Genomic DNA, 72,089 nt, shown 5'->3' on the forward strand with positions numbered 1-72,089 from the left:
GATTTGGTGACCAGCGGGCTATATAGCTACCAAATTTGCCCACCAGGCACCAGCAGCTCCTTGGAGTTGTTGTGCCACAAACCTTGGTTTCTGAATCTCGGTACAGTGAATCAGCTCAAACTTTTGCTCTATTGTCCTAAGCCAATCGTCAGCTTCTAAAGGCTCTTCTACCTTAGAGAACATAGGCGGACGTGTGTCAGTAAAATCAACATAGGTTGACTTGTCATTTCCATTATTACAGCGACCACGATTAGGGTATGGTGCCTGTTGGTTCTGCGCCAATTCCCTTAACAACCTAGCATTCTCTACTGTTGCATTGATGAGTGCGGCTATGACATCTGCCATAGTTGAAGGCATTGGTGGAGGATTTGGGCACTCATCATCGTCATGCGAGCCACTAGCACCAGATCGGGTGATAGGACGAGGCATCTGTTAGAGAAACACGTTTACTTCATTATTTTTATTGAAGGCATTTAAAAGGTTCCATGCTACAAAGGGTTACTTATTTAAATTACATGTCTTGTATCCCACAAGACAACCCTGGTTTACTAGGAAAGCAGTAAAGGAACTATTACTACTCTAAGCTCTCAGTCATCGGCATCCGTGCCCATATTAGACGAAACCTCATCTTCATCTGAGAAGTACACTAACTCCTCAGGATCCTCCTCTTCTTCATTCTCGACTTCTCCTGGATCTACGATCATTTCTTCATCTGTAACTTCACCATCCCCATGAGGTGGATGAAGTTGAGCGTATAGCAAGTGGACATTCTCATGAAGAATGGCATTGTCCATCTCCAGGTCTTCTACATAAAATTCCAACTCATGGACGTGTTCATTGGCCGCATCCTCTCGTGTCCAGGCTTCATTCCGTAGCTCCATGGTCATGGTGATGCCCCTTTGCATTTTCGCCAACTCTTCTTGATCTTTGGCATGAGCTCGACGAAGAGTGTTGAGCTCCTTGGTAAGGCTCTCGATGTTGGCGGGGTTGCTTGAAGCTCCTTCATCTCCTAGGTTCTTGGAACTTCCTTCACCAAGCTCATGGTTTCTTGGTGCCAACTGGTGACGAGGAACTCCATGAGGTCCGGTGGACTTGCGTGCAGTTACCTTGGTCTTTGCCATAGCCTATAGAATTTAGGGTAGGACTATAAGAATAGCTTGAGGATAATGGAGGTTAGCAAGAATGGGATTGACATTACTTACCCAACCACTTTTTAAGCGGAATTATTGTAACATCCCGGCCCAGGGCTTAACAGGATTAATAGGATACTCATACCAATAAGTTGCAACTTCTTTTCCGGAAGCCCATCTGCAAATAACTCCGAGGTTAAGCATGCTTGGCCTAGAGCGATGGGTGACCGACCGGGAAGTTCTTCCCGGGTGCGCACGAGTGAGGACAAAGTGCGCAGAAAAGACCTGTGTTGGTCTGTGAGGGCAGTCTATATCCTAGAGAAGCTACCAGATGTAAGCGGGCCCGGGCTCGGAGAGGCGGGATGTTACAGAATGATATCAGAGCCGACTCTCGCGGTTTCACGGGCACGTGTGTCGCAGTTGCGCAGGCATGGTGCACATGGCTGGTGTGGATCCAGCGTGGTCACACAGCATGGCACATGCGCTGGCTCTAGACACACGGACGTGGCCAAGAGAGGACGCTCCTGGCTTGGGATTGATCGACGAGGACATCGATCTCTTAAGGGGGTGAGGATGTAACATCTCGGCCCAGGGCTTAACAGGATTAATAGGATACTCATACCAATAAGTTACAATTTCTTTTCCAGAAGCCCATCTGCAAATAACTCCGAGGTTAAGCGTGCTTGGCCTGGAGCGATGGGTGACCGACCGGGAAGTTCTTCCCGGGTGCGCACGAGTGAGGACAAAGTGCGCAGAAAAGACCTGTGTTAGTCTGTGAGGGTAGTCTATATCCTAGAGAAGCTGCCAGATGTAAGCGGGCCCGACCTCGGAGAGGCGGGACGTTACAATTATTATGCAAGGTGTTCAAGCATGATGCATGAATCGATCTTGTTAACACCGTTTTTTGCACGTGTCAAAATGATCAGAGTGGGCTAATCGGTAGGAGGAAAGTTACTGTATACACTGACAGCCGATGAAAATCAGCTTGTAAAGATGGTTGCCGATGAATGGTGGTGATCGATGGAGAGGTTGATTTAGACTCGGGCATTGTCGATAAGGTTGGAAATGTTATTGTCGATGCCGATGAAGGAAGGCTTGAAGACTACTGCCGATGGAACAAGAAGTATGCCGATGGAGAGGAGGTCGGTGAGATTTCCATCGTAATCAAGGCGGATAGGGAAATAGATAGGAGTTGATTTCCTTTTCTATATTTGTTAGAGTATGATTCATGTAAGAGTCGCGTGTTTCCTTAGATATGGTCTTGGTGTCCTAGTTGTGTTTGGTTATGTCTCTTTAGATTAGGGTATAAATATAGATTGAGGGGCAATGTAATATATATATCAATCAATATCAAAACCAATTTTTACTACTATTTGCATCTACTTACTTTTTGGCGACTTCGTCAATTTGCATATTTTTCCTTTTTTATGAGTTCTCATTGATTCGGCGAGTTGCATAGCTTTAGTGCGACCTTCGGCGATTCTCGAGTTCCGTGTGAGTACCTCTTGGCCATGACTTTCGGGCATATCGCTGTTGTCAGGACCAAAGTGCTCATATCTTCATCCTTGTCGATTAACAGGTCAAATCGACTAGCATGCTTTGGATATCGATTCGGGTATTAGCCCTTTGTGTTTGCAGATCCACTTTTGCATCAACACATCTTTTGGCACGCCCGATGGGACCAATCAATCCGATCAATATGTTCAATTCCAAGATCGATTCGGGGAACATTATCGCGGTATCAGAAGAAGATCTTAAGGAAGAGCAGAGGCAGGCTATGGAAAAGGCTGTAGAAGAATATAGGCAACTTTGTCTGAAATTGTTTAGCCTGAACAAGAGTGGACAAGTCATCTAGAAGCAAGATTTGCTGTTGCCTCGACAGGTTACCTTTGACTCTAATCCTGGTAAACTTTAAGAGATGGTTAATTCTGCAGTAAATCATGCTTTGATTAATCGTTCCAATGTACTGTCCAATACTGTTCATAATGCTGTGGTTTGAACTCTCAAAGAAGGACAAGCGTCACTGCATTACGTTGGGCCTACCTATCACCAACCAGAGCCGGCATCTATCAATACTCCATTGGCTCCCCCGGCCGTTGTGGGTGTAGAAGTTACTTCTCCTCTAGTGTCGGTAGGCTTACCTAATATTCAATCTACACCGATACGATCAGATCCGGTACTACCAGGAGGACGAGTTCAGCTTAATACAGACCTAGCGGCATCAGCTATGTCAGGCCCTGTGTCTCAGAATAGCCAGATTCCTGCTAATTGGTGGGGATATGGTATGCCTCCGGAGTCATCTGCTTTCAATCCTGGGTTACCTCAAGTGTTTGATGCAGTAGGAAAAGCTCCTATACCATCGGCTGTTTCGTTGATGGCTCAAGTGCCTCAATATGCCACAGCAACTACTGTGCAACCAACTCCAAGAGGTTTCTAGATGCCTTTGGTTCAAACACCCAATTCAAGTCGATCGGCAAGCTTACTACCGATGCAGCAGAAAGCCCCTGTTATGAGTCAAACTGGGGTTCAGCTCATGCCTCAAGCTGGTTATAATTATCCAGCAATGTCAGCAAATTACCAGCCATCGGTAAGTTTTGTGCCGATAAGTTCTAATAATGGTTGGTCAGGACAGTTACCTGTTCAACATACAGTTCAGCAAAATCAGCAGGTTGCAGGGATTCAACAAGGTCATGTGCAAGCTGGTTTCTAGAATTAAGCATCGGCAGCTCAGCCGATGAATCCTTTCCAACAGGTTAATGGGCCACAAGTAATGGCAAATATGCCGATTGCTGGAGATCGTGGGCCACAAAGATATGTGGAGGGATATCAGTAGGCACCTCCCATGGAAATTCAGCCAGTCCGTCAGCAGGAGGCTAATGCTTTTTGGGCCGATAAGATAGCAGAGATTATGAAGGATCAGTTTGGAATAAAACCCAAGGTCAATACTTATTCTTATCAGACTCCATACCCTCCTGCATATGATTTAATTCCTCTCCCAAATCGGTACAAGGTACTAGATTTAACTAAATTCTCTGGGCAAGATGATACATCAACAATGGAACACATCAATCGCTTCATTATTCAATGTGGAGAGGCAGCTGGCAGAGATGAATTAAGAGTTCGACTATTTTCATCATCTTTGTCTAGATCGGCATTTACATGGTTCATTTCATTACCACCAAATTCTATCATTACTTGGGTTGATCTAGAAAAACAATTTCATAAGTATTTCTTTGCTGGAATCCACAAAAAGAAGCTTACCGATTTAGTAAAATTGAGACAGCGTAATAATAAATCGGTGGAAAGCTTTGCGCAAAGGCTACGAGATGTAAAAAATAAGTGCTACAGTCTGGTGCTGGATGATCGGCAACTTGCTGATCTAGCTTTCCAAGGGTTATTGCCACATCTTAAAGACAGATATGCTTCTCAGGAGTTTGAAAGCCTCAGTCATCTTGTGCAAAGGATCTCTGATCAAGATACTAGGGTTTTTTAGCCTAAAAAGAATTGGAGTAAAAAAGTATCATTTGTTGAAGAAATAGGAGATTCTGATTCTGATGAAGAACCAGTTATCGGCTTAGCTGAGTGGATTAAGAATAAAAAGCCAATATCTTGTCCCTTTGGTCAGAAAGAACTAGAAAAGTTTACCTTTGATATCACCAAGGCCGACAAGATATTTGATCTTCTGCTTCAAGAGGGCCAAATTAAGCTATCACCTAATCATGTGATCCCATCGGCAGAAGAGTTGAAGAAGATCTTGTACTGCAAATGGCACAATGCAACTTCACATAGTACAAATGAGTGCAAGGTGTTCAGGCAACAGTTACAATCGGCTATTGAATCTGGGAGAATTAAGTTTGGTACTTATAAGGCCTAGAAGCCGATGAAAATTGATCAACACCCTTTTCCAGCAAATATGTTGGACGCCAAAGGGAAGACCAAGGTATTGACGTCAGAAGCTGCTGAGAAGAACGCATCAGTAGATCCCCAACATCGGATAACTACCGATGATGCAAAAAGTAAGGGTTTGCTGGGAGAAAGCAGTAGTTCCAAAAACCCTCCTCGACCTGGCATTGTGATTACCCATCGAAGGCAGCAGGAGGATTGGCGTCAGCGTAAGGACCGATATTGGCAATAGCAAGAAGAGAGACGTTGGGAAGAATGGTATCGGCATAAAAATCATTGGAGGTGCCTATTTTTCATCCATTGTTGGGAAGAAGGTATTAAATTGCCAACTATTGAAAATTGCCCTGAGTGCAATGGTTATTATGGGGTCAATCGGTCAGAAAGGAGGTTTCAACCTGGCAATCAGGGTTTATTTATCAATGAGCCGATCAGAGGCAGAGCGTCAGTGCATGATCGGCTGGGGGGCAGACTTAGTGTACATGAAAGGCTTGGTAAACACGCTGGATATTTTCCAAGGAATCAAGAGGAGCTTGAGGAAATGGCAAACGCAAGAGTTCCTGATGAAGAAATATTCTACAGGGACCCTAATATACGTCGTGTAGAATCAACTAGGACCTGTTATCAGCCGGTTTGGAAAACCAAGTTTCCTCGATGGTGCCCGGAGGGTCTGATAAAGACACAGAAAAGAAGGATGCAACGTGAGCATCAGGAGGATTTATACCGAGAGGAAAATTCCTCCAATGAGAGGTCCGGTCATCAGCAGTGGCAGGTAAAACACAAAAATAAGGGTCCATCGGTAGATGTTAATATGGTATTCATGTTGCCGATGGAGTTTTTGGCACTATCTGATAATGAGGACGAAGTTGTTCTCTCTGATCAAGTAGCTCAGTTGACACTAGATCCAATGATGGTTGTTTTTGAGAAACCTACTGATGACGAGAGACAGCATCTTAAAGCTTTGTTTGTGAAAGGCAAAGTTGATGGGCAGCCTGTATCTAAGATACTTATCGACGGAGGGGCTGCGATTAATATTATGCCCTATGTGATGTATCGAAAACTTGGTAAGGGAGATCAAGACTTGACCAAAACCGATATGATGCTGAAGGATTTTGAAGGCAATGTGTCACCGGCTAAAGGGGCAGTATGCGTTGAATTGACCATCGGCAGCAAAACCTTGCCGACGGCGTTCTTTGTTATTAATGGCAAGGGTGCATATAATCTGCTTCTAGGGAGGGATTGGATTCATGCTAATTGTTGTGTTCCTTCTACAATGCATCAATGCCTCGTACAGTGGATTGGGGATAAGATTGAGGTTGTTCCTGGTGATTCTTCTTATATCATCGCATCGGCAGAATCAGATACTTATGAGCGAACTAAATGCATATCAGGAGAAGTTTGGGAAAAAGAGTTCCTTAGAGTTGCTGATTATGAAATTCCACCGATCCAAGCAGTCGGTTCTGAAGAAGAGTTTTAATGGATAGGTTTGCCGATGATGGAAAATTAGGTCAAGGGTTCACATCGGTAGATGATTTAGTAGAAGTAGATATTGGTGATGGCGATAGGCCAAGACCTACTTTTATTAGTGCTAAGTTAGATTCCAAGTGTAAGCAGCAAATGACTGATTTGTTAAAAGAGTATAAAGATTGTTTTGCTTGGGATTATACTGAGATGCCTGGATTAGACCGATCGATAGTTGAACATCGGTTACCTATCAAATCTGGATTTCGGCCACATCAGCAGCCAGCGCGCCGATGCAACCCTAATATACTTCCTGACATTAAGGCCGAAATAACTAAATTAATTGAGGCAAAGTTTATTCGGCAGTGTCGATATGCAGAGTGGATCTCTAATGTGGTTCCTGTTTATAAGAAAAATGGAAAACTTCATGTTTGTATTGATTTCAGGAATCTTAACAAAGCCACACCGATGGATGGCTATCCGATGCCGATTGCTGATTTGTTGATTGATGCTGCAGCCGGACATCAAATTATCAGTTTCATGGATGGTAATGCAGGTTACAATCAAATATTCATGGCTGAAGAAGATATTCCCAAGACTGCTTTCAAATGTCTAGGTCATGTAGGGTTGTTTGAGTGGGTAGTCATGACATTTGGTTTGAAAAATGCCGGCGCTACTTATGAAAGAGCTATGAACTTTATTTTTCATGAATACATCGGCACACTAGTGGAGATCTACATTGATGACATAGTGATTAAGTCTGGAGATATCACAAAACATCTAGCCGATTTACGAAAGATATTGGAGTGCACAAGGAAGCATGTATTGAAGATGAATCCTAATAAATGTGCATTTGGTGTATCGGCAGGTCAATTTTTGGGTTTTATGGTGCATCAACGGGGCATCGAAATCAGTAGGAAGTCTATTGATGCAATTAACAAGGTGGTTGCTCCTACCAATAAAACTGAATTGCAATCTTTGATCGGTAAGATTAATTTTATTAGAAGATTCATATCTAATCTGTCCGGAAGGATCAAGGCTTTCAGTCCATTACTTAAATTGAAGGCCGATCGGGAATTTGTATGGGGAGCTGAGCAGCAGTTAGCCCTGGATGAAATTAAGAAATATTTAACAAATCCTCCAGTGCTAGTTCCACCTCAACACGGGAAACCTTTCAGGTTGTATTTGTCAACTGATGATACCGTTATTGGTTCAGCTCTTATTCAAGAATTTGAAGGGAAAGAACGTGTTATTTATTATTTGAGCAGAAGATTAGTGGATGCTGAGACAAGGTATTCGGCCATCAAAAAATTATGTCTGTGTTTATACTTTTCTTGTGTCAAATTAAGACATTATTTGTTATCTGCCGAATGTACGGTCATATGCAAAGACGACGTAGTCAAGTATATGCTGTCGATGCTGATATTAAGTGGTAGAATCGGCAAGTGGATTTTAGCATTATCAGAATTTGAACTATGTTACGAATCGACTAAGGCAGTTAAGGGGCAGGTTATGGCTAATTTTGTCACTCAGCATTGTAATACAGTGGACTCTCTGGAGGTTGCTCCTTGGACACTTTTCTTCGATGGGTCCACATGTGGTGAAGGAGCAGGTATCGGTATTGTGTTGATTTCACCTCAAGGAAGGAAGTATGAGTTTTCATTACCGATTGTTGCTACATCGATAAACAATCAGGCTGAATACCAAGCCTTGATAAAAGGGTTAGAATTGCTGAAGGAGATACGTGCCGATGCTGTTGAAATCTTTGGTGATTCTATGCTAGTTATAAATCAATTGGCTAGGGTCTATGAATGCCGAAGTGAAGTTTTAATTTTGTATTATGAAAGATGTTTGCAATTGTTGAAAGGGTTTAGAGATTTTCGTCTTGAACATATTTCTCGACTGCATAATGAAGAGGCTAATCGACTAGCTCAGCATGCTTCAGGGTATCAGCCTATTCAGGAAGTGCTAACATCGGCGGTCGATACCGATGACTGGAGAAAGGAGATTGTCGATTATTTAAAGGATCCATATAAAAAGGTTGAAAGACGTATAAGGTTTCAAGCTACCAAGTATGTGCTCCTCGATGATGAATTATATTATCGAACTATAGATGGAGTTTTACTCAGATGTGTTAGCAGTGATGAATCGAAAAGCTTGATGGGTGAAATTCATGAAGGAGTGTGTGGAGCGCATCAATCGGCTTTCAAGATGAAGTGGATGATCAGAAGGAATGGATATTATTGGCCGACTATTCTTGAAGATTGTTTTAAGTATTTTATAAGATGTCAGGGGTGTCAAAAGTTTGGTAATATTCAAAGAGAGCCTGCATCGGCTATGAACCCTATAATTAAACCTTGGCCGTTCCGGGGATGGGCTATCAATCTCATCGGTCAGATTTATCTGCCATTGAGCAAAGGACATAAATTTATTCTGGTTGCTACCGATTATTTCACAAAATGGGTTGAGGCAATTCCTTTAAAAAAGGTAACGTCGGCTAATATGATCGATTTTGTGAAGGAGCATATTTTTTACCGATTTGGTATTCCTCAAACTATCACTACCGATCAGGGTACTATGTTTACATCGGGAGAATTTGATGAGTTTGCTGTAGGTATGGGAATTAAAGTTTTAAATTCTTCTCCATATTATGCTCAAGCTAATGGTCAGGCTGAGGCTTCTAACAAAGGGATCATCAAACTCATTAAGCGCAAAAATAAAGAAAATCCTAAGAGGTGGCATACAGTATTAAATGAAGCCTTGTGGTCATATTGGATGTCATGTCATGGTGCAACCAAAGTAACGCCTTATCAGTTAGTATATGGACACGATGCAGTATTACCTTGGGAAATTAAAATTGGCTCTAGGTGAATACGTTCTCAAAATCAGCTGACAGCCGATGATTATGATACTCTTATGAAGGATGAGTTGGAAGATGTGGCGGGTCATCGGTTAAGGGCTTTAGTTAGCATCGAAGAAAATAAGAAAAGAGTAGCCAGATGGTATGACAAGAAGGTGAAGGTAAAGGAGTTTGCCGATGGAGATCTGGTCTGGAAATTGATTTTACCGATTGGGACTAAAAGTTCAAAGTTTGGAAAGTGGTCTCCTAATTGGGAAGGTCCATATCGGATAAATCAGTCTATTCCTAGTAACGCATATATTCTAGAAACCCTCAAAGGGGTCGTGTTTCCCAGAGCATTAAATGGAAAATATTTAAAGAAATATTACCCTAGTATCTGGATGGATGCATAAAAGTATAAGTGCCGATAACAGTCCTATCGGCTAGAATTATACAAGGATGTCAATGTCTCGTAAAGTGCCGATGCAATAGACAAGATTTACAAGTTTAACAAGGATTGGATAGCCAATATCGCACGCAGGCGAATCTAGTCGGCTTCCTTCATTTCTTTCATGTCTTCATCGACAGCACCCTCCACAGGCTTGAGTTTTTTCTTCATGGCCAAGGCTTTGTGAGCCTGGGTGTCTCTTTCTTGCTGAAGGGCCTTGATGGCATTGGGTAGCTGGCTTTCTTCTTGTTGAGCATGAGTTAAGGCTGCCTCGACTTCTTTCAATTCAGCCAATAGAGCCATCTTCTTTGCCGATAAATCTAAGATTTTCTGCTTAAGTTCAGCGCCCGAAGTCTGCAAGTTGCCGATGCCCTTGTGCTTCTCATCGACAATTTGTTTTAGTTGTAGCATCTCTTCTTTGAGTTGAGCTTGAGCTGCTCTATCGGCAATGCGTTGAGCAGCCCGTTGATATTGCAGTTGGTGGCTTTCTAAATGGGCTGCTGGGAAGAGTACTTCTTCAACATCGGCAGGGACCTGGCCACGGATTGTTTTGAAAATTGCCTTTGCGGGGTCCGAGTCATCTACCAGTTGGGCGGTATCCTGCTGTAACAAGTTCAGGAGAGCTTCCAACTTGGACTTAGTTTCTGCCGATATTGTTCCCAGTGCAAGGGAAGAACTTGTTTCCTCTCCATCATCGTCAGAAACGTCAATGGCAAAGGAAAATAGGCTGTTTGGGGAGTCTTGTTCCTGAGGAAAAGAAAAAGAGGTTAGTTAAGGATAAGTATGAATATTATAAATCGACTAGCTCAATCGGCTTACCTGTTTCAAGGCAATTTCCTGTACTTGACTAGAGGAAGCAGCCTAGAGTATGCCGTGTGGAGGATCGGCTGAGCTTGCCAATGGGATATCCTCTGTGACCTCATCGGTGGTTGGCTCTTGGGGTATGATGATCGATGGTATGTCCTGTATAGGAGGATTAACTGCTTGCTCAGTTGCATCGACTGATTCTGGGCGAATTGTAGACATTGGGGCAGATGTGGGGATCGGCATGGACTTCTGTCGTTTTGGCTGTGCCTCGGCATCTGTTAAGGCTTTGCGCTTTGCTTGGGCATCAGCAATGGTTGGCTGGGGGGCATCGGCACTTGTTGGTTGTGAAGCTTAGACATCTGGTATGCTTGCCGATGTACCAATTTGTTGCTGCAAAACAAGTGTAAGGTATGATGTTTAATAGATAAAATGTGAAATCAAAGGGATACCTCTGAAGGTTTGTCAGAAGAAGTGGTGCTTGATATCAGAGGAATTGCCGATGATGATCCGGCAGCAGCTCTTACACCCCGATGATTAATGTTAATACAGTTTGTGATCGGCATGAGTAGAAATAAACAGGGTTGTTACCTCGAATGCCTTGACCAGGGTTGTAGCAGCAGCCAATGGAGTGGCCCTAGCTGTAGCCAATTTGGACTTGGAGGTGATGGTCTTGGCACGGGTCTTCTGGTGAGTCAAAGCAGCTAAGGTGGGGGCGTTGTAGCCGATCGGTGATATCGGGGAGATAGGCCGAAGATCAAAGGGTTTTCCACTTTTGCTCATAGATGGTGCTGGGTTGTTAACCTGTCACAAGAAAATTAGTTACCGATATATGAAAGGAAAAAGAAGAAGGGAGTTAAAAGAAACTTACTGCGTCATCAGGGATGGCGTATTCAGGGTTGATCATGTGCCGATATGTGTGAGCAGATGTTGCAAACAGTTATTCCCTCCACTCTCACCACCATTGCTTATATGATTCGGTGATGAAAGATACTGGTGTCTAGATGGATAGATCGACATCTATAGTATCAGCATCAGGGGAGAGTCGCACTACCCTGTTCCAATCTGTTCCGCAGGTGATTGTTTCTCTGGGTTTGATCACATCGGCAAAACAAAGTTTGATTGGCAGTTGCCCAAAAGCCAATTGACAGGATACTGCTGATGGATTGTAAAACTCATACGTGATATTGGTGTTTTTCCCGCTACCGAATGTGTTTACTGGGATTGCCCTGGGAGTAATGATGGCCATCATGAGTTCATTATCCTGATTCAGAGTTGCATCAGCAAAGTTGAAAAGAAGGGGGAATCTGTTTTCTTCGTCAATATAAGGTACCCAGGCCCTATGATCACAAGAAAGACCATTGTAGAAGCTTTGGAAGAATCTGCCGATCTAGTCTTCATTGGCCTCTATTCCAGGGAGGACAATTATGGCTTCACCAAAATTGAGGGGTGAGCGTGTTGCCGATTCCTCATCCCCAAGTACATGGTCTTCAGCAATTTCTCGTGGGAATTGTTGGGCAAAGAAGTCCCATTGCAAACGTTTGTGCATATGGGTATTCAGCCACATGTTGATAAACCACCATGGGCCTCCTAAGTTGCCGATGGGTTCACCAAGCAAAAGTTTCTGAGACACTTGATAAAGAAGATGATAAGTGGAGCCCAGAAGGTATCGGCCAAGAGGGAACCTTACACCATTGGCCAAGAGTTCAACCGCGGGGAGGAAGGCGTTGGTTGGTCCTACTGATCGACCACGGAAGATAAATTTTTCTAACCACATATTCAAGAATGTGGCATGTTCCCTCTGGTTAACTGTCCCGGTCTTCTGGCATTCTTGAATGTATCCTGTCCAACCGCTGATGTTGCGGGTATTCACCCTATATTTAGATTTTCTGCCATAGATGGAGCCTTCATCGGCAGTTGAAATATCCAAGCCAGTGAGCATGTAGACATCGGCAAGTGTGGGAGTAGCTGGGCCATGTCCAAACATGAAAGTGTTTGTTGTGTCTGACCAGAAGTAAGCAGCTGCAATCATCATTGACTCATTCTTTTGCATATTGGCAATAGATAGCCTAATGCATTGGTCTAGCTTCCGTTCTACCCAGTGTACTTGCACCGACCTATTAACCCTCAAGTACCAATTTTTCCACCCTTTAGTGGTTTTGGGCCAAGATCGGAATGTATCTTTCCATAAATTTAGAGAGAAATTTTGGGCTCTAAAGGAGATTCTGTTAACCTCTGCATTAATCAGATTAGTTGGATCTGGGTTGCCCATTGGTCCTAGGCATTGGACATGCGGCTGATCGGTTGGAATAACTAATTTGTTGCGCAGTTCCTAAGTTTAGAGGATCCGGAGAACAAAAGAAAAGAAAAATTACCAACTGTACGAACTCGCAAAGACCAGAGGAATCAAGGTAAAAGGTAACGGAAGTGGAACGAACCGCAGGGACGTCGAAGTTGATTGCCATTATCTTGAGGTAGATGGGGGCACAAGCCGGAGACTCGAGGTTGACGCTGGAGAAGAGTTCTTGTTGGTTGAGGTCACGCAGTTGTTCGTCGGAGTCACCGCCGGAATGAGAAAATGTCAAAGATTGGAGTCTGAGGGTAGAAGACGAGTGTTCCGGAGAAATCTATTTATAAGCCACTTGGAGTAGGGGTATTTTGGACTTATCTCTATGCCACGCGCATGTAGGTCGAGGTGGTTTAGATGTGTCACGGAACCGACCAATTTATAAGAGCACAAGTACAAAAACAATCGCCGGAACGATCAAATTCTCGAACTTGAGCCCATATAAACCCGGTAGTCAACCGAAATCTTGAAGGATTTCAAACCAACTTGCATACAACCAAGATCACAGTAATCCAACATAACATATCGTACGTTACAACATTTCGTAGACATTCGCAAATAGATTACACCATCACAGAGTCGTCGTTATTACAAAACAAGTCTTGTAAAACATGCGGAAGCAAATAGTTTAACTCACACACCGAGTTCAAATACACATACTGGTTTGCTGATCACAGACCGCAAAAGCATTCAGATAAGAGAAAGGAGATCATGCCCATGATCTAGTCCTCATCACCCGTCGGGTGGAGACAATACTTGCAGAATCCCTGATATAGGAGGTCATCTGCAACAAGAGGGAATAAACCCTGAGTACGGGAATGTACTCAGCTAGACTTACTCGTCGAAAACCAAACAAATGACACCAAGGATTATGCGTAGCTTAATGTAGTGGAGCTGGCTGACACTTTCTTTTTGCAGAAAAACATAAGTAATAATGATCAACTCTTAACCTGAACTAGCAGTAACTTTTTAGCCATTAACCTGTCATCTATATTAGCACCTGTACTAAGCAATCATTTTATTAGGGTGCAAACATTAATAACCATATCAGGTATTCATTGTGGCAACCTTATCATCATCCATTTAACCATATCGTTAAGTTAATTGAATCTACGTTGCCGCTGCTCAGTCAAGTTCTCAATATCCGGGAGAGACGGCGATTCGAATCGATTCCTATCTAGCTGGAGGGGTATTCCTAAACACAAACCCTGCTTCTCTCGTCAGGGTCGCAACAAGTCACCTTTGGTACGATTCAGGAGTCGCGAGTCCGAATAGATCAACATTCTCAGAGAACCACTCTGCCAAGGTTGTTCGGGACTCTAACCTGCCTTGGACTTATGCCAAAGGCTCTCCGCACATCCTTACTACCTCCAGAATGTCGCCACTGCTCACGTCCTCGGCCTGAGTCGAGCTACTAGGCTTCGTGGTCGGAACGACTTATCCGGCCAGCTAAGTGTTAGGCTGCGTTCAACATGACATGAGGACGTACAGCGTATCGGTCCTTAAACGACTCAGACGGAGTCACTATGTTCAAACCTACACAAGACCCCACCCGGTCTTAATTCATTATTCACATGGTTCTTTTCCACGATAGCAAATATAGCCAACCATGATCCACCTCATCCTAAAGCTCGCAGGTGACAGGAAATCACCTGACTTCTACCGCACTAAGCATGGCTAAGCATTTAACCCGTCCTGGACTTAAATAGGATTCCAGTGCGATATCTGGACAAGGAAGGATATATAATGCAGCAATTGCTTCCAACCAATTCCTATACTTAATGCATCATCAACAATAAAAGATACTCAATGTATTTGTGAAAACATAGGAGGCTTAATATGCTCCGGGTCTTGCCTTTCAGGAACGAGGAAGGCTGGTGGTCAGGGCACTCGGGCAATTCCTCCGCGGCGACTGCTTCGTCGGCTTCCTGCACCTCGGGTTCCTCCTCCTGGTTGGCTCCCTCAAACTCCAGCAACGTCACTCCCTCCGGCACACCTATTGCATGAATGCGTAAGATAAATATCATGGATGCACATGAACGAATGTCAGGGATGCTCGGGAATGCACATGTTCGCTGTAGCTTGCATATTCCAACTTAAGCCCTATTCAAATCACTTTACCTACCAAGTTTATACAACCTAATGTATAATTGCTCATCTTCAGTTAATGACCTAGCACCTGCACCTAAGCATATTCTCAAGTTAGGCTAACCCCTAAACAATCAATGAGAACATTGCAACCACATACACTCAAGCAATTGTATTTCAGCAAAATGAATACTATGTAGCGGTGCAGTAAACTAGCCATAACTGGAGATTTATAATTCCAAATGACATGCAACAAGACAATCTGGAAAGCTTATAAAATTGTATGCAATTCATTTTCAGACCTCGAAGCATGATTCAAACCTTTGCCAGTTCGAATTCATAAATCAACAGAATTCTATCCTCACAAGGCAGAGAATAAGCAAAAACTGCAACCTAACTTTAAACAGCTGTAGTTTCTAAACTACTAGGCCAAATGCCCTCAAATTTTGACAGGAGCTAGCTACCTAATTTATCTACAACTCTTGTATTCATCTCATTCACAGAAAACTAAAATATCATGGGGAACTTTCCAAAGTCCCCAGATCTTGTCCAGAGGGACATAATGCAAACAATTAATTATTAACTTATGATATAAACACTTAATTGGACAAAACCAACTTTACTGACATATCACACATATCACAAGAACACCAGAAAGTAGGGTGTTCATCACCAAAACATTTCTTTTAATACCTTTCCTAATTTATTTAATTAAATAGAGGAAATAGTAAACATATATGAAAGCTACCCCATTAAATCTACAAAAATTACAGTAGACCCTACATGCCCTAAGTAGACTACCATAAAAATTTCACACCATTTTAGTAAGTACAACAGCCTACACAAAAATGGTAAGGCGGAATGGCTTAAAATGGCATAATTAGGAAACCTTAGTGAAAAGTGTCAAGCAACAGATTTCATATTTTTCCTAGCATTCTTAAGGTACTAAGATACTACTCAGCAAGACAAGACCAACAAAATTGGAATCACATTTTTCTGAGCCTTACACAATTTACTCATGCATTTCCAAAGATTACATGCAAAACAATAATTAAATAAAGCTACATATAAAAGTATCCCAAAAATTGCATCTCTTATTTTTATACTGCAGATCTGACTGAGGCAAACACAACAAAATTTGTTTCACTCGATTTGGACCCGAAATGACCAAGATATGGTTTTTTTCCAAGCTTTTAGATCAAATCTGAAAAATCATTTTTAAAACAAAATCGAACCCTAATAGCTACGCGTACCCAGTGCTGTACACAGACCCAAAACAAATAGCTAGGTGTACCCGGTGCTGTGCCCCTAGACCTACTCGCACAGTCAGCACTGACACGTGGGACCCAGCGGTCAACCGACCCCACGTGCCAGCGAGACAGAGCAGGGGCGCGCCGTTGACCGGCAAGAACTCGCCGCCGACGAGATCTCCGGCGACCGGACCAGTACCCCCAAGCTCCACTCGACGACGCGCATGCAGTGGTGAGGGTTGCGAGGCTAGAGGACCTCCGGCTGAGGCTCACCGGCGGCCATGGCGCACGGTGGCGACGGCGACGCTGGAGAAACGCCTGATTGGGCCTCACCTTCAGACGATCCGCGTGGCGCGCGGGTCGGCGGCGTGGCGCATGAGGCGACGGTGCTCGTGGCGCGAGAAATCGGTGAGTGGTGCGGTGGCTACGATGGAACGTGGCGGCAGACGGTGCGGCGGCGCTGGAGCTGAGCCGCTGCTGCTCAGGCGAGTGCAGGGCGAGAGAGAGAGAGAGCTGAGAGCGAAATGAGCGAGTGGAAGGGAGCGGGCGCGCTGCCGTTCCCAAAATGGGGACACGCCTCGGCTAGCCGTCGCTGGCGCATGGTTGCCACGCGGCGACGGAGCCCTAGCGCGGTCGGCCACGGCGCGCCACAGTGCCAACAGCCTGTCAGCAGGTGGGCAGCCGACGGTGCCTGCCCTCCATTTTTTGAAATCAAAATTTTGCCACCTTTTTGCCCTATAGTTCCAAATCTAGACGGAACTAGACAAAACCCATATTGAACGAAATGTAGAGTATGAAATTCTTAACATTTCCTTCAAAAGGGTCAATACCTAAGTCTGCATAGATTTTGAATTATAGATCAAGAAGCAAAACTGGTTTTGAAATGACTTAGGGATTTTCAGAAATTGAAAACAGCTTTGAAATCTGCCTTGTGGGTCCTTTTTGAACATGTTGTGCACATTTTCATGACTTGGCTCCTAAACAAAGTTTGTTCCTTATAAAATTCTCTACATCTTTGCTTTAGGTTGCTTAGACATGCAAACATCCTAAGCCACACTTTTTAAACAGTCAAACAAAAGGATTCAGGGGTCAAATTTGGTCAAACCATGACTTGGAAACCTAATTAGTCAAAATGATCCACATGAACATTGTTCCTAATGACATTCTAGGTGTAACTAAGTTACTTAGGATGATTACTAACCACACCATACATTGGTAACACAAGAATCAAGCATCACATGTATTGAAACAATGAAAACACAAGAAATGTTGCAAATGTTTCATAGTCATGTTTCACATGTTTCATGGTCTCGTTGCATAGTATTAACTAACCTTGTTTCACTAAGTGAGTGGCACATGTTGCACTTAAGTGTTGCACACTTTACATTTCATAAAAGAGACAACACACATGAAATATACAACATGTTGCAATGTTTCGAAATCATGTTTCATGTGATATAAGTTCACGAAGGGATGCATGATGCTCATGTTCATGAAATGCAGTGCAAATGTGGAAGCTAAACACCAGGGGTGTTACAGCCCTCCCCCTTATAAAAATCTCATCCTGAGATTTGAAAAGCGTACCATTGTTGATAGAATTCCTTATAACCATCCCTCAAATAATCTTCCCTTTCCCACGTTGCATCGCGTTCACTACCCTGATTGCTCCACATGACTTTGTAGAACTTGACTACTCGACTCCGAGTCACTCGCTCACGAGTGTCAATCACTCGAACTGGCTTTTCTTCAAAGGTCAAATCAGATTTTAACTCGATATCCCCCAATGGAACTCTCTCTTCAGGGACGCGAAGACATTTCTTCAATTGAGATACATGAAAGACATTGAAGATAGCACTCATCTCAGGAGGTAATTGAATCTTGTACGCCACTTTCCCACTTTGTCTAATGATTTCAAATGGACCAACGTATCTCGGCGCAAGCTTTCGCTTCACACCAAAGCGTTGGACACTCTTCATAGGTGAGACTTTTAGATAAACGAAGTCTCCAACTTCGAACTCAATAGGTTTTCTACGTTGATCAGCATAACTTTTTTGCCTAGCTTGAGCTGTGGCCATGTGGGTTTGGAGTGTACGGACTTGTTCTTTGGCTTCTTGAACAAAATCAATTCCATAATATCTCCTTTCACCGGCTTCTACCTAGTTCAACGGGGTTCTACACTTCCGGCCATACAAAGCTTTAAACGGTGCCATCTTTATGCTCTCTTGATAACTATTGTTGTACGAGAATTCAGCTAGGGGTAACCATTTTTCCCATGAGCCCTTAGCCGAGATGACACAAGCTCTTAACATATCTTCTAAGATTTGATTCACTCGTTCAGTTTGCCCATTGGTTTGCGGATGATAGGCAGAACTTCTTACGAGCTTAGTCCCTAATAATCCATGTAAGTGCTCCCAAAAGCGAGCAGTGAACTGTGGTCCTCTATCTGAGACAATAGTATGAGGGACCCCATGAAGTCAGACTATCTGGTTGAAGTACAACTCCGCATAGTCGGTTGGACGAAAGTCTATGCAGACCGGAATGAAGTGTGCCGACTTGGTCAGTCGGTCCACAATTACCCAAATTGAGTTAAAATTCCTCTGAGTGGTAGGGAGTCCAACTATAAAATCCATACTTATCTCTTCCCATTTCCAACCTGGAATAGAGAGTGGCTGAAGTAATCCAGCTTTCATGTGTACCGCCTTGACCCGACAACAAGTGTCACACCTAGCCACATAAGCGGCTATCTCTTTCTTCATTTTGGTCCACCAAAATCGAGGCTTTAAATCATGATACATTTTACTACTACCAGGATGAATAGATAGTTTAGAGGAATGAGATTCGGATATGATTTGATTTCTAAGCTCTCTATCCTTCGGAACTACCAACCTATCCTTGAACCATAACACGCCTTCCTCATCTACTCGAAAATGTTTGGTTTCTTGCTCTTTCATCTTGCGCTTGATGTGAAACACACCTGTATCTATCTTCTGTAGCTCGATAATTCGACTCTGTAGAGTACAACTGACAGTGATGTTGTGCAGGACTGCAGGATGAAGGAGCTTTGACAAATGGACATCACTCTCAATCAATGAGTGGCAATGAGACTTTCTGCTTAAGGCATCCGCGACGACGTTTGCCTTACCAGGGTGATAGTGCACTTGAAGGTTATAATCCTTGATCAACTCGAGCCATCTTCTCTGACACATATTTAACTCTGGTTGAGTGAAGATGTACTTGAGACTTTTATGATCAGTGTAGATGTTGCACACATTGCCAAGTAGATAATGTCTCCAGGCCTTCAAAGCATGAACAACTGCAGCGAGTTCCAAGTCATGCATTAGATAATTCACTTCATGCTTCCGAAGTTGGCGAGAGGTATAAGCGATGATGCTACCCTCTTGTATTTGAACACCTCCTAACCCAATACCTGATGCATTACAGAACACATCAAAAGGTTTCTTGATATCCGGTTGCACCAAAACCGGAGCTGATGTTAGAAGAGTTCGCAGGGTATGGAAAGCCGCATCACACTCAGGAGTCCAAACAAACTTCATGTCTTTTTGCAGCAATCGAGTCATAGGCTTGGCTATTTTAGAGAAATCTGGGATGAAGCAACGATAATAGCCAGCCAACCCCAGAAAACTCCGAACCTCGTGCACCGAGATGGGAGCCTTCTAGTTCAATACTTCTTGCACCTTGGTGGGATCAACCATAATTCCACCATCGGACAACACGTGTCCAAGAAAAGGTACCTCACGAAGCCAAAATTCACATTTGCTGAACTTTGCATACAGATGGTGTTCTCGCAATCTAGTAAGAACCACTCGCAAATGTTCAACATGATCTTCTTCATTCTCAGAATAGACCAAGATGTCATCTATAAATACCACCACAAATTTGTCCAACTTGGGCATAAACACTGAATTCATCAGATACATAAAATGTGCAGCGGAATTAGTCAATCCAAAAGACATAACCAGGTACTCATATAGACCATATCTTGTAGAGAATGCGGTTTTTGGGACATCCTTAGGCCGAATTTTGATTTGATGATACCCAGATCTCAAATCAATCTTGGAAAAGACTTTCGCCTTAGACAACTGATCAAATAAGATATCTATGCATGGCAGAGGGTACTTATTCTTGATTGTAACTGCATTCAAGGGTCTATAATCTACACACATGCGTAGAGATTGATCCTTCTTCTTCACAAAGATGGCTGGGCACCCCCACAGAGATGAACTAGGGCGGATAAGGCCTTTCTTTAGCAGTTCATTCAACTGGGTCTTAAGTTCGGCTAGTTCATTAGGAGGCATTCTATATGGCCTTCTAGAGATGGGAGCTGTACCAGGAAGCAACTCTATCTTGAATTCTACTTCTCGATCCAGGGGCAATCTAGGCAAATCATTGGGGAAAACATCCGAAAAGTCACACACGACAGGGATATCTGCCAGAGACTTTGCGTGCACCGCATTGGTCATGCAAGAAAGATTGATGTCCCTGGGTAACTGTACTAGAAAACCCTCCTGATTGCTAGGATCTCTGAGCATAACTACCCTAGTCGATGTATCGATAAGCACTCCATGACGACTCATCCAGTTCATTCCCAATATCACATCGATACCTAGCCCCGGTAAAATTACCAGATCAACCTGATAACTTTGCCCCTCTATCACAAATTGTACATCCCCAACTACCAGCTTGGTTGGGATAATACCACTGGCAGCCCTTATACAATAACCCTCACCCTCAACAGTATATGTTTTCTGCATAAACTTGGATGCAAATGATGGACTAATGAAGGAATGCGAAGCACCTGAATCAAATAGTACAACTACGGGGTGTTGGTCAATCAAAAACTTACCGGCAGTCACTACCTCTCCTGAAGGAATCTCAGTAATATTAGTGTGGTTCACTTGTCCTTGACGGCCACCCTGGTAATTATTCTTCTTAGGGTAAGGGCATTCCCTTGCCTAGTGGCCTATCTTGTTGCAGTTCCAGCATGGCATGTTGCTTGGTGGAGCCCTGGAACTGCCCTGACTGGTAGTGCCCTTGGGAAGAGCAACTGTAAATGCCTTGCGAAACCTAGTCTTGGTGGGATTCTTTTTCTGTGGTGGGTGAAACTTGGCGGCTAACGCTGGAGGATGGAATGGAGCCCTTTGTGCGACGGGAGCCTTAGATTGTGAGGCACCCGCCTCATAGGCCCTCTTACGACTTTTTGAAGCAGCATACATAGCATTGTTGTTCTCTTGCGATAAAGCATCACTCACAAACTCATTAAAATGAGCGCACTTGCAATTTCCCATGGTCTTCATCAGTTTGGGGCTAAGTCCCCGCTTGAAGCTTGCAATCTTCTTGGCATCTATGTCCACAAACTCGGTAGCATACCTTGCAAGGTTGTTGAAAGCTTGTAGGTATTCGTTCAGGCTCTTGCTTCCCTGAGTCAGCTTCATGAACTCTGTATGTTTGATCGCCATAAGACCAGGAGGAATGTAATTTCCCCTAAAAGCAGACTTGAACTGATCCCAAGTGATTTGGGCATTAGCAGGCATAGTGGACCGATGATGACTCCACTAGATGCCAGCAGGCCCATGAAGTTGGTGCGATGTGTACTCAGTTTTTAGCACCTCAGTCAAGCGGAGCAGACAGAACTTCTGCTCGAGAGTATTCAACCACTCATCAGCTTGTAGAGGCTCATCAGCCTCCTTGAAGATTGGGGGTTTCGTGTCAAGGAAATCCTTGAAATCACTGTATTGATTTGGATCCGGTCCTTGGCGTGGACCACGGCCATCACAATTCGCAATCGTACGGAGGGCCTCAGCCATAGTGCGCTGTCCTTCTGCAAGCATTGCTATTAGTTCCATTGGTGTGGGTGGTGGTGGTGGAAGATCATCATCATCACTCGCACCGGTGGAACGAGTACGAGGCATCTGCACAATGCGCAACCAGTAATTATTGATGATGTCAGCACATTGGAGAGGAACAATATAATCATGCCAAACTGTATTTACTAACGAGAATGAAAACTTCATACAATAAACAGAGGCAATAATTCATTCTCCAATCACCACATCATCAAGTAGATTACTAGCGCCATATGCAGTGCATTCCAACATGACAAGTTTTAAACTTCACCAACATTACGCATCCCGAAGGGAGCGAATTAAAATACATTACCAGTATGACTGCAAAAGATTGACTCATGAGACTTGCTAACGAACTACTCGTCGAAGTGATTACTGTGCACATTGGAGACACCTTGGACTTCTTCTGGGTATTCCTCTCCTTCTAACTTCTTGCCGAGAGATTTCACTTTATACTTGGGATAAGCAATTATAAGGGAGGGAGTAATGCAATATGAATGTCATGAGTGAATATGATGCATGCTCGTTCCATACGTCCTCACAAACCTAAGAAAATTTAAGCTTTAGCAGAATATACGGTGGCATACATACGTTCTCTCAAATAGCGGTAACTAGTCAATCTACACGGTGCGTTGTTAGCGTACCTGCAGAAAAACTTCATTGCAGCCCAACCCAACAAGATATAATGCTAATTACACAAGCAGTACTAAGATACTTTCCATATATACATCCCCTGATATATATACTTCAGCATCCAAACTACCCGAGAAATGTACCCACAATTAAGTTCTTTTATATATACATGTATGCAACATGTAAATACTCCAGTAACCACAACTAGCTCTCCCCTAGACCAACGGTTGGACGGTCATGCTCTCTCAACTCACACTTACCTTAGCGTAGAGGCAATTGATCCATACATTACCATTCAACGAATGGCACCCATGCAATATCATGCCGCATGGACGACGAAATAGAAACAATCAATTCCCCCAGTTAGTAATTATATATAAGCCACCTAGAAGTCCTTAAGTGGGCTATAAGGGATGTGATCACTAGTATACCATAAAAATTTTGATTTTTGAACACTTATATATAACTATAAGTTTTGAAAACCATTTTAACAACAAAAGCTTTTGTTTTAAATAGCCGTAAGACATGTTTAATGTTGAATCTAGCTCTGATACCAGCTGTCACGGAACCGACCAATTTATAAGAGCACAAGTACAAAAACAATCGCCGGAATGATCAAATTCTTGAACTTGAGCCCATATAAACCCGGTAGTCAACCGAAATCTCAAAGGATTTCAAACCAACTTGCATACAACCAAGATCATAGTAATCCAACATAACATATCGTACGTTACAACATTTCATAGACATTCGCAAATAGATTACACCATCACAGAGTCGTTGTTATTACAAAACAAGTCTTGTAAAACATGCGGAAGCAAATAGTTTAACTCACACACCGAGTTCAAATACACATACTGGTTTGCTGATCACAGACCACAAAAGCATTTAGATAAGAGAAAGGAGATCATGCCCATGATCTAGTCCTCATCACCCGCCGGGTGGAGACAATACTTGCAGAATCCCTGATATAGGAGGTCATCTACAACAAGAGGGAATAAACCCTAAGTACGGGAATGTACTCAGCTAGACTTACCCGTCGAAAACCAAACAAATGACACCAAGGATTATGCATAGCTTAATGTAGTGGAGCTGGCTGACACTTTCTTTTTGCAGAAAAGCATAAGTAATAATGATCAACTCTTAACCTGAACTAGCAGTAACTTTTTAGCCATTAACCTGTCATCTATATTAGCACCTGTACTAAACAATCATTTTATTAGGGTGCAAACATTAATAACCATATCAGGTATTCATTGTGGCAACCTTATCATCATCCATTTAACCATATCGTTAAGTTAATTGAATCTACGTTGCCGCTGCTCAGTCAAGTTCTCACTATCCGGGAGAGACGGCGATTCGAATCGATTCCTATCTAGCTGGAGGGGTATTCCTAAACACAAACCCTGCTTCCCCCGTCAGGGTCGCAACAAGTCACCTTTGGTACGATTCAGGAGTCGCGAGTCCGAACAGATCGACATTCTCAGAGAACCACTCTGCCAAGGTTGTTCGGGACTCTAACCCGCCTTGGACTTATGCTAATGGCTCTCCGCACATCCTTACTACCTCCAGAATGTCGCCACTGCTCGCGTCCCCGGCCTAAGTCGAGCTACTAGGCTTCGCGGTCGGAACGACTTATCCAGCCAGCTAAGTGTTAGGCTGCGTTCAACATGACATGAGGACGTACAGCGTATCGGTCCTTAAACGACTCAGACGGAGTCACTATGTTCAAACCTACACAAGACCCCGCCCGGTCTTAATTCATTATTCACATGGTTCTTTTCCATGATAGCAAACATAGCTAACCGTGATCCACCTCATCCTAAAGCTCGCAGGTGATAGGAAATCACCTGACTTCTACCGCACTAAGCATGGCTAAGCATTTAACCCGTCCTGGACTTAAATAGGATTCTAGTGCGATATCTGGACAAGGAAGGATATATAATGCAGTAATTGGTTCCAACCAATTCCTATACTTAATGCATCATAAACAATAAAAGATACTCAATGTATTTGTGAAAACATAGGAGGCTTAATATGCTCTGGGGCTTGCCTTTCAGGAACGAGGAAGGCTGGTGGTCAGGGCACTCGGGCAATTCCTCCGCGGCGACTGCTTCGTTGGCTTCCTGCACCTCGGGTTCCTCCTCCTGGTTGGCTCCCTCGAACTCCAGCAACGTCACTCCCTCCGACACACCTATTGCATGAATGCATAAGATAAATATCATGGATGCACATGAACGAATGTCAGGGATGCTCGGGAATGCACATGTTCGCTGTAGCTTGCATATTCCAACTTAAGCCCTATTCAAATCACTTTACTTACCAAGTTTATACAACCTAATGTATAATTGCTCATCTTCAGTTAATGACCTAGCACCTGCACCTAAGCATATTCTCAAGTTAGGCTAACCCCTAAACAATCAATGAGAACATTGCAACCACATACACTCAAGCAATTGTATTTCAGCAAAATGAATACTATGTAGCGGTGCAGTAAACTAGCCATAACTGGAGATTTATAATTCCAAATGACATGCAACAAGACAATCTGGAAAGCTTATGAAATGGTATGCAATTCATTTTCGGACCTCGAAGCATGATTCAAACCTTTGCCAGTTCGAATTCATAAATCAACAGAATTCTATCCTCACAAGGCAGAGAATAAGCAAAAACTGCAACCTAACTTTAAACAGCTGTAGTTTCTAAACTACTGGGCCAAATGCCCTCAAATTTTGACAGGAGCTAGCTACCTAATTTATCTACAACTCTTGTATTCATCTCATTCACAGAAAACTAAAATATCATGGGGAACTTTCCAAAGTCCCCAGATCTTGTCCAGAGGGACATAATGCAAACAATTAATTATTAACTTATGATATAAACACTTAATTGGACAAAACCAACTTTACTGACATATCACACATATCACAAGAACACCAGAAAGTAGGGTGTTCATCACCAAAACATTTCTTTTAATACCTTTCCTAATTTATTTAATTAAATAGAGGAAATATTAAACATATATGAAAGCTACCCCATTAAATCTACAAAAATTACAGTAGACCCTAAATGCCCTAAGTAGACTACCATAAAAATTTCACACTATTTTAGTAAGTACAACAGCCTACACAAAAATGGTAAGGCAGAATGGCTTAAAATGGCATAATTAGAAAACCTTAGTGAAAAGTGTCAAGCAACAGATTTCATATTTTTCCTAGCATTCTTAAGGTACTAAGATACTACTCAGCAAGACAAGACCAACAAAATTGGAATCACATTTTTCTGAGCCTTACACAATTTACTCATGCATTTCCAAAGATTACATGCAAAACAATAATTAAATAAAGCTACATATAAAAGTATCCCAAAAATTGCATCTCTTATTTTTATACTGTAGATCTGACTGAGGCAAACACAACAAAATTTGTTTCACTCGATTTGGACCTGAAATGACCAAGATATGGTTTTTTTCCAAGCTTTTAGATCAAATCTGAAAAATCATTTTTAAAACAAAATCGAACCCTAACAGCTACGCGTACCCGGTGCTGTACACAGACCCAAAACAAACAGCTAGGTGTACCCGGTGCTGTGCACCCAGACCTACTCACACAGTCAGCACTGACACGTGGGACCCAGCGGTCAACCGACCCCACGTGCCAGCGAGACAGAGTAGGGGCGCGCCGTTGACCGGCAAGAACTCACCGCCGACGAGATCTCCGGCGACCGGACCGGTACCCCCATGCTCCACTCGACGACGCGCATGCAGTGGTGAGGGTTGCGAGGCTAGAGGACCTCCGGCTGAGGCTCACTGGTGGCCATGGCGCACGGTGGCGACGGCGACGCTGGAGAAACGCCCGATTGGGCCTCACCTTCAGACGATCCGCGTGGCGCGCGGGTCGGCGGCGTGGCGCGTGAGGCGACGGTGCTCGTGGCGCGAGAAATCGGTGAGTGGTGCGATGGCTACAACAGAACGTGGCGGCGGACGGTGCGGCGGCGCTAGAGCTGAGCCGCTGCCGCTGCTGCTGCTCAGGCGAGTGCGGGGCGAGAGAGAGAGCTGAGAGCGAAATGAGCGAGTGGAAGGGAGCGAGCGCGCTGCCGTTCCTAAAATGGGGACACGCCTCGGCTGGCCGTCGCCGGCGCATGGTCGCCACACGGCATCGGAGCCCTGGCATAGTCGGCCACGGTGCGCCACAGTGCCAACAGCCTGTCGGCAGGTGGGCAGCCGACGGTGCCTGCCCTCCATTTTTTGAAATCAAAATTTTGCCACCTTTTTGCCCTATAGTTCCAAATCTAGACGGAACTAGACAAAACCCATATTGAACGAAATGTAGAGTATGAAATTCTTAACATTTCCTTCAAAAGGGTCAATACCTAAGTCTGCATAGATTTTGAATTATAGATCAAGAAGCAAAACTGGTTTTGAAATGACTTAGGGATTTTTAGAAATTGAAAACAGCTTTGAAATCTGCCTTGTGGGTCCTTTTTGAACATGTTGTGCACATTTTCATGACTTGGCTCCTAAACAAAGTTTGTTCCTTATAAAATTCTCTACATCTTTGCTTTAGGTTGCTCAGACATGCAAACATCCTAAGCCACACTTTTTAAATAGTCAAACAAAAGGGTTCAGGGGTCAAATTTGGTCAAACCATGACTTGGAAACCTAATTAGTCAAAATGATCTACATGAACATTGTTCCTAATGACATTCTTGGTGTAACTAAGTTACTTAGGATGATTACTAACCACACCATACATTGGTCACACAAGAATCAAGCATCACATGTATTGAAACAATGAAAACACAAGAAATGTTGCAAATGTTTCATAGTCATGTTTCACATGTTTCATGATCTCGTTGCATAGTATTAACTAACCTTGTTTCACTAAGTGAGTGGCACATGTTGCACTTAAGTGTTGCACACTTTACATTTCATAAAAGAGACAACACACATGAAATATACAACATGTTGCAATGTTTCGAAATCATGTTTCATGTGATATAAGTTCATGAAGGGATGCATGATGCTCATGTTCATGAAATGCAGTGCAAATGTGGAAGCTAAACACCAGGGGTGTTACATGATGGATATGGTAACTGTTCGCACGATGATCAGGGGATTGTACAGATGAGTTGATGGCAAGTAATCATGACTTGGAAGAGATATCGGTACAGGATATTTTAATTCTGAAAGTGGCGGTATTATTATGTTAGGATCTTGCTGATGGATTATTGTTTCGGTATCTTAACCATAATCAAGACAAGAGTGGTTGGCAATTGTGCGATATTTACTGTGGTGCGTGAATTAGGATTAGATTTGATTAGATTTGATAACAGATCAAGTTTTGGCTTGAAGGATGAGTTACGGTAATTGGGCGAAGGCAAACGTTATCTGTAGTAAATTTTGGAGCATTAATGGTTTTATACTTCAAAATTTGGGGGCATGTGTTGACACTATTTTTTGCACGTGTCAAAATGATCAGAGTGGGCTAATCGGCAGGAGGAAAGTTACTGTATACACTGACAGCCGATGAAAATCAGCTTGTAAAGATGGTTGCCGATGAATGGTGGTGATCGATGGAGAGGTTGATTTAGATTGGGGCGTTGCCGATAAGGTTGGAAATGTTATTGTCGATGCCGATGAAGGAAGGCTTGAAGACTACTGCCGATGGAACAGGAAGTATGCCGATGGAGAGGAGGTCGGTGAGATTTCCATCGTAATCAAGGCGGACAGGGAAATAGATAGGAGTTGATTTCCTTTTCTATATTTGTTAGAGTATGATTCATGTAAGAGTCGCGTGTTTCCTTAGATATGGTCTTGGTGTCCTAGTTGTGTTTGGTTATGTCTCTTTAGATCAGGGTATAAATATAGATTGAGGGGCAATGTAATATATATATCAATCAATATCAAAACCAATTTTTACTACTATTTGCATCTACTTACTTTTCGGCGACTTCGTCAATTTGCATATTTTTCCTTTTTTACGAGTTCTCATTGATTCGGCGAGTTGCATAGCTTCAGTGCGACCTTCGGCGATTCTCGAGTTCCATGTGAGTACCTCTTGGCCGTGACTTCTGGGCGTATCGCTGTTGTTAGGACCAAAGTGCTCGTATCTTCATCCTTGTCGATTAACAGGTCAAATTGACTGGCACGCTTTGGATATCAATTCGGATATTAGCCCTTTGTGTTTGCAGATCCACTTTTGCATCAACAGATCTTACGAATCTAGGTACAAAAGATTTATATAATCATAAGTACTAGATTTTTAATACATAGGACAAACCTAATCATATTATCCGCCACAAACTTTCAAATAAGACAGGATTGTGGCTAGATCAAAGGTAAGAAGAAAGAAATTTGAACTTTAAAATATCAAGTTTACTTTCTTTGATCCAAATAAATTTGAAGGTTTTCCAAAGTAACCTACAATGATCTTAGATGGGAACAGCTCTGATACCAGCTGTGGTAGAACCTCCTAAGAAATCGGGCCCACATGCACCTATCGTTGTCTTACCAGACCTCGGATAGCGTTCACGAGTTCCCAACAACTCAACAGGTCTGTCGGGTGTCCTCGGGAAACCCAAATCATCCACGATTCTCTTTTCAAACAGGATCCCAATCATAGACATTGCAGATTACAACAGTTTATTCAAATATATACATCAGAGTAAAGATAGCGGAAGTCTTAAGATAACATAGTTTACAAACCAGTTGTTTTCAAACTTACAATACCATAAGTGTCATACAACCATAGTAGCGGGATAATATTACATTAACTTTATTTATCATACAAACTAGTGCCTTGTCCAAAGGCCATTCATCACTCCTCATCGTCATTGACTTCAAACACAAACATGCAGCAGGGACCAAAACAAGCCTGTGCATGCGACTCACCTACAACAAGGATTAACAAACCCTGAGTACAAAAGTACTCAACAAGACTAACCCGACGTAACAGGGGTTGAAAGACTTTAAAGATGCAGGTGTTAGGACAAGGTAAGGATGTAGTAAGATTCAAAAGTTCTTTGCAAAAAGCTTACTATTCTTATTCTATTTTCAAGTTTTACCCCTAAGTTCTTTTAGTTCATTATCTCAACTAAATGTACATTTCCCATATTCCATTCCTTCTCATTCCATTCTTTTCTCATATTTTAGTAATTCTCCAGTCCTGCATTGCTTCTATAATGAATCAAGTCTCCATATCCGTGGAGCATCGGCAATTCAAATTGATTCAAGTCCCAGCTGGGGATTCCTTATCACACGACATATGTAGAACTTAATCTTGCATATATCAACCTCGCTACCGGATCCTCCTATACTAAGTCGTCTCCATGCCACCCGAGAGCACAACACACCTCAACTCTGGCCACATTTCAGCCACGAGGGTACACGCTACTCCCGCCATCTCTCCACTCCCAGTGCGTGGGCATTCGTCTTAGCATCGAATTAGCCGAAGTAGGCTTACCGGAGTATGTGACTAGTACTAAAAAGTGTCTCATTCAAAAGATCCACAATGAGTGGCCTTTAAGCGACATAGTCGGCAACATTACCCAATATTCAAGATAAGTCACCCGACTAGTCTCTAGTTCATTCTACCTTCTTTCTTTCTTTGGCTAGGATGCCATCTTTGATTGTATCGAAACTTTTACTTTAAAAGCCTACCATAAAGCATACTAAGCATTCTACGCCTTTGTAAATGAAATCATCTTCAAGGATGGTAAACAATTAACAAGGTAGGCAATGCATCAAGTAGGTAACATTTGAAATAATCAACTTAATGCAATAGGTAACATAGGTGATAAACTTTTCAAAGTAAACAAGGTAATGGTTTAATGCATAAACTGGGGCTTGCCTTCGTTGACGATCTCAGGTTCTGGATCAGTACCACAATCATTGAATCCCGTGACAACCGGGGATTCTTCTAGAACTTGCTCAACTAGAATCGTTTCACTCTCGAGTTCTACACGAAATGATAACATATGCTTCAACATGATGATAATGTAAACATGATGCTTTCACGGTACATGAAATGTAAAAACACCCCGAATATGATTTTCCTTCACGGTACAGTTGCAAGCCAACAAAACCAACTTGCAATCCTACCATCAAGAACCACACATGTGACTTGACCAAATGAATCTTGAAACCCTACTAGTCACAAAACATGACCAAAACAAGATTCAACACTAAAGAAACACTTAGGGTTTGCTTTTATTTATTTTTGAATTAATTTGGAAATAAGCCCAAAAATGAACTTGTTCCAAATGACCTCAAAATTTTATGTAAGCTTCCTTATGTCAAATTAGTGTACCAAAACAAATTTCATAATTTTTGGAATTATACAATGGCCTACAAAAATCATGGAAATTGCATTTATTAATTAATGGACTAAATATTTGAACATTAAAAATATATTCAAATTTCAAGTTTCAAATTTTTGAACCATACTAGAGCATGTACAGAAGCTACACACAAATTTTTAGAATTTTTGGAGCTATGATTATTTTCCTACAAATTTCCAAAGATTAAGCACTATTCAAAATCAGAAAATAATAAAACCTCACTGTTCTTCTCCTTCTTTCTCACTGACAGCCCGACCCCACTTGTCAGTGACACATACAGGTCATGGCGGCGCTACCATCACTGGTCGGCCCAAAATGCGCCGACGGTGACGCTCCGGCAAGGCATACCGCACTCAAATGATCTACACACTCCTACAAACCCATCCTAGCCCTCAGATCGGCAGAAGGCGCACCGAAGAAGGCTCCACGCCGGCCATGGTGGCTCGGGCACGACGGCTCACGGCATAACCCCGGCAACAGTGCAGTAGAGTCTAAAACAAAGCGAGTATTGTGTTCAGTAGCTAAAACAAAGCGAGTATTGTGTTCAGTAGCTCACCATGATCACGCCGGTGCGTTTGGTGAAGATGGAGACGATCTAGAATAGCTTGGCCACGTCGAGTCGACGGTGGCGGAGCTCCAGCCAGTCTCGGGGAAGAAGACATTGCGCCGGGCAATTCTAGCCAACCCAAGCGACATGAGCAAGCCGCAGAGAAGTGCAAGACCGAGGCGATCGCATTGGCATAGCTGGGCACGACGGACGCGGCTTGACGGTGGCTACGGCGAGCGGCAGAGCTAGCTGGTGGCGGAGCAGAGCAGAGGAGAAAAACAGGGACAACGGCGGTGGCTGCTGCTATTTATAGCCGGGAAGGGGTTGCCCGACGTCGACAGCGCACGCCCAAGCTCGCCACGGTGCCGGCTACGCGCGAGGAAGCAGAGCAAATTGATCAGCGGCGACAACCGTGTGGCGTCGGCGACAAGCAGAGAGGTGGCGCTCGGCTACTTTTCAATTTTGAAGTATTTATAGAATTGCCACTGCGTTGATTTTGCAAATTACTCATAAATTTTCTAAAGAAGTTGAAAATCTCCAAAAATGAAAGTTGCTCAACTATTTAAACTCTACAACTTTGCTTCAAGGAACATTTTCAAATTATGCCTCCATTTTGAAATTTGAATTTGGGGTGCATTTAAGCATTTGAATCATTTCAAAATTACTCCAAATTTTATATGTAAACTTGAAAAACTTTGAATACCAAAGTTGATCCACATAAAATAATCTTCAACTTTGCTTTTTTCCTCAACTCCAAATTCCACATGGATTTTGAATTAGACAAAAGGGGCAAAAAGGACTTTTATGATATGAATTTGAATTCAAATTTGATTTGTTTTCCTTTTTACTTTAACTTTGATTTTTGACCAGTAACATGGCCCATTAGGGTTATTTGAGTCAAATGACACATGGCCTCACATGATCACATGAAATTTGACCGTTGTGGTCATGATCTTTATTTAGGGTTTTGAATCACATCACATGAAATAACAACATTATGAAATAAAGCTTATTCAGTGAATGCATTTAAAATTTTTCTACTTTATGAATGCTTTGCAATGCATATGATGACCTGTCAAGTTTTAGTGCTAGGTCAAAACACTAGAGGTGTTACAACATGTAGACTCTATGATCTGAATGCACACGATGTATGTCAACAATATTCTACAAAAGATTAGAACTAACCAAAGATAATGCAGAAATAGATGGTCTAGCAGATATAGGTAGCAACCAACATTGCTCCCCTTCTTGAAAGTGAACTTGTTTCTTTGAAGAACATGAGAAAATGTTTGTATTATTATGGCTGCCCTCTAAACGATCATAACCTTGTACAACAAAAGGAAAATTCATATTACTACGAATGTATACTCGATGTATCATATATTGTCCCTTGTTGTTATATTTGCTAATAACATGATATGTGTACTTAGAAAACCAAGGCAAATCAGTATATGTAAAAAGGCTCTCCTCTAAACAATCTAGGTTACGCAAAACATTAAATTCAATGTAACCCAAAGTATGTAAAGAAGACAACAGTTTGAACTCATCAGTTTTAGTAGCAATATGAATAACATGTTTATTTTCAGCACAAGTGACTGGTTCCAAAACATGTAAAACTAAAGCATCATCAACCAATTCATCTTTATCACAAGGAACTTCAAGCAGATTATCATGGGACAGAGATAAATCAAGAGAGGGTTCCACTAACAATTGCTCTATGATAGCATGGTTTGTGAAAAAATTTAGTACATTAAAACATTTCTCACCTTCCATGAGTGTAGCACCATGAGAATTACCGATGTTCTTAGTAGGAGTAAGAGGTGCATTGTGAAGTGATGGTTCTAAATTTGCATATGAGGTTGTGAGCTCCTCATTTTCTTCCATGTCATCCTCTCGTTTATGGACATTATCCTGCAAAAGGTTAGTCATAGCAAGAGGAATAACAATAGACTCTTCCTCTAAATGGTGCACCTCAACATATGAAGTCAAAATAGGAGGTGGTTTAACAAAGGTTTCTCGCATAAGAAGTTTCATATCATTCAAAGTTTGAGGTTTATCAGAAGGATCTAAAGACTCCCACCAAGATAAAGTAGAATGTCGCAAAATACTAGCTGTATTTTTTACCTTCCTCCTTGGACACATAAAGTGAGTAGCAAATATGTTATCTATGGCAATTTCCCACTCCATGTACTCATCAGCACCTATACCATCATAAGTCGGTGGATACGAACAACCTATCATTGTTAGAAGACAGCAAAAGACAACACAAAAGTATTATCCCTATCAAATGACTATGTGGTTGCCGTGGTGTCACTTTTCACAGCAAGTGGAAGCATCTTACCAAGCTCTTACAAAGTTCTTACCAAAACAAGTAGTGGATGGTACAACCGGCGGCTGGTTCGTGATACCTGTGAGATAGTGGTACTGAGATTGCAAAGCCCTTTTTCTGTACTGATCTGAAGAATTTGTGGAGCTTGGAAGGCAAACAAAGAGTAATATGTATATCTGGCACACAAGTCAGTAACAGAAAGTAATGCTGAATTATAGTCCAAAGTACTTGTTCTCATTGCTGGTCTAAAATGTTCCAAGTACCAGGTGTGTGACAAAAATATGGTGGATAGCAAGGTGATAAGTGTGTGAAAAACAAGTATGATGGATGGAAACCGTAATACAAACAAGAAACCAGACAGCACACGCAAGCACAGCTCACTTTGGTCTTCTCTATGTGCTCCTCTAGATATTGTTCCTCTTTTGCCCCTCTTTTTTTCTATTTTTTGGGCATCATTGTTTTTTTGGGAAATTTCAACTTTTTTATTTTATTTTTTGATATTATTCCTTTACTTAGGAGCACAAAAGATGTAACCACAAAAAATATGAGCTTAAACAAGTGAAATACGTGGCCTGTGGAAAATTCAGAAAACTTGCTCAAAATCGACACAAACCTTATGACCGCGAAAAGAGGGTCTTGTGACCACTTTTTGACCAATTTAAATTTTTTCGACCCTGACAAGGCGAGGGATGGATGGATTCAAAATTTTTTTCTGATCAATTTTGATATATGCAACGTCGAAATCGGAGTTCGTATGCGAAAACTAGACCAGTTTTAAGAATTGGCTCCGAATTAGAGGACAAAACGGGAACAATGTGCGCAAAATTGGTCACAGCAGCAAAGATTAGATGGAAACAATGGGGGAAAACACACGAACTAGACTCTAACATGACCTAACCAGCAATAAGACCTTGACCAGGACACAAACTCAACACGACGGACTCTGAAACCAAAATATGCAAAGGCTATGGCGTGGAAGGTTATAGGACAGGGAAAAAAATATGGCACTGGACTAATGGGACGAAAGCGAGACACTCAAAACTAGGGGATAAATATGAACCTGACGGTATACCTTAGCTCTGATACCACTTAATGGGGACGGGGATCCTGATCTTTTGTCAGGTAGAGGTAACTATCGTTGTGGCGGAGAATGACACACCGATCTGGCTTCAGATCGAAAGATCGAACCCTGCAATCTTAGCACCACAACTCCTCTGGTTATCAACCAAGTCATGGACTAGGTTAACCTCGCCAAGAAGGCTAATCCCTACCTGCACAATGAAAAACACAAGCAAGAACAAGAAAGAACACAACCAAATTATAGATGAATGATTAATCTCACGAAGTTAGGGTCTCACAAACCGATAAACGGCGAAACTGTTCTTGACAGAATAATCTAAGCAAAACCCCAAAACCTAATGACGATGGTGGTGTAAGATTATAAAGGTCTTAGGGTCATCGCCAACCCTAGACGCGCCCCCTAATGGGCCCAAACACGATACACGGTCCAACGGACCAAAAGACGGTGTGACAGCACCCTGGCAGATTCTGGACGCTGACTTGTTTCAACGATTCCCATTGATTCCGAAGAGCTTTTAATGTGAGACCACTTGTATTGGCTTTCTTATCAAATTAGCTTTCTATCCATATGTGGATCATTGAAATCGGAGTCCGGATGCAACCTGGGTGACTAGTTTAAGGTAGACTGGTCCTGGAGGCCGAGGCAGACTCGAACTTGAGTTGCTTTGGGCCTCCACCTCGAGGACTCGAACCGAATTAGCCTTGGACCTCCTTCTTGACTTGGACACGCTTGCTAGCCTCCTAACCCTCCATACCATGCACCAAACATGGTCATATGCATGGGTGTCATGTCCTCATCAAGAAGGCTCCCTTGCCTCACACCAGGACAACAACATCCAAGGAGCAAGGGCTACTCCGCAAGAGCATCATTCCAAAGGGCCTAGGCCCTAGCTAGCTAGTAGACTTGGTTTGGGAGAGATGTGAGGGAGAGTATGGGGAAAAGCCGGACTTGTCGGTATCTCCTCGACCTTGTACCTCGGCGAACACTTGTACCTCGACGGAATATTCACTAAGTGTTTGGGTTTCTTATGGTATAAAGTCTTTTAATTAGTTAAGCTTTACTCTTACTTGTTTGCGGGTTCATTGTTCATCCTTGTGACGAATACTCTAGTAGAGGGCCTTGATGAAGATGGATAACCCTGTGCGACGCTAGAGTAGTAGTCAATAGCGTAAACATGGTGTCTAGGCTAGAGGCTACCTTCATTTGCCTCATATCCTATGGTTGAGGGATAGGTAGCAGGTGATGATAGCCCTATCCGTCCCTTGTAATCCCCCACATTCGGGTACAACGTAGAGCTATAGACCTGCATCGACTGGCAGACCAGTTGCAACCCGGTGCTCGAAGTAAACAAGTGAAAGTAGAGTTTATCTTTCCATAAGACCCAAAAGCCATAGGAGTCCATTCTACCCTTTCCAACTTTACCCCTTATGTTGTCCTTGGATGAATTAGCTAGAAAAAGTACCTCCATTTCCTGTGGAAATATGATACCCTGAATACTTCTAGGTGAAAGCTACAACGGTAATTCTGTGCGCTTGCAGAATCTTTCTATGTGCGTTAAGAAATGCCAACAAGCTTTTTGGAGCCATTGCTGGGGAACGGTTGTTGTATTCTCTTCGAACCTAGTTCATCCACATATCTGTATCTTTTTGTTTTATAAAAAAACCCAAAATATTTTCACCATGATGTAAACTCCAACTCCAAACCATTCCACTTCAAAGGGGGAGTTTCGTGAGCCACCACCAAAACCAACCCTCCATTCTGGCTATGAACTCCACCCTAGTTTAATAGCCATGGTTCAGGCACAACCCTTCTCAAGGCATGACAATGAAAACCCCTACCATCACCTACGCGAGTTCGAGGAAATGTGTTCATGCCTGAGCATCTCGGGCATGACACAAGAAACTCTAAGGTAAAAATTGTTTCATTTCTCTCTCACAGGGAAGGCAAAACAATGGTACACATTTGCCATATAAAGTATGAATGGGGACTAGGATGAACTTAAAGACAAGTTTTGTCTTCCATTTTTTCCCATGTCCCATATCAACTTCTACTAAGGGCAATCCTCGACTTTGAGCAGTATGAGAAGGAGTTTATAGGTGCAGCCTAGGCTAGGTTTTCAAAATGAATTTATGCTGGCTATTGACGGTAGTTAATAACAGGTTTAAACTAACAAATTCCATAAGATTTGGTGAATCTATATTTTCTGTAGAGTTTATCCAGAAAACCGTCAAGGTGGGCCTACATATCAGATTTAATCATGCTTATACACAATGAAACAGACACCAAAAGACTGTAAAAGACTCGAGAGGACTCCACACCAAGGCAGAACCCAAGTGGCTGCTCGGCCCCACCTGTTGGAAGCCCAGCCCCTAGGCCCACTTGTTAGCCTCTGTGTCGCAATGTCGGTTCTCCACCGCCTCCTAGGTTGCATCTACGTCATCCTTTAAGTCGATTTGATCCAAGGGCTCACATTAGATGCTCCACCCTATATATACTAGCCCCTACCCCCTCCCTCAGGCAGATACATAAGTCATTTGAGAAGACAGAAACCCTAATCATCCTTAGAGCTCCATCAATTCTAGGACATAGCTAGTTAGGCTAGGTCTAGAGTGAGGCAAGCAGGCTTCGCTTGGATTCTCAATTGTGTCAAGAGCATGGTTTGGTATAATCTTTGTGCCCCCTCTCTTTTGTGTCTCCATTACTTTTATATGCTTGCTACATTTGTTATGACAATATTAATATTAATCTCATTTATGTTCTTCATTATAATGTTCATCGTCTACTTTGATTATATGCTTAGTATAGTTGGATTATCATCATGTTCATGCATAAGTTTGTATAGCACTCACTCTAAGGATCCATGGGTGGGTGGTCGACATTGTGTAAGCGTGGTGCTTATATGTTGTTTACCTATGGATACACCCTATATTCTAGGTCATGTGGTAGATCATAGATGTGACACTCCCGTTGAGTCCTTTGTAGTCCACTCCCCTGAATGTAGGTGCACGTAGGATGTGGTTACGAAGGAAGACAAGCTCTAGTTCTTAATCTTCCTTAGTAATATCCCTTATGTGTACATATGATGATGGTCTTAGCAATGATTAATAGGTATAATTGCACTAATCAATGTATGCTTTGACTTGTAATTAAGAATGACTTAGGAATGATTCCTCTAATATTCTACCTGACCTATACTAATGCCATAGAAGGAGTACTCTGAGTGATTTATCATTATCATTGATCAATACTTATCATATATATCTTATCCTATGACTTACCCCTGTTATGAGTAGAACATTGATTATGGTTTACTTCTCCATCAATAGTATAAGTTATCAATACATGTCCATGCTAGACCTTCCCTATAGGTAAAAATATAAATAACGATACCTGGAATACTCTTAGGTGAAGTGCTACAATGGTATATTATCTGTATGCTTGCAGATCCTTTTCATTCATATATTTATATATTCTTTCTAGTCACATAAAATGATAAAGAACTACTTAGTATTATTCTAGTAGTAATGCTATGTAGTACCAACAAGCATCTCTGGCATCATCACTAGGGATGACAACCTAGTAAAGTAATGTTAGGAGATATAGGTTTATAATAGGTGGCTACTAAAACAAGTGACAAGTTAATAAATACCAACAATGCATTTTTGGTGCCATTGCTAGGGACTAGATTTAACTCTGTTCTTAGTAGCAATGCTAAGGAATGTCAACAAGCATTTTAGGTGCCGTTACCAGGGGAAGATAGCTAGGCAAAGAAAGTATTGATAAACTTATACTTATTAATGTGATCGAAATAACCATTGACCTCTGCTCAAACAGGTTTACCCTTGTTTTGTCTACTTGTGTATCTTATGCAGGGTAATGTATGACTAGTTTTGACCTTCCGACGAACTACGTTGATGATCTAGAAGCATTAGTTAGGAGAACTAGAGCTAAACTCAAGAAAGTCCCAGCTTTAGAATCAGAAGACAACTAGATAAGGTGAAGCTTAACACCAGAATTTGAAGCTATGGCTAACAAGACTCTCCGTGAATTCACAATGCAACATACTACTGTATACAACCATCGACAGGAAGGTGGATAGACTATACCTTACCAGAAAAGAAGAGCGATCTAGGAAGACCTGTCATCCCCATCGCCATTGGACCTCACATTTTTCAAGAAGTAGTATGTGATGTCAGAGCAAGTGTCAACATCATGCCTAAGGTAATCTATGATAAAATTAATGGAGATACTTTGATGTACACAAATATGCGTTTGTAGCTGGCAGATCAGTCACTCTGCCTACCCCAAAGGAGTTCTTGAAGACACCATTGTTCGAGTGGGACAATCATATGTTCCCATAGACTTTGTGATTTTAGAAATAGGTGGAGATGTAAGGGCACCCATTATTTTGGGCCGGCCTTTCCTAAGCACCGCAAAAGCCATCATCTACATGGATAATGTTGAGATTTGCTTCACAATCAAGGATAAAAGGAGAATTTTTCTTTCAAACTGCATCCTACAATCTCCTGGACATCCATAGATGTGCATACCTACCCAAAGAGACTAATAGTAACCAAGAAGAAGAACAATAGGAGAAGGAGGAAGAATAAGGCCTAGGTAGCCACAAGAAGAATCAGTCAACATGATTAACACCCTTCGATCAGAGTATGACCACCTCCTCGCTTCACCATTCCTTGCTAAGAAGGATGATCCAGGCGTACCAACGATTGAGTGTACCATTGGACAAAGAATCTTCCACAAGACCTTCTGTGACATTGGATCAGGGTGTCAACATAATGTCCAAGGTAACATATGAATATTTTATCTGGTAATGAACCTTTGTTCCCCACATATATGCAATTGCAGATGGACAGACCAATCAATCCGATTTTCGGAGGGAATAGCAAAAGATGTCATGGTAAGAATACATGACCAGTTCACCCCTGATTGATTTCATGGTTCTGGACATAGGAGAAGAAGAAGACGATACGTCCATCATCCTTGGAAGACCATGTCCTCAACACTACCAACATGATCATCTATGTCGGATCAGGACACTTCCAATTCCCTAGAGAGAAGGTACGTTGTTATTTCAATAGTTATACCACTTATGAATAGCCGAAGAAGAGCCACTTCAGGAGGAGACGTCGATCATCCTAACATCAAAGGAATCAGTCCCCAAAGAAAAGTCAGGAGGAAGATGAAGAACCTAAAGAACCTGAGAAACCTACTCTACCTAAGTCAAGTCCACAGATCAAGCAGGTATGGAAAGAGAAGGTGGCAACATCGTTATCATTGATCAATACTTATCATATATATATATATATATATATATATATATATATATATATATATATATATATATATATATATATATATATATATATATCTTATGACTTACCCCTGTTATGAGTAGAACATTGGTTATGGTTTACTTCTCCATCAATAGTATAAGTTATCAATACATGTCCATGCTAGACCTTCCCTACGGTAAAAATATAAATAATAATACCTGGAATACTCTTAGTCGAAGTACTACAATGGTATATTATCTATGCACTTGCCAACAAGCATTTCTTGCGCTGTTGCCGGGGACTAGATTCAACTCTGTTCTTAGTAGCGACGCTAAGGAATGTCAACACCGGCCTAGACTTGTCTTTACCTAATGGCACATTGATGCGTCTCTTTTGTTCGGGTCTTAACATAGATGCTGACCTATACCTAAACATGACTGCCGAAGGATGGTTTACACATAAACCTATGATGGAGCAAGTGAAGTTCATTGAAAACTTCCTAAAAGACACACTTCCTCCGTCATGGAAATAAGAACCCTCCAGGTGAAAGTCATGTTGAGTGTCGAGGAGTCCTATTAGTCGAATCCAAACCTGTAACATCCTTAGGTTCGACGCATGAGCCCTCACCCAAACCACGAACCCCAAGGAAAGAGTAATTCATCGTTTGGAGTTCCTGATCCAATTCGGAGATTATGGCAATACCTCAAAACTCTCAGGCACAAAAAGCACATAAAAGAAGTTTCCCCTAAAGTAGAACCATCAAAGGAATGGTTGATGGAAGCAAAACATTCTTCTAAGCAATTCAGATTCTTTCACCTTCCACAGGCCATGCCTTGTTCATTAAAGGGAACAAACATAGAAGCCCTACACAACCCCACAATCGAGACTAGTATCATGTCAAAATTCCTAGCGAAAAACCTATTGGGTAACATGGCAGCTAGTCCTGACCAATAAACTCTGTAAAAGTCCTTTGGGACTATTTTTCGAGTGTTGTGGGATCGCTAGGGCTGTGCCAGTAATAATAAACGAAAATGAGGTTCACATAGATTTCCATATCTTTGCCATACTCGAGTTTTAGCTTCTCATAGGCCACTCCTTGGACAATCCTTTCGAAGGAAACCACTCCCATGGGAGCCTTGATGAGAAGTTTGGGGAAAACTAGCTTCCACCATTCCTATCTTTCACCCTAGAAATCCTAATGGCGAAGCAAAATCCCAACCATGACCTGTTTGAGGAGGTGAAGTTCATTTTCCCTGTTCGTTTCATATAGGTTTCCTTGTAAAATAGAACATCCTTCATCACCTTCGCTCAAACTTGAGCCATGTCCCTCTGGCCATCCAAACATCATTCTTAAAAATAAAAATTCTGTGTCATGGACATTTCTAAAGCACCAAATCTGGAGACTGAAGGGCATGAAAGTTTCTCTTTTGAGACTCTTCACGTTTCATGCTCTCGTTTGGAGTCTCTAGAGTTCATTGTGCTTAGTGCTGCTTGCTGCTATGAGGAAGACAACCACCCATCACTCCTTGTTTCTAAACTTTTTAGATGGATGGTTGTGGATGCCTACATTTATCACAAATTTTGCAAATCCCGTAGTAGCATTGCGGTACTAACCTTACAGCTTGAACAAAGATGCTAAATGCTTTTGGTGGTGAAGCTGGGAACTACACCACCATGACGTTGCAGGATGAAGTTCCCATGGTCGAGCTTAAAGACCATAAATCAAGCACTGCCGAGAGATACCCTGGATTATCAAAAAAAATTATAACAATAATAATGAAAAAAATGATAATTATTATAAAAAAACTAACTTTCCTTTTAATAAAAGCAAGAGCATGTTGTCAAGTTAGTATGCACCTTTGGGTATTCTTGGTTACTAACCTTTTCAGGAAGAGATCAAGAAGAAGAGGGGACGTACAATGCTTGAAAACATGAGGAGCTGCATCAACCATACATGTTGATGTTCTTTGGTGATGGAACACACTCAAGAGGAGGCCCTGACTCTACACACTTAACTTTTATACAAAAGTCCAAGTGTGGGGGAGGATGGTGAGAGTCTCACTACAAGTTCCATCCATACCAAAGGCCATCCAAAAAATGATGTAGCCTATTTTGCTAAAGAAAAAAAAGAGAGAGAAAGCTAAAAAATAGAGAGGAAGAAAATAATATAAAGAGAGAGAGAGAAATGATATATATAGAAAAAAGAGAAAAAGAGAAAAAGAGAAGAAGAAGAAGAGAGAGAAGAACATTCTCCTCTCCTAGACCTTTGCTATCACTAAGGCCCATGGTCCACACACACTTGGCCTAGACTTGGTGATAACCTGAGATGAACCATATACAAGCTACCGTTGTAGCAACTTCGAAATCTTCGTCATATGATGCCGATAAATACACTCAGGTATGCAAAGGTAAATAAAAAAATTGCCAAACTCTTCTACTCATATTTGTCTTCATAAGAACACAACTTGATCATGCGAGTTCATGCTGCGAGTTCATGCTTCCCTTGTTTATGTTGTAAGCTCTGGTTTGGGTGTATTAAGCTAGTACATCCAAAGGCCTTTTTAAATTAAGCATGGTGCTTAGGTTAACATGGCCTTCTTTAATCAAAATTTAACTTGGTGTTGAATTTTGATTAATGAACTTTGAGTAATTACTTTCATAAACAATGGAGGTAACTAATGTTGGAGATGAATCAAGGCTAGGTTTATTTTGTGAACTTTACATTAGCCTTTAGTATAAAAGGTTTTGTGAACAAATAAAAAATAGATTAATAGATAATACTACTAATAATAATATAATAAAAAATAATAACAATAATAATAAAATGATGTAGGCTCCCCAGTGCTCAAACCGGTAGAGCCCTTATTTGTTCCTTCTTTGTTTTTCTTTGATTAAATAAATAGGTACAAGAATAAGTGTGGGGGAGATCTCTCATGCATAACGAACATACACTTGAGATCTCCCACCAACACGTTGCATAAAACATCAGAGAATACATCATGCAGAAGGACATGACAGATGATCCTAGAGAGAATTGGTTGAACCTCTGGTTTAGCCAAGCCATCTTTGATTCTCCTGAGCTCCTTCCTCTTCAATGTTGGTTTGTGCAACATTACCCATCAACTCTCCTAAGTTTTGAAGTTTAAAACTGAACAAATTAAAAAGGCAAAACTTATGATGCTCAATCTCCATGCTATCCTTTGATTAAATTTGCATACTATTTATTCCTCGCTAATATTCTTATACTTGTGAACAAACTATGATAGGGATCCCATGTTATCTAAGTAATTAGAATATGTGATATAGTAGGCTGAAAATGCACCTTGCTCTCTCATGTGAAGAACTTGGGATTTATTTTACGAAAGCAAAATTCAAATAGCATGCTCCTCAATGATGTTCAAATTCCTACCAGAGCCATATATAGTGCTTTGAGCTTAAAACCTTCATAAATATGCTACTTATTTCTGTATTGAGTTTTATTAGGTCTTGTTGACCCTTATTGCGAAAGTTATCGTGCCCCCAACATCAAGATCACATACACCCACAAACACATGCTGCTCCTACACCAGGAGTACGCAAAAACATGTTTTCATCCACCAAAAACTCTGCTCCTACACTAGGAGTAGACAAAAAAAGTTTGTTAGGTAAATACTCCAAGTTCTACAAGATTGTGATCGCTCTAAATATGTCGTTTAAAAGAAGAGACATAAAGGCTATGCAAAAGTATTGAAAAAATAGGGACACATAAAGATCCCAAGGTATTGGAAAAAAGATGAGCACATGAAAGCTTATAAAAAGAAGAAAAAACTGATAGCCATGTCTCAAAATAAAAAGCTAGAGAGAGATCATATCTACAAAAGGAGTATAGTCACTACTAGAAATATCCACTTCTATGATGATCAGTTTTCATCACTAAAGGAGCCAAATTCGTCATAATTTTAGTTTTATGACGAAAAACGGTTCATCATAGAAATCATGTCATTCTTACAATTCTATGATGATTGGATAGATCTATGACGAAAACTAATTGTCATAGGACTGCTTTGGCATGCGTGGCTGGGGGCAGCCACGCTGACAGTTGCTTCTGTTGGAGATGCTTTCCATGTGTACCTACTATAGCCGGTTGCATTGGAGATGGTTTGGGTATATGTCACCTTGTTATTGGACAATGTGGCAATATCTGGTTCTTGCACATTTCAAGTTCTTATTGGACCACGTGTCGAGCCCCTGTTGTTCCACATGTCTATTTTCTATGGGCACACGTGTCGTGTTGTGGTTGGGTCACGTGTCATTTCTTCATTGGACCATGTGTCATATTTTTATTCGTCCATGTGGCCGTTATTTATTCGACCACATGTCATGGTGCTGTCGTCCATGTTTCATTTTTTGATTCGGCCACATGGCTTGATGGCTTCCTTCCACATGTTAGATTTTTATTAGCCACGTGTCGTGCCATGGCTATTTCACGAGTCATGCACTAGTTCATCCATGTGTCATATGGTTCTACCACGTGCCCAACAATAAATTCATCATAAAAGCAATTCAAGATCATCACTGCTGCACAGATTGACTACATAATTATTTGATGATGTCTACATAATTATTCAGCATGATAATCAAATACAACAAATTACTGTTTACACATCAATAGCAACCCACTGATAGTTTCACCACATCAAACTAGCACACGAGTACACACATCAAACCACAAATGTTCACTGTATCAAGCCAACAGAGTTGACGACTGAGAGTTACCAGAAGAAGAGATGAAGCGCATGATATCCTAGCTTACTGTACTCCTCCTGTTGTTGTATCTTGAACTCCTCAAACTCCCTTTTAGTCTTTTCTATCTTCCTCTTCAGTTCATCCACTTGTTCGATAAGGTTAGCATAACTTTCCTATTCAGCAACAAGCTGTTCCCAAAACATTCTCTCCACCGATGTCTCTATTCTAGCGGAGCTTGTCGGGATACCAGCATTCTTCAAAAAAAGGGTGTTGCCGCTGACCTGGGAGTGGACCTGGCCATGGGAGAGGTAAAGGACCATGGGGCCAATATCAGCACTTGTCATTGGTTCATGCCCATTAGCAACAGCTTCTGCTAGCATAGTTTCCATAGCTTCCTATGAAATTCAAGAAGTAAACATTATGTTATATAAAGTGGAAGAGGACTTTAATTGAAAACCAAAGAGATTAGTTCATAACGAGTAACGCAGGTTTCATATTGATATGGATTACGGGGCTATTTGGATCTTGTCCACACATAGCCACACTATGGCGAATTGTGGTGGTGGCAGGATTTTCATCTACAACACTCTTGTGGCTCATTCTCTACTGAGTAAAGCTGTGGCAGCCTCATTTAAGTTAGCAACCAAACAGTTGCTCCGGTTCCCATGGCGAGCCACAGTTTGTGGCGTGGTGGCCGGTGGCCCTCAACCAAACACCCTCAACATAAGCACAACACATAGGTACTGATATGGATTACATACTACAAAATTCAAGCAGTAAACAATAGGTTACAGATATGGATTACATAAGCACAATGCACAGGTATTGCAACTTCAAAATTAAATGATGATGCCAAATTTAGGGCCCCTTTGCTTCATAGGATTTCCAAAGAAAAAATATAGGAATCAGTAATCCTATGGAATCAACATCATAGAGGCCTTGGGTTCACAGGAAGAAATGGGGGAACGAAAACCATAGAAAAGTTTCCTATCCTTCAACTTTCATAGGAAAAACAAAGAAAAAAACACTCAGTGAAACCTCATTGTATTAGTTTCCTATGTTTTTCCAGTATAAAACCAAACACCTCTTCTAACAAAATTCCTCTATTTTTATTCCTCTATTTTTCACATGAATTCCAATCATATTCCTATATTTTTCTTGTTCCTAAGTTTTTCTGATCCTACATTCCGAAGGGGGCCATAGGCTCCTACCACTATTGCTTCTATTAACAGTCCATATGAGTTTCTATTTATACAAAGGCTAGAGTAACAATAAAACACAACCATAACTTACAAATGATTGTAGCCATACAACATAGGAGTGAGATCCTATAGCCTGGTGGCACTTCACTTTTGCACGATTTTGCTTGTTCTTCTCAGATCCATAAGTCAACTCTCTAGGTTGTGTTGACTTCACTCCCTTGGACTACCTTCCTCTAGGACTGATATCAGCGCTACCTTTTGTCCTGCTAGCGGAGCCTCCTCTATGGCTCTTCGAACCGAATGCTGAAATTGGAGAAACAAATTTAAGCAGGAAGCATGTACAAACTGCATTGGTATCCAAATAGCAAAGCATTGCATTGCTATCTACCCCCTCCACCCCTCAGGCCCCTCCCTGCCCGAACTCAATACAAGGTAGAACAAGCACCTCAACTGCAAGGGCCACTAGCTCATCTATAAATATAAATATGTTTCATTCTGTATCACCAAATCCCTCAACAACCACCCCTGGTTCTTCCATCTTTCTATGATTCTTTATGACTTGTGCCTCCCGCTCTCGTTAAAAAGTAGTTAGTGGCTATTCATCTAGATTACAAAGGTATTTATTAACTAAAGCTTCTAGCGAATGTCAACATAATAGAGAGCAAGAGTATGCAAATAAGCGCCTAACTAGTAACTATGACTTATACGGAAGTCATTAATCCAATAAAGCACATGTCAGCTACACTCAACTATAGGAAATATGAAACCCCATCAGCTATCTACGTATATCTGGGTTGAACCACTACAATACAGTACATATCATAAATGGAATTTTGGTACCTCTTCCTCCGCATACCCTGGCTATGCTTCATCATTGGCACCGCCGTCTTGTCATCGTGGTCATAGAACTGGTGCGGTCGGCATTGATGAAGGGGTACCAGATCCGGCTTTAGCTAGGGTTTGGATCTGCCTGGTCATGATAGGTGCCGAAGTAGGGGATCTAGATCTAGCCTATACCATCATCGAGGTAGTCCTTTCATCGTCAGTTGACTTGCAGTCGACTAATCGATGGGGATCTAGCTCTAGCTAGGGTTCAAAAAGCTATGAGAGAGGGTGTGGCTGGAGAGTGGAGATTGATGAGTCGAGTTGTTGTTCTGATGGCGCCTAGGGTCCAAAGAGGGGTGGCAGAGGGGGCAGCTAGAGAGTAGAGATGAAGGCCATTGGGCTAGGATTTGGAGCAGAAGGAGAGATGGTGGCGGCTGGAGGATGGAGATGGAGGCTGAGGTGGAGACGGTGACTCTTTGTGCTTTTATGTGGCCATCACAGTACCACAAATGCTCCTATCTGAAATCGATGGCATGGTAAACCTAATTTCCACGTGGAGGGCAAAAGAGAGACATCTAATTTTCGGTGCAGTGTTGGCGGCACTTCTTAGGCGTGGATGTGAAATTTTGCCGAAAATGAAATTTTCGCATAGGGTAGATCTCCCCGTCTGTTTAGGGGCCCACCAACTACTGCCAAATGGAATCCCGAGAAATGGACAAAAGAAAATAAAAAACTTATGGCTCCTTCGGAATGGAGGAGAAATAGGAATTTCGAAGGATCCAAATCCTATAGGAAAAAATCCTATGAAGCCCTTTGGACCGGACAGCTCCGGCGGGAACCCTAGCTCCACCGCACGCAAGTCCTATGTCTGAATAGGAGGTGGGGTAGCAGCCATGGCTAATGCAGCCCTCATGGCGAAGGCCATGTGTTACTATCTCCTAGATCCACACCCGATAGAGCACGGATGCGCTCAAGGAAGTTCGGGCCCCGCCGGCAGCACGGATGTGGCGTTCAGCTGCTCCATGATCGGCTAAAAGAGCAAGAACGAGAAAACCGTACCAATTAATAAGTTGTGGTGCCATACAAAATAAGAAGATATGGTAATGACAATGCCTTACCAGTGAGATGCACTTGCACTTAACCCGCTGTGGCTTTAGCTACGACTATCTCCCTATCAGCTATGGCGAGTGTCGTCTCCATAGCGGAGAGGCATGACCACAGCTGCTCCGCCTCTTGGTTCTCCACATGGAGAGCCTACTTGGTCATGTCTAGGTCCTGCACCATCATCTCCTCCCTTGGACGCTTCTCTGCCGACATGGTTCAAGCTTGAAGAACGAGGTCCTAGGGAGGAGGTGGTGAGCAGGAAAGGTGAGTTTGCAAGGTTACAAGGTAACTGTACTGACTCTCCTATTTTTCCTCTATTTTTTATAGCAGGTGATGTGCACGTCCGATGGACCCAAATTCCAGTAGATGCTGAGCGAGAGTAGGGGGTAAGGCGAGGCCACATCTCCAATATCTCTGAGGAGCATGCCTTCCGAGAAATACGCATCAAGAAACAAGCTGCCAAAATGGAGCAGCTAGATAGTTGTTCATATTTTACTGTACTTGCAAGAAAGTCCGGATGTGGCACATTTGATCTCGTCGGGCACTATACAGTATAGAGCTATGAGTAAAACTGTTGCCAACAGAGTGCACTCGGTCACAATATTTGTATTAGTAGTAGTAGTAGTCACGAGTGGCTTTGATCTATGGTGAACCCAACTCATCTTATTTTCGTGTATTTGATAAGATTTGTTGAACTTGTAAGAACCATGCATCAAAGATAATTTTATTTAAAATTCGATTTTTATAATCTGATGCGTGCCTCTGTAAACCAAGAGAAATTGAAGCAAGTCCTCAGTTTGCCCCTTGACAATCATGACTGCTTGGATTAGACCACACTATCTATACTTCATAGGATCACAGAAGGTTTGGCCGTCTAAAATCTTGACTACCCGAACGATGTGCTCCTGCATTCCAGTGTAGGTGCACGCACGTGGGTGGTGTTAGCAGCCTATTATAGTAGGGGATGTCACCTCCCAGCCTATCACATTAATAGGATGAGGCGAAGCCCCACTGCCCACCCACACAAACGTCTCGATTGTGGGGTGGTTGATGGCCCCCAAACTATAGTAGCAGAGACATGGGCACGAAAGGGAAGGTTATCCCTGTTGCCTTTGCTCTCCAGAGCTCCTGATTCCATCCCAAAGCTTTTTCCATCCACCCTACTACGCCATTGAGGCCTCCTGCTAGGACCATGGTGGAGTGGAAGAGGTCGTCTATCGACCGGGCTAAGTTTGACTAGTTGCGAGAGAGGGGGGTGATCTTGGAGGCCACTAAGGAGCTCAGGTGGAGAGTCCCGGTAGAAGCAAAGTGGAGCCGAGGCCAAAGCAAAATGAGATCATCTCTTTTGTCCCTTTCCACCTTCTTGGGTTTGGGCTGCCGACACACCCCTTACTGAGGTGGTTGCTCTACTACTACAGGCTCCACCACCATGACTTAACCCTAGAGGGGATCCTCCACCTCTTGGTCTTCATTATGCTATGCGAGGGCTTCCTAGGGAATACCTACCCATTATGATCTATGTTAGTTTTTTTTCTAGGTGGTTCCATCAGCGTCCACTTAGCACCATCATTGTCCGATGGGGGGCACCTCGATTGAAATTTGTCCTAGATTGGAGGAGCGCTACCTGAGCCTTGACCACCACTATGCCACTAGACCTAGGATTGGGAGCATAAGTGGCTCTATGTCCCCAACAATGAGCGGCCATCGCTGCTGACTTTTTCTCATGACCGGCTGTGTCCTAACACGCTGGAATCATGGTCAAGGTCCGCCAACCTTGTCTGAAACCACAACATTTGCGCTTTATTGCTAGGATGCGATTGAGGATCTGAAGGACCGAGGACATGATGGCGCCTAGGGTGATCCATACCTTCTTTAGTCATTGGGTCCTCCCCTTAAAGATGAGGGCCACCCCCTAGTGGGAGTTCTAGGGCACTGATGGATCCCTATAATCGAGTCAAGCAGTCCCCATCCGCTTGGAGGAGGTAAACGATCTGATGATGATAGCTATTGGAGTGTCCATGTAGGATCGTGGTGATGGGGAGGCCCTGGGTGCCTTCCACGCCATCAATCCTCCTCCAATAGATGGACCTCTCATCGGCGTGGTCTCTGACCCACCACCAGTTCAACCTTCGAAGGTGCATCATCGTTGTATCGCTGTTCATGTTGTTTATCTTCATTTAACTAGAATATGCAAGCAATGATCACACTAGCTAGTATGTGTTCATGCTATTTAATTTAACTAGTATTTGGAATCTGCCTACTTTATCAATAGGTGAACATGGACATGATGGCATCCCGAGCCTCTTTGGCCTTGGAGCCTGTTCTTTGTCTGTGGTCACGCTCGTAAAGCATCCCCATAAGGCATCCACCGATGGGGGCAGCCACCCATGATTTCGTGCCATGTTGCGTTGGTCAGTTTAGTATAAGTCATTTGCATTCTCAATCCAATCGCTCTCCCCCTTATCCTCTATGGGCTTGAACTTGGCTGCATTGTGCAGCACTTTCTCCATGACGGTGCCATCCTCGGTCATGGGGCTTCCCCTAGTGTTGTAGGAGAGTCATCCTATCGCTGCTCGCCGCTGCTGAGCTCATGTGTACCTGCACAACTCTCTAGTTCTGAAGTGGGTGAATCATTAGAAGAACACAAATAATCAAATGACATAGACTACCATCAATTATTGAAGGATTATTGTAAGGTCCAAGCATTGTTGTCATCATCCAGGCTGAACGCCGAGATGTTGTGTGGTGAGCTAGATGCGGTGCGTGATGCACTTCAAGTTTCCTAGAATGAGGCCTCCTAGGCGTGAGCTAACTAGGCGATAGTCAAGGAGCAAGCCCATAACATGATGAACCTTCTTATGGAACTGAGGACATGGGTCTAGACCCTACAGCTGTGTGCGCAAGACGCCTGTGACATGGCCTTCCCCATGGAAATAGCGGACAATTCGGTCACCATAGAGGAGCACCTCCGAGCTCTGTCAGTCCACCTTCGAGCCATGGTGACCGAAGTCGTTCATCAGGGGGCTGCCATGGCACTGGCTGCTGCCTAGCTTCAGATTGGCATAGTGGTGAATGTCTAGGTGGTGGAGCAGGGGTTTTCCACTAGGATCAAAGGACGATGACATCGCCAATCTGGTTGAGAGTTCGAGCCGGCCACCAACACCGTCTTAGCAAAGGTGGACATGTAGCTAATCCTGCTTGCTAGCCTCGACCCTATCTGTGGGATGTATTAGTAATAGTAGTCATGAATAGGTTTAATCTGTGGGACGCCCTTGCAAATATGTGAACTCTTATTTGTGTGTTGGTGTTAACTTTTGTTGAACTTTATATTAGGTGGGTTAAACTCTGTTGAGTATGGTGTAGCTCAAGTCCTTTGGTCTTTTTATAGCTAGTTTGTAGCCCCTATTGATTGCTCTTTGCTACAAATTTCTTTCTAGTTGTCTTTGATCTGATCTATAATATGCTAAACATTCATGAGTGCCTTTGATCTCTATTGAGGCCAACTCGTGTCTTCGACAAAATTTGTTGACCTTGAAACAACCATGGAGCGAGGAGTTCATCTGAACAAGTCTCGCCTCGATCTAATGCAGAACAGAGCCATAGCTATTGACTTTTACTGCGAACGCAAGAAAGTCCACCCGCTGAGTATTTGATCTCATAGGACAGAATAAAGTGTCCTATGGAGTAGAAAATCAGTCTGCCCCTCGACTATTGTGGCTGCTTCAATTGGAGTGAAATAAGTACAGAAAAGACCTATCACAACCGCACCAGGCATTCAGGTGTCAAGCATGTCATGTTGGTTAAAAGCTCTTTCTCTCGATTCACTTCTTGTGTCCAGCTTTCCTGCCGCATTCGCTTCACTCTCATCCCCTTCCCTCATCTGATAGCATTGCATCAATCGCCTACCTTTCGGCTCCCCCTTCCCTCACCCATTTGCATTTTCCCAACCTTCTCACTCACAACTTTTCCCCCAACCACGTCCCTCTATGATATTAGATGAAATGATGTTTACCTATTTCTTGTAAACTGTATGTTTGCCTCATAATCCGAGTAGCGTAAATTTAAATGGGCCGGACATGTAACTCTTGTACTCAGCTATGAGTAGAACTTTTGCCTGATCGGCTATGCTACAAATAGGAGCTGCACCATCTATGGCTCCATGCATGAAGTAGTACAGTATTGGATTCCTAAAGCGGTAGCTTCAAACATAGCTGAGGGTGTGCAAACAATCAAAACCTATGAAACCATGTAGCCATCTCTAGCTAGCTACTACCCCTTAGCTGCCATGAGCCTACGACTACTTGTAATGGACTATAACACCCTAGGTGTTAGTCATGAGTTAAATAGTGAATTTGGACTTAAGTAGGTTATGTCAAGCAATGATCATGATCTCATGTTCATAATTTTGAAAGCGGCGATGGAAGTGCTGAGGTCAAATCTATGAAATTGAGTCCCAACATAACTGGGACAACACACCTTTGCTTACATGTGGACCCTTGTTAAGATTATGCATGAGTAATGTTAAACATGTTTATTTCATGTACATTACATCAACATGCATCCATAGTGAACTATGAAAAAGTTTCATGAAGTTTGGAATCAAGAAGTCACATGGAATGATGAATTATATCCTTGCTTGAATCGCTTTATTAAGTGAACTGATGACATGTGATGCCTAACCAAACCTTGCAACTTTGCTCAAAATAGTCCTAATTCAACTCATGAACAAAAGTAATGAAGGGTTCATGTTTAGCAAATGCCAAGAAAATGCCGTCAATCGGTCGAAAACCCTAATTCCAAGGTTTATCATGATGCTACTTTGACCCAAGTAAAACTTTGACTTCTGTAATAGTGGTAGGGTTTGACCATAAATAAAAGTTGTAGTTTAGTTTGTGTGCTACAAACTTTGTTTTTAGACCAAAGACTGAATCTATGTATAAGCTTGTCAAACAGAGGACTCAAGATTGAATCTACTACTATTTTCAGCCCTCAAAATATTCTGTCTGGGAATTTTAGTAGCAATGACAGTTGACGTCTCATGTTCTCGTGTTTTTGTTAAGTAACTTGAGTTGGTCCAAAAACAAGAGTTGGAGCTAATTTCATGAAGGTCTGGAAAGAAGTTGGATCAAGTTTGACCATGTTTGGACCAAGTAATTGGAGCTTAAGCAGAGCAAGGCTTAAACCTCATCAATTTATTGACAGTGTCAAATTGGGGCTTAATTAACCACTAATGGAGGACTCTAATTGCCATATACCCTTAATAGGGATGGAAGAGTAGCCAGAGAAGAGCAACTTTATCTTAAGCCACTAGGCCCAAATATGCTTGGAATATCAAGAAAAATGGCATACAAGTTGGGCAGTCTCGCGCGTGCCAGGTGTTCGATAGAATGACTTCGTGGCATCCAGGCAAGGGCAGCGCCCCCACCTCGCCTCTCCAAGCCGATGGGGAGACGCTGAGCACCATCCTCAATAGCTCCTTCGGCCACACCTCCTTCACAGTTCCACGTCGCCCCTTTCTATGCCCCTCCGCGGCTGCGCAAGCCGCCGGAGCACCGTTGCCCACATGACCGCTGTGGAGGCTAGGCTGCTCCAGGCTCCCTTCGGTCATGCTGGCCCCATTCGCAGAGGTTCCGTGGCCTGGCACTGCTCTGCCACTGGTACTCACCGTTGGCAAGCCCACAACTAGCCGACCCCGACCATCTCCTGTTGTCCTCTGCCTTGACTCTGTTCGATCCTAGGAAGAAGAGAAGGGACGAAAATAGAAATAGAAACTCTTTGTAGGGTTCTTGATGCAAGATTACTAGAGAGAAGGATTTTTTAGATCTAGGCTTATTTGATTCCTAGAAAGTTCAGGGTCCCAGATGCAAAAGTGTTTTTCCTTTTCTTTTTCTTGTATGCATCTAAATCGGCTGAAAATTTGGAAATTCATAGTAAATTGTAGAAAAATCGTAAAATAGCAAATGAACATGTTTTGGAATCCTTGTGAGTAGATATACGTAGTAGAGTCATAATATTGATATGTGTTAGTAGAAAGTTTCTGCTATTTTTATTTATTTTTATAAATTAGGGTTTTCTAGGAATAAATTCATATATATAGTTGTAGTGCTCCAAATGCTATGAAAGTTTTATGGTAGGCTACTGATGCTATATGTGTGTTGTGGTAAAAATTTCAAGTTCATTGGATGCAGTATGATTGATTTATTGATTTAACTTGTTTAGTGCTTGATAAATGGTTTTAAATAATTTATAATTAAAATAAAGATGCAAAAGTAGAAAATGTTGTTCCATCACCTTGGTATGATGTGGTTATGTCATGTTGATATGTAATATGGCTATGTGTTTGCAGAAAATAGTATGTTTTAGATTTATCTTGCTCTCACATGCTTTATTACAATAAAAACTTGTTTTTATTTTAGTAATTAATTTATAAAACCTGAGCATATAATCTTTATACAATATTCATGTTTTAATAACATCTTTCATTCATAAAAATCTAAGCTCCAAACTATATTTTTCCAACACCACCTAAAAATAATATATAGGTTTTAATATATATAAAAGCCTAATGAGAGCTTAGTAGCAAATAATCACATGAATATTCTTGTGATGCTTTTGTTGCTATGAGGTTTGAGCTAAAGGTGGTATGGTTGCATGTTCATCATGGTTGGAGGTGTAAATAGTTTGTGTATGCTCTCTTGTGAATATAACAACTAGTGTTTACATTGCTCATGCATACTTGTTAATTTTTCCTTATTCCTTGTTTAAATATATGATTAGGGTGCTCTCCATGCTAACCATAACTAATGTTGAGTAACCATGTTAATAGTAGTTTGTGATCCATTGTGATTAGTTGTGCATGTATGGTCTTGTTAAAGAATGAAGTGAAGCACCACTTTGCTTATGTACTGGAAGTGGCTGCATGTATAGTTTATGTGGTGGTGATATTTTCGTGATGCAAATGATGTTTTCTATGAATGTGGTGAATACAAAAGTTGTAGATACTTTCCTTATATTACTTGTCCTAATATTTCATGATTTTAGGCCTGATGGTTTAGGAGTTATAGATTTTACAAGTTTGCTGTCAACTTTTGCATGTGCTCTGAATAGATCTGAATGATTATATTGTTTGGCTTATTTAACATGGAATCATGTATTAGTGATAATATAAGGGTTGTAGTGCTTTTGTTAATATTTCCAAATGTCTAAGAGCACCACTTTTGTAGGTCTAGAACTCCGGTTATAGTTGTTCAAAGTGGAATGGCAGGTTCTATCCAAATCTGGACAGAGATGCCTTCTTGGTGTTGTTTAACCTTATTAGCTATAGAATCATCTTAGGATGATAATAAGAAAGTTATAGATAACTTAATAAACTTTCCCAAAAGTCTAGGATCACCTTTGTTTGACGCCTATAGCTCCAATTATGGTTGAAATAAGTGTCTTCTGTGTTGCTGTCTAGATTCTGGGCATGTGTTAAGCTAACTGCCTTAGCTTACTCTTGTTTTGGCTAAACATGTTTAGTTAATTCTTCATGGATGAATACTTGTAATAGATAAACTTAAGTTAACTTGTGTGCCATGCTTGATGTGCTTGCTATCTTTCTATAATAGATTGTGTGAGGTTTAGTTAAGCAACTCTAGGTGCTATGCCTTCTTGTGTAACCTTGTGCTTATCTTGAATGCTTTGTGATGCATCAAGGTTTTGCCTCCTTTCGGTTCATACATTTGCATCATGCATCTCATTTAGGTATGCTAGATGAACCACATGAATGATGGAAGGACATGATGTTGAAGCCGAGCTCAAAGATGGTGTTTGGTGGATGGATCCAGAACATGGAAGGACTTTGAGAGTTCATGCCTGAACTGGAGATGCTCGCCAAGCAAGTGTCATCTAACAAATGTTGACCTAGTGTTGTATCCTAGGCAAGCCCCTAGAGCATTCTAAGTCTCCTACCCTCTCTTTTTAGAAATGCACATAAGTATAACTTTTGTATGCTGCATTAGGTGATAGGAGTTGAATGAAACCGTTGGTGCATAATTCCTACCTTCTCCACTATATATAAATACCTGAACCCTTACTAGTATGAGTAGAACAGTTCTATGCTTAGCCATGCTTAGACCGGCAGAAGTGGGTGATTTCCTATCACCTGCTATATAGGTGGATACTTGGTCATGGTTGGCTATATTTGCTATCGTGAAAAATAACCATGTGATGATGAATAAATGGAGACCGTATGGGATCTGGTGATTGAGAGGCAGCAGGACATGGAGGTCTTGTGTGCATGTTTTATCCCATCTGTGTCGATTAAGGACCGCATCAGTTGTTGGTCCTCGATCATTTTGAACATAGCCTCTCACTTAGCTGTCTAGAATAACTCATTCCTGATCAGCGAATCCGAGTAGCTCAACTTAGGCGGGGCCTCGTTCTGTAAGAGTGCGCACACTAAAGGTAGTAAGGATGTGTGGGGAGCCAAATGCGAGCCCAAGGTAGGCGGGGCTTGACCATCCTGGCAGCTGGTTGTCCCTAATTGTGTGGCGCTAATCGAACCCGAGACATGTGTACTTGAGTTGTACCAAAGGTGACCTAAGACTACCTTGGCGTAGGTATGTCTGGGTTTGTGTTAGGAATACTGCCCAGCTAGTTGCAATCAATTTGAATCATCGTCTCTCCCTGGATAGTGAGAAACTTGACTGAGCTTCCTTCATTCGTAGTAACACTAGATGGAACATGATGGTTATGATGATTATATGATAACTCGAATATGGTTACTAATGTTTGCTTTAGCTTAATCAAGTGATTGCTCTAGAATAGGTGCAAAGTTAGCCATAATAAGCTTCACTAAACTTGATGCTAAAATATTGACTAAAAGATTGAAACTAAGGACTCATGATAGTAATGCTCTTTTTGCAAAGTTATGCTATCCAACCAGCTCCACGAAATAAGCCTTGCATTTCCTTGAGATTCTTTTTATTTCTCTCTTGTCGGGTAAGTCTAGCTAAGTACATTCGAGTACTTAGGGTTTATCCCACCATGTTGTAGGTGAAGTTCTCGGCCTACTGAAGATGGTGGCTAACCACCGATGGGCTCGGCGACTCTATATTTATTTCTCATCTACATGCTATTGTTGGAGGATGTTACTTATGCTAGCAGTGTATTTGAAACTTATGTTATTGTAATCATTTTAAAGCTATGTTGTTTTAGCCATCGTATTCGTAAACTTGGCAACATATTATTATTTTTGAACTCAATTGTAATATTATTCCGCTGCAACTCCGTGTATGTGATGTGCATTTGCTTAATCGTGCGATCTTGGTCGTGATGTTGATTTATCGAGGTCCTTCGTGACACTCGGCGGACTACCAGTTTATATAAGTGCAAGTGTGTGCGTGCTAACATGTTAAACAGGGGCAGCCATGCTTGAGCTTGTATAAATTGGTCATAGCTGGCATCGGAGCAAGATTAAGCATAATACTGTCATGTACATAGTTTAAAAAAACAAAGTTTTGGTTTTAAAAGCCTATTTGGACTAAAACTTTAGCTAGGGGCAAATTTGTCAAAACTAATTTGCAAAACTATGCTAGCGACAACCTCTAGTTAAGCCCAATTAAGGACTACTAGGTGGCTAAGTAAACTGATACTAACTATGGGGGATTTACTTAATTGCAATTTTTATTTCATTGTCCATATAGCGTGCTATTGTATAGATGCCATTCACTTGGTATGGATCAATATACCCCTACGCTTAGGTAAGCAAGTAAGTTACAGCCATATAGTTGAATGGTGGAGGAAAAATCTTGTGTATTTACATTTTAGTGTAGCTAAACTCTTTAGTGTAATTAGTTTCTAACCTTGTGACTACCTTTGCTTGCTATCCCTCCTTCGCATGGTGCTTGCTCCTATGCAACCAAATTGTGTCACGTGAGAATTCTTGTGGGTTGTATGTTCAGTAATGGTGCCACAATTAATGATCTACGGTGTTGTGATGAAACTGAGAGCCCCTGTGGGTGCACACACAAGGTTGTGTTGCTCGGCACACGCTGGTATTGAGGTTTCTAGTCATGACCTATTATGGAACTACACCGATGAGTTGTCTTCTCGTGAGCTTTTCCTTGGTAATCTCTCCATATCCTATCAGAAGATCCATATCTCAGACCAGATGCAGTTAGACTTCCTTCTAAAGTTGTCTAGAGGATAACCTTTGAAGAACAAGATCAACAACATAAACATTAACATACTGCAAGAGGTGGTAGACATGTGACTCTACTTGACTATCCCTATAATGACGTCGGTCATCTAGTGAGCAACTTATGTCATCCCTATTGGATTGGAAAGGTACACAATACTTAATGTTGGACAAGTTATCGTTCGGACAAGAATCGATCATCACATTGTGCTTATGACCTAGATATCCAAGTCTTGATCTTTATGTGCATGATGATCATACAGTCAAAATCAACCATCTTCAGTGTGACCCCTTTTCTACTGACTTCCATGGTGACTGTCTGTTTGCACATCAACTACAATTATTGCCGTCAAAAAGGAAGTTTTGGAGCTTTTTAAGGGTTGAGAGACAACTAATTAGTTACTAGTAGGAAAGTTAATCTCCAGCTAGGTAATGACTCTTTGGTAGCTATGAAGGCTATGTCTCACAGAACAATGTTAAGCAAAGAAACAGCAAAGCCGGTTAGCGATGCAAGTACTGCTTTCTTCTCCAGACCATGTGTCATCAAGTCAATTCCATCTTGGACAATCACACAGGTAGTGCAAGATGCTTTATCAGCTAAGTAAAGAGCTAGAGAAAGCACATCCCTAGTTTCGGTCAGCATCATTATGTATATGGTGCTATCAAAGGATTTGTTCAGGACTCTATTGGATGAAGCACATAAGGGTAGTTAGAAACGGTCCCTTATCTTTGTCAGACTACCCCTCCACGTGGAGTATGCATTGTGCCCTACAAAAACAGCCCACAAGTCAAGTTCTTGTGCATCATCGAATTGGTGTCTAAATCAACAGTTGAGGTTGTTTCCTGAGAAGCATGTAAGGAAAAACCCTAGCCTCCCTCCTCAATGAGAAAGCTACTGTTACTTCTATAAGAGAGTTAGAGAGTGCAGAACACACTCCCCAACGTGTGAAGCAAAGAAAAAGAAGAACGGGAAATCTGTCTAGATTTCATAGCACTAAACCGGTTATCTTTAAGCCGGTGAATAGAGGCCCAAACATGGTTGGATTGTCACAAAACATGGTGAGTTCATTCCTCTCTTAGGGTACTCTGATGTCTTAAGTTGGTTTGAGGATTGGTTGAGTAAAGCATCAGATTTGTGAGATGTATTGTCAATTTGGGTCACTAAAATTTCAGAACAGAGCAGTTTTGGTAGATGATTTGTTTGGATAGTCAAACGGTATCCGTTTGAGCTGAATTTTGGTCAATAGTTAGAGGACTCTTGGGTTTATAAGGTTACCAAAATTCATGCACAATAGAGGAGCAGTTTGTTAGATATGAACTAAAAACCGAGGTGTATAGAATCTGTGATTTCTCTGTTGACTCCTATCATCCCTCATATTAGAAGGTCGTGTTGTAATTGATGCCAAGATTAGCAACATGGTCAATGTTTTGCCATTAGATAATCCTTTAGATGCCCCAGAGAAGACTCCTTGCGCCCCTTTGTGCCTTGTTTTTGCCCTCTCATATCAACAATGTTTGAGTAGTCAAGGTGTTCTACATGTCAATTTGTGCCATCGCTAGTCGAAAATAATTTGAAAGGTATCAAACAATAGATTTCAGATTTTGATTTTGAGTTGTTGATTGACATTAGAAAGGAAGCTTCAATGTCAAAAGTAGTTCAACAAGTAAGCTTTGTTGGATTGTAATTGTACCATGAAGGACAGAATGTCCAACCATAAAAAATATTCACTACTCGGGTAGTACTAGTAATGATGAACATCATGCGGTCACGTCAGAAGCCTATTCTAGCCCTGACATCCCTGTGTGTACAAAGCCTAGCATCACTCCCCCCTTGCACTGCCAAAAGCCCTGTCCTCACACTGCCTCACAAAGTCCCCACCTCCGCCTCTCCATCGGTTCCCATGAAGGCCGTCCCCATGAAGCGCTCTAGGTCCTCCTCGAGGAACCGTGGCTGGGCTCCGGTCCATGCTTCCTCCAATGCACTAGCACACCCCGCTTTGATGCCTATTTGTACCCTTCTTGACTGCTAGTACCCATCACACTCCCGCACACCATCTCCTAGGATACCATTTGTCTCCTAGTCACTAATGACAACAACGTTGACGCTACCGGCACTGATGGTTCGCTCGCCACTGCCACTCCCTATGTGGTCCACCTTGTTGTCGTCGCAGGCACCGTCGTGGTCCCGCACATTGTTCCTTAGGTTGGCATTGGTCTCCCCCTCACCCACAACAATGATGTTGATGCCACCAACACTGATGGTTCGCTCTCCACCGCCGCTCCTAGTGCGGTCCACCTCGCCGTCATCGGTGGCACCATCGTTGTCGAGCTCGCCATTGTTGGATCCGCTCTCGATGCCCCAAGGTAGGAGCGGGTCTCCTACAACATCATAGTCCCACTCGTCGTCCATTGAGGACATGTCTAAGGGCTCTACAAAGGTGGCCCCATCATGGTCTAGCTTGCCTTCATCGAATCGGCTCCCGGTGCCCCGTGGCGGGAGCAGGTGAAGTGATCCTCCAGTTTGACGTGGTGGAGAGGTTTGCTGGTTTCAACCCAGGCAGGTTTACCTTGCAGGCGTTGGATTTTGATCATGCCTATTGGTACTCTTGTCGCATGACTTGCTTAGAGCAGTGGGATGGCACTGCTCATTGAATTAATTAGTAGTATCAAGTCATGTAAACATTTGTAGTTAGGACGAGTATGCTGCCTGGTGCTCATTACTACTATGAAGTCATGTTAATCATATGTAGTTGTAAATAGTATGTTTATGTAGTAGTTGAATGACTAGTGTGGCACGTTTCTCCTCTTATTATGGTCGATGAAGGCATGGTTATGTAGTCTGAACTCGTATCATTGTTGTACTCCACATATATATATGAAGTCCTGGTTTGATATTATGTTATCTTTCTAGTAGCACTGCTCTGCTCTTATTATGCATGTAGCCATGCCTAGCTCTACAAAACCTAACCTAGGAATAGGTGCCTAATCTTTTATGCCACCAAAGCACAGTCTGGCCATGCTATATTAGACGAGGCCTAGACCATATATTAGGTGTTCGGCCAGCTCTTTTATCTTGGACATGCAAAATCAAGCAACCAAAGGACAGTCCGCTCCCCTCGTTTTGCCATAGGCTGGATGTGCAAAAAATGGTGCAGAAGCGAAAGGGCAACAAGATGAGTTAGGCAATGGTTTGAACTTAGTTAATTAGTGGTATGTATCTAGATGTCAATAATGCGGATGTATCTCAATCTATAATTGATAGTGCGCTTGTTTATTCAGTGTTTGTTTAGTGTTTATATCAGTTTGTTCATTTCAGTCGCAATGATTGTTCACTGTTCAAAGAAAGCCATTACCAGTGCGCCCTCATCAAAAGCACATTCCAAAATACATGAAAAGCACTCAAAAATAGTTAAAACTGCCATTATATTGATTCCTAATTTCTAATATTTATCTGGGTACATGAGGCCATTCGAAATAGACCAAAAGTGCACTACAACCCACCCGCCATTGTTCTACTACTAGTTAGTACTAGACCTACTGCTACTATACTAATTAACTAAACCTACTAATCGACACCGCTGCCCCCGCCATCGTGGTTGTCGCCACCCTCCTTGTCGTCCTACTTCGACGAGCAGTCATCCTCGTCCTCAACAATCGTGGTTGAGCCTACGCTTCTTGTTGCATGGCATGGGGCCAAACCCTAGTGGAATGGTCTCGGTGATGTTGTCCACCCCCTCCACCGGTGCCTCCTCCTCCTCCTCCTCCTTCTCCTCATCTACCACCTACGGCACCTCCTCCTCCTTATCGTCGGCATGCTCTTCCTCACACTCGGGGCTTGGCGTCAGTTGATTCACCTCCTCACCATCCAAGTCTTCATAGTCGGTGGAATACTTGTCGGATGACCAGTGCCCCATTGCTTGCTCTACGTACCACCGGTGAGTAGGGATCGGAGGAGGTGATGTGATGTGCACTGGTATGTATGTATGAGAGAATCCCCTAGTTGGTGGTGCTCTCTACAACCTATTGGTCATTTTAAAGAGGAGAGTCAAACAGTTGCTCTCCCACAGGACGCGATGATGATTAAAGAGGAGAGCCGAATGGTTGCTCTCCCACAGGACATGACGATGGAGGCTTCATGGTTGGTTGGCATCCTCCATTTCACTTTTTGACTCCTAGGATTAGAAACAGTGTACACTCAATTCACTCGGTCGCCTGCCTACCCCGTAATCTGAACCATGTTGCCGTTGTGAGTTCCCATGCTAGTTTGTTGAGGGTATTTAGAGAACTCCTATAGTAACCACTGCTCGGCCACCTCCCCCACAATCAATGCATGTCATGCCACTCTACCTCTCTAGCCCTCTAGCTCACCGCCATCCACATGTCGTAGTTCCATCCATGCCGGCAATCATGTCACTAACGGCGCTCTCTACCGACGTGCAAATTGAGATCGCCGGCCACCTTGCTGTGACCTTAGATTAGCCCATGGATGACCTTCATAGCCTACAGGTGACCTACTCATCCATGCACCGCATCTGCAGTGACCCCACCAATGGTCAGCGTCTGGCACTAGATTGGGTCAGACGCGGGAGGACGAGGGCCGACCCCATCAACTATAAGCCCTCCTTGCTAGCCTGACCCAAGTTGGCAACCCAGAGGCTTGCTTCCTCACTAGGATACAAATTGTATTCATGGAAAAGCATAGCCCCTAGCCATGCCTCAACGATCTCACATGCACTACCAATGGTGGACATAATCTGGTGGCCTATCTAGTTGCCATATTGCTCTATAGGCACAATGGTAGTGCCAGCGACGATGACACTACAAGGCGGTGCATGAGATGGGTCAATGGTGAGGAAGAATCATGGGCTCGGGGTGTGTATTGTACCACCATGAGGCAGTCGATGAGGTGATCCATGAAACGAGGTGGCCCTAGGGCAAGTTGTCGTTGCTGCCGCCAGCACAGGTGCATGGCGATCTTCCATGCATAGGGGGCCCTTGCGGTGATGCAGACGGATGGGAAGGAAGGGTTGTGTATTGTAGTGGGTGGCAGCAAGAACTTGCCCTAGGCCCACCTCATTTCACGGATCACCTCAGTAGCCACCTCGCAGTGGCATAACACATACCCCTTGTTGTGTAACCACCTACTCCTTGGTCTACTGCCACCGCCCACCGCTGCTGCCTGTGTTTCTTCCTTGCCCTCGACCCATCTCATGTACCGCCTTGCAGTGTCATCATTGCGGGCATCACCATTGTGCCTATAGAGCAATATGGTGACTAGATAGGATGCTAGATTATGACCACCATCGGTGGCATGGGCAAGATCATCAAGGCATGGCCATGGCTTGTGGGTTTCCTCAAATACCATTGGTATCTCGGTGAGGAAGCAAGCCTCTAGGTTACCGAGTTGGGTCAAGCTAGAAAGGAGGGCATAGTAGTTGCCGACATTGTCCTACCCTAGCTAGTGTCTACACTGGTCTAGTGTCACATGCCGACCGATGGCAGGGTTGTCGTAGATGTGGCACATGGACAAGCAGGTCACCCATAGACTGCGGAGGTCATCCATGGGCTGCTCTAAGGTCGAAGGGAGGTGCCTGGTGATGTCAATGACTAGCTCATTAGGGAGCGCTAGCAAACACGATGTGGGGTGCCACCTCACCACCATGATTACCAGCGTCAATGTCGTGCGATGCAGAGCACGAGGAGGCCAACTGAGGGCTTGTGTGGCGATGTGGATGGAGCTATGGCATGTGCGTGGATGGAGCTACGGTGTGTGGACGGCGGTGAGATGGAACGCTAAAGAGGCAGCGCGGCGTGATCGACTTACATTGATTAAGGAGGAGGAGGGGGAGGTGGCCGAGTAGGGGTTATAGTAGGAGTTTTAAATACCCTCTATGAACTAGCATGGGAATTCCAACAATGACATGGTTTAGATTACTGGGTGGGCGGGCGACCGGGTGAACGAGATGGTCAGATTAATGGGAAATGCAGAGTTTTCTGGTACTCTTTCTAATCTGCACATTTTTTCTGTTCACATTTTTTACTGCACACATAATAAAGTCCACCCGCTGTACATTTCAACTCGTAGGACAATATGTAGTGTCATTTGTACATTTGAAAGTCATAGCAAATTGAGTGCATTTGTTCATACTGCCTCCAGGCCAGTTTGTTAGGCACATGGGATGAAATTTCAGATACCAAGGAATGGAGGAAGACTGTGAAATTGCATTGATTAAAAATATCATGTCCAAGCCTCTATTGGAGCCGTCTCCCTGGCTTCCATGCATGTATGCATGCAACCTTTAATTGGAACAAACTAGAGACAAGCTTAGCATCCATTGGGAGTTTATTGCAGCCTTGTTTCTAGGGTACGCCTAATAATACGGACTTTTTCTAAAACCCACAGGCGCATAATAAAGTGGTAGCATCAACCACAATCCAGGGAGTGTAGTCGATCAAAACCTATGAAACCATGTAGCCATCTCTAGCTAGCTGCTGCCCCTCGGCTGCGGCGAGCTTGTGACTACTTGGATTGGAGTGCACTGTATACTTCACCAGATGACAGAAGGTCTGACCATCTAAAATATTCACTACTCAGATACTAGAAATGATGAACCCCGTGCGATCATGTTAGAAGCCTGTTCTAGCCCTAGCATCCCTCTGTGTACAAAGCCTGGCCTCACTCCCATTGTATAGCCATCTCTAGCTAGCTGACTGCCTTACTACCCCTCGACTACTGTGAGTCCTCTTCACAGCCGCACCAGGCTTTCAAGTCTCAAGCGTGTCATGCTAGTCAAAAGCTCTTCTTCCAAGATGCACTTCTTGTATCCATCTTTCCTGCGCATTCACTTCACTCTTGGCAACTACACAAGGTCTATATGGGAGGAGCGTCCCCCTTCCCTCAAAGATTCTGAATTTTATTTGTTTCTTTAGGAATTCAATGAATGTATTTGTACGAAACAGGTTTCCTTATATAATGTGAGATGTGTCTAGCTCGGTCAGATTTATGATGCTCGGACTTTCTTGCGCATGCTGTAAAATTTGAATAGCTATGTGGCTCGTCCATTAGGCATTACATCGATGCGAGACTTGATCAGATGAATTCCGTTATGCATGTTTACCCTAACAACAGATCAGAAAGAGAACTAGAAAGAAACCTACAGGCAAAACCAACCAACAATAGCTAGAAATCGGCTACCAAATGACCAAAGGACCTGATCTACACCATGCTCAAGAGAGTTTAACCAACCTAATTAATACAAAGTTGAACAATAAAGTAAACACAGACATGCAAATAAGACTTCACAAATCAAAACCTCTGTACATTTAAACGCGTTTGGCATAAAATGCAAGGGAAGATACATAAGTAAGAGTAACAACATAAGGAAAGAGTAACAACATGTACCCCCTCCGTACTCCCAACATAAGGTAGATACACCAAATGCAACATGAGATACATCAAATGGAACTTTATTTACTCCTCTACTCCTTGTCGGTATCACTTTCCTCGTCCTCATCCTCCTCGTTGGTATTGTAAGGGACCGTGACCCCTAAGAGGAGGGGTGAATTAGGCAACTTAAAATTTTACTTCTAACTAAGGCCTCTAATTTCACCTAGTCAAAACCTATGTAGGAAAGTAATCTATCTAAATGTGCACCTATGGTTTTGCTAGGTGTGTTGTTATCTCTACCACAAAAGAGTGATGCAACCTAGGTTCCAATCCTATCAACTAGCCTATCAACTAAACTAGGGAAGTAAAGCACACAACCAAGGAGCAATGTAAATGCAAAAGGTAAAGATGAGGTAGAGGTGCAAACTACCATCGACGACGTCGGTATTTTTATCGAGGTATCAAGAAGTGCTCAAGCTTCCCCCAAGTCCTCGTTGGAGACACTCGCAAGGAATCCCTCGCAAGGGCCAAGCTCACGGTTGGGTAACTCTGTGGATAGCCCTGGGCCTTCCCCATGTTCAAGTGGGTCTTTGGTGTGCCTTCTAGTAGGCCTCTCCTAGACCGCTCCCCGCCATCTTCACTATCAAGCTTCCGGTCAAACCACCACGGGCCTTGTTCCCTTCGGTACACAGTGGCGGCCACACCATAAACACGGTTGGTGTGATCTCGCAAGACTACAAGCCCCTCCGATGTACAACAATGGTGCGTGCAAGCACTGAGTGATAAGAGGTGTGCAAACCTCACTAAACACTAGGCCTAAACCTAGAGCAAGCGCATAAGCGGTGGTCTAATCAACCTAAGCACTTCGCAAAAGCACCTACGCTAATCACCTAATGAATCACTAAGCAATATGCAAGTGGAGATCACTAAAATGGTGTATCAACACCCTTGGTATGTTTCCTCAGCTCTCCACTCCTCAAATGGCCAGTTGGGGGGTCTATTTATAAGTCCCATGGAGAAAGTAGCCGTTGGGGACGAAACATAGCTTTTTGTCATTGACCGGATGTGCAGGTCGTCCTGATCGGATGCGTCCAGTTGTCCCAACCATTGATGCCGACCGTTGGCGCTCACTATTGATCGGACTCTCTGGCAAGTCTAGTCGCTTACCATCTGACACATCCGGTTGATGTTTCACCATTCTAGAACCTCTCTAGACTCGATCATATGCCACTGCCTGGCACGTCCGGTCATCCACAGCTGTTGCATCCGGTCCTCACTGAGTTGTTGCCACAATGATGAATAGTGAAGTCCATGCATCCGGTCACTGCCTTGGTTAGAGTCCGGTCGCTGCTGCTAACGCCTGCTATTGCCGAGCAACTAATCGGACGCGTCCTGTCCTCATAGGGCCATGTCTGGTCACCTCTACCAAGCTTGTTTTTTCGCGATCTTGCATCCGGCTTGGTTCCCATCTTCGTGCTTGGACTGTGCTTGATATCTTGGGTTTTCTCTTGTGATTCTAGGGTCTTGCTTATGGTGTTGATCATAGGATCATCATGTCGCCTTTGTCCAAGTCATGTCTTGCACCCTATTGAACTACAAAACAATTACTTGCAAATTCATTAGTCCAATTTGGTTGTGTTGGTCATCAAACACCAAAATCCAAAGTAAATGGGCCTAGGGTCCATTTTCCTTATAATCTCCCCCTTTTTGGTGATTGATGACAACACGACCAGAGCAACCAAATAATAAAAATTTTGGAATTAAAAAACTATTTACTTGCTAGGATGCAATGCAAAGGGCAAGGTTATATGATGCTAAAAGATACCACATGTAAACATCTTTGGAAACTTATCTTGCCCTTGCAAATTTCCCCATGTGGCATTATGGATTTAAGCCTCCCCATAACTCCATAGTCCACTATCCTCCCTTTCTTGTACCATTACCACTTATAAATTATTATGATTGGGCTTGCTTTGGGTCCTACAAATTCTCCCCCTTTGGAATCAAACACTAAAAGGAAGACATTAGTAGCACAAGGGAGGGTCAAACTTTGTGATCCTTTGTATGTGGAGTGGAATAGGTCACAAAATTTGACTCTCACATTATATAGACTAAGCTCCCCCTAAATATATGCATACATATGATGAAGAATGTAGTTTATGCATAATTGGCAAATTAATGCTCAAGGGAGTTTAATCTATATAATGCATGGAGAAAGCATATAAATACCAAAGTGAAATCAATATGATGATATCGGTTTAGAAATACCACATGTGGAAACCAATTTGATTTATACCACTTGCAATAGGTGGTGGATATTTGAAGTATGATGCTTAACTCCGAGGACACCATTTTCCTTGCAATGAGGCTACTACACACATGATAATCTTGAAAAGGTGTTAGTCTCAAAGCATCCAACTTATAGAGTAATGTCCCCCTAAATTTGTGCACACAAGTATGGAATGCTTGTAGGAGACATGCACATTGATTTTAGAATAAAAAATACCACTTGAAAGATGACATCACATGAATGTGAGAATCATTTTTGAAAGTGATATTCGGGAGAAATTATCTACAATTTGGACTTTGGCACATAGTAGATGAACAATTGTAAAACAAGCTATGTGCCATGCTCCTAAACAATTTAAACCATGTAGGTTTGCTCCAAGGGTTAAGAGTGAAATCGAGCAAGCCTACCATAAGATATACCTAGTGTATGCAAGACAAAAGATTAAACATGCAAATGCAAACCTAGGCAAGAAAAGGAACTAGAAGCTAATGAAATTGCAAGAAATTAAATCTAGTTACATAACATGGGAAGGAGAATTTGGGTCCATAGTATTCACTAACCCACTTGGCAATTACCATGTCCATAATGATGCACCCCATGAAATGCACCCATACTTTGCCAAGTCTCTAAATTCCTCGAAGTCCATCGGACTTCTCACTTCCCTTTGGGGATCCAAACCTTCTTGGTGCTCTTCATGTTGGAAATGATCTCCCTTGGCACCCAAATGCATTTGGCCCCATTGTTGGCTTGCTTGTTCACCTTGATGGCCACCACCTTGTCATTTTTCTTCTTCTTCAAGAGATAAGGTGTGAGGCCTTTTTGTCCACCTTGTTGGTGTAGGTGTTGGAGAGCTTGCTTGTTTCCTTTTTGTTTTTCTCTTTCTTCTTAGCTCCTTCCCCATTCTTCACCTTGCACTCATAGGACTTGTGGCCTTCCTTGTGGCACATGTAGCAAACCATGGTTTGTCCTTCATCAAGCTTCTTCACTCCTTAACAGTGTTATCTTGATGATGTTGGGCTTGCTCCGTTTTGCCTTTTACTTGAGTCAAGTCCTTGGTAAGGCAAGCCACTTCTTGCTTGAGTTGCTCATTCTCCATTGCGACCTCTTGTGTGCATGTATCTACAGCAACTTTCTCAACACAAACTTGGTTGCACAAGGGTGAGTCTAAACATAAATCATTGCTAAGAAGTAGAAGCATCCTTTTTAGGCATGTCAAAGATAGAACTTTTCTTTTTAGGATGCCTTGGTGAGGGTTGTACCGATGGCTTCAAGATTAGCAACTTTATTAGTTAGCTCATCACAATGTTTGCACATGGTTTCCATTTTAGTAAGCAAACTTTTATAAGCATCTTGTGAGCTAGCTAACTTTTCTTTTAATTTTTACATTTTTCTTTACAAGTTGCTCATCATTGATTGTGCATGCATTTGTTGTTGCACTAGCCTTAAGTTGCTCAATTTTAGTAGATAGTTCAATATTGAGATTAGCAAATGTCTCATATTGTTCAAGCAAGGTTTTATATGCTTCTTGTGAACTATCTAGCTTTTCTTGCAACATTTTCAGCTTCTTTTGTTGGCTAGTGCAAGCCTTAGCATATTTAAGATTTTCTTGCACAAGTTCATTAAGAGAAGGCATTTCATCATCACTATCACTCTCACTAGAGGATGAGCTTTCATTACCTCGTGCCATAAGGCACACACGAGAAGAGCTTGATGACGAGTGCTTGTGGCCTCGCCTCTTGTGATGGTCTTCTTCTTCACTTGAAGAATCATCCCATGACCTTATTGATGTGAGGGCTTTGTCCTTGCATGCCTTCTTTGTCTTGGGTGTGGGCTTGTTTGGACAAACTTCCACAAAGTGCCCCAACTCACCGCATCCATAGCATCATTTCTTTCTTTGCTCATTTCTTTGATTGGTGAAGATGAAATCTTGAATTTGGATGGGCACACCCTTGACATTGAGCCTATGGATCATCTTCTCCACCTTGTTGATAAGTTTGATTGATTCTTCATCAAGGTCAGAGGTGGAGGAGGAAGATTGATAATCATCACTTGAATCTTCATCATCATCATCATCGTCATCATCCTAATCTTCTTCTTCATCTTCACTTGAGGAGCTTGAGCTTGAGCTTGTCTCAACTTGCTTGCCCTTCATCTTCTTTTTTCTCACTACATGCTAGAGATTTGCCTTTGCTTGATGATGAGGCTTCTTCTTGACCCATCTTCCATGACATTTCAAATGCCACTATCTTGCCAATGACTATGGCCAGGGTCATGGTGCTCAAGTCCTCCATGTTGTGAAGGATGGTGATGATGCTTGCACATTTCTTTTGTGCTAACACAGAGATGATCTTCCTCACGATGTTCACATCATCTAACTTCGTTAATCTCATTGAATGTAGCTCATTGATAATTAGATTCAAAGGAGAATACATATCATGAATAAGCTCATCATCATTCATTTTAAAGGAATCATAATTTTGTTTAGCTAGACAATGTTTTTGCTCATAGACATTAGTTGTGCCGTCATGGAGCTCTTACAGTTTTAACCAAATTTCATGTGCCGTATTTAAAGTGAACACTTGGTTAAACACATCCTTGCTAAAAGATTCAAACAAGCAATTTTTAGCTCTAGCATTGAAATGAATTTCTTTTTCTTCACTCTTTGTGGGTTTATTGGGATTCTTAATGGGTTTCATCCCACCATCAGTGACTCTACAAACAACCAAATCTATCGCCTCAAGGTGACAAGCCATTCTAGCTTTATAGTAGGGGAAGTTAGTGCCATCAAAGTGTGGAGGCCTAGTGGTATCCATCCCAACCACTCTAAAGAGCGTCGGCTCAACGACGGTGAAGCCAAAGGTCCAACTTGAGCCAACCGGCTCTGATACCACTTGTAAGGGACCGTGATGCCTAAGAGGGGGGGTGAATTAGGCAACTTAAAATTCTACTTCTAACTAAGGCCTCTAATTTCACCTAGTCAAAACCTATGTAGGAAAGTAATCTATCTAAATATGCAACTATGGTTTTGCTAGGTGTGTTGCTATCTCTACCGCAAAAGAGTGATGCAACCTAGGTTCCAATCCTATCAACTAGCCTATCAACTAAGCTAGGGAAGTAAAGCACACAAACAAGGTAGCAATGTAAATGCGGAAGGTAAAGATGAGGTAGAGGTGCAAACTCCCATCGATGACTCCGTTATTTTTACCGAGGTATCGAGAAGCGCTCAAGCTTCCCCCTAGTTCTCGTTGGAGCCCCTTGCAAGGAATCCCTCACAAGGGCTAAGCTCTCGATCAGGTAACTCCATGGATAGCCCTGGGTCTTCCCCATATGCAAGTGGGTCTCTGGTGTGCCTTCTAGCAACCCTCTCCTAGACCGCTCCCTGCCGTCTTCACTATCAAGCTTTCGGCCAAACCACCACAGGCCTTGTTCCCTTTGGTACACGGTGGTGAACACACCATAAACGTGGTTGGTGTGACATCGCAAGACTACAAGCCCCTCCAATATACAACAATGGTGCGTGCAAGCACCGAGTGATAAGAGGTGTGCAAACCTCACGAAACACTAGGCCAAAACCTAGAGCAAGCGCATAAGCGGTGGTCTAATCAACCTAAGCACTTCGCAAAGCACCTACGCTAATCACCTAATGAATCACTAAGCACTATGCAAGTGGAGATCACTAAAATAGTGTATCAACACACTTGGTATGTTTCCTCAGCTCTCCACTCCTCAAATGGCCCATTGGGTGTCTATTTATAAGTCCCATGGGAAAGTAGCCGTTGGGGACGAAACCGAGCTTTCTGCCATTGACCGGATGCGTAGGTCATCCTGATCAGACACATTCGGTCATCCCAACCATTGAAGCCAACCGTTGGCACTCACTATTGATCAGACTCTCTAGCAAGTCTAGTCACTTACCATCTGATGCCACTACCTAGCATGTCTAGTCGTCCACAGCTACTGTGTCCGGTCCTCACTAAGTTGTTGTGGCGACGATGAACAGTGAAGTCCGTGTGTCCAGTCA

Source organism: Miscanthus floridulus, chromosome 14 (assembly GCF_019320115.1).
Source record: "Miscanthus floridulus cultivar M001 chromosome 14, ASM1932011v1, whole genome shotgun sequence".
NCBI classification, from domain to species: domain Eukaryota; kingdom Viridiplantae; phylum Streptophyta; class Magnoliopsida; order Poales; family Poaceae; genus Miscanthus; species Miscanthus floridulus.